General features: G+C 41.7%; 2 protein-coding genes across 2 annotated transcripts; one reads left to right on the top strand and one right to left on the bottom strand.

Moving 5' to 3' along the window:
• Positions 1 to 1,316: 1,316 nt before the first annotated feature.
• LOC121548328 (phosphorylase b kinase regulatory subunit beta) lies at positions 1,317 to 48,302 on the bottom strand (the record flags this gene model as incomplete). Its single annotated transcript, XM_045220030.1, is given in 18 exon segments — positions 1,317 to 1,410; positions 2,423 to 2,478; positions 13,112 to 13,206; positions 13,554 to 13,712; positions 14,599 to 14,676; positions 14,822 to 14,879; positions 18,016 to 18,213; positions 18,765 to 18,860; positions 22,943 to 23,006; positions 24,832 to 24,947; positions 27,002 to 27,082; positions 27,220 to 27,300; positions 27,302 to 27,328; positions 30,538 to 30,637; positions 33,690 to 33,828; positions 38,845 to 38,931; positions 42,161 to 42,264; positions 48,220 to 48,302. Coding segments are annotated over 17 exon segments (1,584 nt in total), but the record flags the coding sequence as incomplete, so codon positions are not given.
• A 137-nt stretch (positions 48,303 to 48,439) lies between these two features.
• Positions 48,440 to 50,634, top strand: LOC123489597 (T-cell immunomodulatory protein-like). The gene is made up of 6 exons (XM_045220029.1): positions 48,440 to 48,778; positions 49,425 to 49,510; positions 49,720 to 49,859; positions 49,990 to 50,041; positions 50,204 to 50,293; positions 50,515 to 50,634. Exons 3-6 carry the CDS (start codon positions 49,772 to 49,774, stop codon positions 50,615 to 50,617), a joined length of 333 nt encoding a protein of 110 aa, XP_045075964.1. The 5' UTR covers positions 48,440 to 48,778; positions 49,425 to 49,510; positions 49,720 to 49,771; the 3' UTR covers positions 50,618 to 50,634.
• The last annotated feature ends 6,243 nt before the right edge of the window (positions 50,635 to 56,877 follow it).

The following is a 56,877-nucleotide window of genomic DNA, read 5'->3' as shown; positions in this document are numbered from 1 at the left end:
TAGATCACATGGAGAATTCAATCAATTGTATTTTTAATGGAATAAAGGCTTGCTAAATTGACAAAATTCAGCATTCCGACATGTCCTTCCGGCAACCCTGTCAACTCTAGGAAGATTTGTTTTTTAATTCTCCAAGTTTCACCATCATTAGAAAGCCCTAGTTATTTTGTTGCTTTGACAAAGTCATTTCTGAAGATTATAATGTATTTCATGTGATTAGTGATTTTAGTCCGTCCCTCATTTTAAGGTTTAAGAAGAAATCGTCAACCCTGTTACTTTATTTGATACTTAACAGGCACTTACTATAGTCATTTTCTATTTAACCTCATGAGATGGGAAAATGTGTTTTCTTTATGACAGAATGTTAAAATGTAGTGAAATCTAAAGTTTTTTTGGACCAAGTTACACTTCTCAAAAGGTACTGAGAATTGGTGGAACGACCCATCGGCTTTTATAGACATGATGGCTGGAAGATGGGTCAAAAGACATGCAGAGGGGTTGGGGAGGCGTCACCGAGGCAAATGGAAGCTATTTTGGCAGCGCTGTTGCTGTGCCACCTGGGTTGAGATAAATAACATGCTGCTGGACGTAATTGTCGCTCTCCTGTCGTCAAGCAGCTGTTGTAAACACAATTGAACGGCAGAGAGAGATGAAGCGAGCGACGCAATGCAGAGCCGTGCCCCAGCCTTTAACAGATTCAAAACGCATGGAATTTAATATTTAGCATGCTGCTCATCCTGGCTCGTGACACCCACCCAATCCATTGCTGCATAACTACATGCCCAACAACAGGGAGGAAGAGCAGAGACATATACTGGGAAAGGCAGTGGCCTTTTCTATACGCATTACAACTGTACAGTAATACTTTTAGACTTGATACAATGGATCCTATAGACATCCCACAAGAAGAATCTGCTGCTTGCCGGAATTACATATTGATCAAGTCACAGGTCAACTGATCAAGTCACATTTACCGATCTCCAGCCTCACTGACTGATTGACCAACCAAGAGGGATATCTTAATAGAACTTGGATGTAAGATTGACGATCAGGTGAACTGACTAAGCCCATGCTCGGCTGACATATTGATAGATGGCCTTGGACATCTAGTTAATTGACTGATTGATTTGTTTATTTCTTTCTAAATCAGATGTATTACCTACCTTCAGAAAATGTACATGAACGTTGCACAATCTTCTCTCCTTGCAGTGAGCATTTAATGACCAACGTTTGGGCTCGCAACACGCCTTGGTCAGGATGTGGTACTACCCATAGTGATGAATATCACTCATATTTAATTCTGTGGTATAACTCACATTGACCAGCTCCTTCTGGGCCCAGATCTGAATGGGCTCCACCTGCTGGGGGGTCTGAGTCTGGATGCCATAGGTGTTCAGGAACACCTGCAGTCTGTAACACAACACAACACACTGTTAGGCTACACAGCTGGGACTGTTTAGGAAGCCCAACAGTCTGGGCGGCCAAAAGTACATTAGTTATGAAAAAGAGCGCCACCAACTGCTGGTGGACTCCGATAGAGGTGCCGGTTAGAGGACGTAAATGACCAGTAGGAGACAGATGTACAGAACACACGTTTATTACCAGAACAGACACACGGCAAACAGGGAGGAGGAGACTACAGGAAGGGTTGCAGCCAGGAAGTCCAGAAGAAGGATTGTCCATGTGGAAAGGTTCAAATGTGAGTTGATGTGGAGGACAGGAGTTTACAGAGGTTGTCTCCACCTGCCCTCCTCCTGGAAACAACTGAAGAGTTGAGAGGCAGCGTGGGGTTCGGCTGCTCCCAGGCTAGGCTACTGATTGGCTGACCAGGTCAGCTGAATCTGTGCCCTGACAACCTGGTGCCTAACACTTTGGTGTGAATTGGCCTCTGCCACTGGACAATAGGATCAGGCTGAGGCGGGGGATGGTCAACTCTACTGCAGCTGAAAATTCACACAGAGTTTGTCTACACGTCCTAGCCAGAGAGAGGGTTCAGTGAGGGTTTAATGATGAAAGTTATAGGGTTTGTACAAGCTACATCTTGAGAAACCCTCGGAAACAAACGCAGCATTAGGTAAAGGCTTGGAGGAAGTGAGCAGGGTGAAACAGACAAGAGTGTTAGGTTAACTGCTGAGGAAGACCTGTCGTCTGATCGGAACAGCAGGCCAGGTTAACAGGCTTCAGCTGGCCAGCCGACCTCTTTAACCTCCCTCTCTCATGACTCCTCAGCTAAATGAGGGTGGTAATAGATGAAGACTGCACACTGGCCAAGCGCTTAATGTGCACAGTGCAATAACACCACAGACGAGTGAAGGAGAGAGGGAGGAAAAACATCCAGCTTTCATGAAACTACCACAGACTCTCTGATCAGAGACACATAGCTACCTCACACAGTGTCCTATTCATCTTTCCCATCACATACCTCTGGCTCTCAGCAATCAGGGCCACATGGACCACCGTGTCATTATCAATAGGACCCTGGAACACAGAGAGAAAGAGATAGAAAAGTGAATACGAATTCAGTTAATAGTACATAACAAAATCACAACAATATACTGTATTGTTCGCTTGCATAATACATTGCAGTGGAAATTGCTTCACTTGTAAAGTAAAGCTGAGAATAGGAGATGAAGGGTTTTGAGGGAATAAGAGTGATGAGGGAAAAGAGAGAGGAGGGAGAGAGGTGAACCATGAACAACACCTCACTGACCCTGTCGTTACAGAAGTTTGAACAGTGGTAATCTTTAGAGTGGTTATAAACTACTGATTTCGTGGAGTTGGATTGGCCATATTAAACAGGAGTATCAGTGACCACATGCGCACAATATTCCGGATAGTAGCTCATATCCAGCTTAAGGTCTTATTTGGGATAAGCTGTTTACATGCACCTTTGATATCCCGCTCACAAGTATATCTGAATAAACAGAATATTCCTAATTGACGTTCATATGGGTTAAATGGAATATTAACTGAAATATGGACACTGACTGTAGGCCTATAACCTCTTATATGTAGCGTAATATAATATTAAATCCTGCAGCTTTATGCATTTCTTGCAGTAAAATCGGGAACAGGAGTGGAGAAATATGATTTATTTCGAATGCGCGTGTAATGTGTTATCTTTGGCACTGTTATATGAAGATGAACTTGAAGTCTTTTCATAAAAGTGTTTCATCGTTTTCTCAGCTTTTAATTTCCTTAATTAAAACTGGTTAAACTGATGACATTGGCCATTTTGCAAAGGACCAATCTTTCCACTGTTTTGGAGTTATTGCATTTTCTCCGGGTCCCTAAACGAAACAGACAACTTTACCGGTGTTAACTAGATTCATGCTATCGATGCAAGACATTATTCTGGTGAGCACTACTTCATTTAGTCTTATAGGGCAACACGTTATGACAGAAGAGAAGCTGCCTATATCTGACTATAGTTGACAAACAAAAGGCCTACAAAATGTCAGAAATTATCAACAGAAACTTGTCTAATTTAGGGGTGAAAGTAGCCAGTACTATAAGGTTCAGTACGGAGTATCGGCAAAATAAATGATTATGGAATTATTATGGTGGATCTAACTGCGCAGGTAGCCTACATTTTGAAGTTATTTCTTTGACAATCAGATGAAAACATAATCACACAACACCCATGATATGCACAACTGAGCCTTCGCAGACCGCAAAAAACAACAGTAAACAGGATAAGATGTTTTACATGACACAGTATCCCATCTAAGATCAGCATATTCCAGGCATCTTATCCTGGTTTCACATAACCGGGATACAAGCTTTTTCGGGTTATTGTAAACGGGATATGATGTTTATATGAGTCAACTCAAAAACAGAATACTTGGGTGTCCCGAATAATAACGGGATATTGGTGTGCATGTAAACATGATGCATTGGAGAAGCAGTGCCTCTTTGCTTCGAAGTAAGTTACATTAATAAAGCTCACAACTATGAACAAGGTGAACGGTTTGGATATGATACAACTGCCTGTCATACACCTGTGAATCTTTCAAGGAGTTATGTTTGAGTATAGAATTACGTTGATCTAATGACCATGCTTATTTTGTCTTCTTTTTGCAGCAATTGCATTTCCGCCTCTCTCCGCTGAGTCCCGGGAGATGTATTCAGAGATAAGTGATTTGTAAACAGAGAGAATCATATCACTGGAGTTAAATGACTAAAATCCCTGAGCCATTAGAAAATAACATCTTGTGATTTCGCAGGAGGGCTGTTCATCAGAGGCAACGCTTCTTTAGATGGCCCGGCAGGAAGCCTGACGCAGGCAGAGAAGAGAAGGCTGGAAGCCATTTTGTTTGGGCGGAAAGAGCAGGTTTTTCTCAACACCCTCGTTATCATTAATCAGAGGAATCCGGGAGGGAGGGGAGTGAAAGAGGTTCACAGAAATCTCTTCTGATTAATTGTGAGCAGCAGCTTCCAAAACACCGCAATGGAAATCATCTCTCATTAGCATTCTGCTCCAAAACACAGAGGAACCATTTGAGGAGAGAAAGACAGAAAAGAAAAAATAGAAATGAAGAAAGAAATGAGAAATAGAATAATGCAGGAAATATCTTCTCTCTCTAGCTCACCACTATACCTCCCTGATGGGTAATTAGGTTTAAAGCAACGCTTCGTCTGGACAGCAGAATGTACTGGAACATCTTAAAAGGTGTTGCAGAGATCTTGTTATGTCTCAGGAAAAAAACCTGGATAAGACCGGTCAAGCTTCAATTAGCGCCTCATGTTCCTGCCTGCTGGCACCTGGCTCTGGGCCCTAGGTCCTGGGCCAGGGGCCCCCCAGCTCCTGAGGTAACTGGGGCCAGAGCAGATGGAGGGACAACACAGTCAGGCAACACTGACCAAGCAGTCTCTCAAAATGTCACCTCAATGCTCAGTAAATGTGTGAACAGACTTATAGTGTATAAACACAAACACACAAACAAAATACTTAACATTTTGACCGGGGTTAGAGGAAGACGTGTATTGTTTGCAGAGGAAGAGATAGATGGAGTGTCTTTGTTGCGTATTTGTCTTATTTAATAGTGCAGTACATACCTGAGGCTCTTCTGTCTGAAGGAGAGCTGAAATGTCAATATTTACTTCCTCAGACACATTATCCCTATGTTGCTATTAAAGTAATAACATGAATACATTGAGAACAGCAACGGCTGTCAGAAAAATCTCACTAATTGGAATAAATGCTCTTCTACAACTTGTCTAGCTACTCCTCATATCAGACTGTTGAAAAAGAATGAGTGCAATAAATTGCTCCTGAAAAAAAAAAATCCCTGCAAGTAAAACTCCTCCAACTTAGGTAAGCAATCTGCGTCAACAGTAGCTTGTGTCTCAGCATGAGACATTTGCATCTCAACTAGTAGAAGCCCAATTGCGAAACAAGCTTAGTCAGGAGTGCCACTCCCAGACTGCAAATAAAATGAATTCCATCTCTGCTTCATTTGAGATGTTCCCTTCATTAAAAGCATTGAAATGTGACACCGTGGTGCTGATGGAGGGAAAAGGCCCTCTCAGGCTTCTTCTCACACTGCACCGTGTCTACCCTACGCTTGCTACTAACACGTGTCCTCTGCATACAGATTGTGTTTCACACAGTGGAACTCTCTAAGCATCTGGAAAGCACCTTAGCAAAGCAGGATTATGGCTCTGAGAACTCACAAACATGCAAGTAACTGAAATATACACATAGGCCTATCTCCCCAAAGCAATTGAACTGTGAATGTACTCCAATACATGGTTCAATAGCCTGAAAAAACACTACTTCAAAAAGAATAGTAGCTACGTAAATTATGACTAAGACTGAATCATTTCACAGAGGAAAACTGTCAATCTAAAAAAATATCTGAAGTAATTGTAATGTTATCAGATTTCACTTATCTTAGATGTAAAACCAATGTACAAAAACAGGAACTTCAAGATGCGTTACATAGGTTTTGTATAATTTCAGCCAGTAGATTTGAAAGAAGCGCTCACGAGCCAAAATGGGTCCCTGAAAATGTTGCACAACAAATTCTGTACAACGTCATCCATTTATGTTCTGTCCTGCAATTCGTACAATATGTTTTACCAATTTCTAAGTGCTTAATATCCAGTTCAATCTCTTTAAATACCCTAGTATGGAATATCATTACATTCTATATTGTGTATGGTAGGAAACCGCCAGGAGTCCGAGGGGGGACAGTTCTTTACGTATAGTAGCCCGTGTTTCCATCTTAGTGGTCCTTTGTAGCTCAGTTGGTAGAGCATGGTGCTTGTAATACAAGGGTATTGGTTTTGATTAGCATACGTATAATGTTTGCACGCATACCTAAGTCGCTTTGGATAAAAGCATCTGCTAAATGGCATATATTATATTACAGTTGCTGTCATTTTTTGACACAGCTTGTGAAGACAACAATCCCTCCCAGTCCCATACCTCCTATCCCAGTCCCATCCCTCCTGTCCCAGTCCCATACCTCCTATCCCAGTCCCATACCTCCTGTCCCAGTCCCATACCTCCTGTCCCAGTCCCATACCTCCTGTCCCAGTCCCATACCTCCTGTCCCAGTCCCATACCTCCTGTCCCAGTCCCATACCTCCTATCCCAGTCCCATACCTCCTGTCCCAGTCACATACCTCCTGTCCCAGTCCCATACCTCCTGTCCCAGTCCCATACCTCCTGTCCCAGTCCCATACCTCCTGTCCCAGTCCCATACCTCCTGTCCCAGTCCCATACCTCCTGTCCCAGTCCCATACCTCCTGTCCCAGTCCCATACCTCCTATCCCAGTCCCATACCTCCTCTCAATGTGTCTTCAGTCATCCAGTGCTAGGGCCTGCTGAGCCCTTCTGTCCACTGACCCAAGCTAACCAGCTCAAGGTTACACAGCCCCACAGGGACTGGCCTTGGGCCTTCACAGCATCAGTCTAGCACACATTTGTGTATAGACACACACACGCCACTCCATTCTAGACACTTTCATATACACAGAGTATACCAAACATTAGGAACACCTTCCTAATATTTTGCCCTCAGAACAGAAATCCATAGATTAGGGCTTAATTTACTTTATTTAAATTGTCTGATTTCCTTATATGCTGTAACTCAGTAAAATGTTGTGTTTATATTTTTGTTCAGTATACATAGACACATTCCTATACATACACATGAATGTAACCATGAGTGTGTACACAACAGACAAACACCAGGAGCAAATAAAATGCACTCTGTTGTTCCTCAGCATTTTTATGTGCAAGTTTAGATCAAAGGGATTATGACTTCAATTTACATATACTAAACTTGCATCACTGTATGTGTGTTACTAGTGTGTTGTTTAAAATAAGCTTGACAAGGCACTAAGACAACGCTATCTCATATGCTATCAGCAGTGATGCCACATTGTAAGTGCACAGACATCCAAGTGTGAGCCACGTTTTTGATTCCACTTTCTCAAGGTTGGCATTTAAAAGCAAACCTTATTTCCTTGCATTTTACATTTTAAGGTAGCACGAAAAAGGCTGACTTATTGAACTTGGTTTGAATGCAACAGTGGAGGTACAGACACAATCACTTCAGAGAAATTGAAAAGGTGGGGATTGGATTCTTTGCTATGTAATTATGGAGGGACCCTGGCTGAGAATATGATACGCATCGCCCTCTCTCTCTTTCTCTCTCTGGGCACACTGCAGACATATTAGGTTTAGTCGGCAATCCTTATGACCAAAAAAAATCAATTTATATTAAGCTGAGCCCTATGAAAGCCTCCTTGAGCCTGGGCTTGTCAAACCTGCTGTATTTGATATAATTCCCATTGAGATTCTGCTGGGGAGACTGGGAGAGATAAGCAGACCTGATTACCAAAGACTATAAAGTGCTCCGTATGAGTGCTGCAGCAACGCCACGCAGAGAGCTGACACACCAGCCCAGACACTCCTGAACATGCACTTGCCATGTCAATGCCGTAGTCTCTCCCCAATACAATAAAGCCCTTTAAGCTGACAGGTTCAGCCCATATTCAAGTACCGTTTTGCCATTATGGATTAAAGTCCAATTAAAATGAGGATGGAAAATGGGACTGCGTCACACGGAGGAATGGGAGGGCAGTGAGTGTAAGTGTGGAGACTGACAGTCACCTACGTGGCAGTAATGGCTCATATAATGTCAAAGCCCCTTTTTCTTCTTTTTTTTTTCTTTTTTTTTCCACCGAGCCTGGTGTGCAATAACATTGGCATGGCAACTGCAGCAGCACGGGCGAGTTAGGAGACCCATATGACTGTGCCATCTAAATGGCTCTGCTCTGGCGCATGTGACTGACCTGGCTCTAACCTCAGCACAGTGCTCACCATGCCAGATAATTGATATCCCCAGACAGGGATGATGAGCCCACAACTGTTGTTTTTACCCAAACAGAGCCCTTTCTGATAGAGGGCACTGGGAGAGAGGGAAAGCACACGATTGTACTCTACATCACTGCTGTGAGCTTGAGCTTGGCCACATTCAGCGACACTCACAGAGAGACTCACGTTCAGCAGCATGGAACCCCATGACGAAAGATCAAACTGTGTTTGCATGGTGAGGAGGTGGTCAACTTTGTAGATGCTTGCCTTGGAAAGACCATGAAAGCCAAATTGGAAGTTCTCCTGCTCACAGGTCACTTCCCATTAAGTATGAAAGGCTGGGAAAGCTACTATAGTCATCATGGCCAATAAACCAGACACGGAGCTGGGAAAAACAACTGGGCCAAATGTATAAAAACTCATTAAATGTGGCTTTGTCTTGGTACGGGGGCCTTGTAAAGTTGCTAAAGCAGACGCTGTGATCCACTTTTGCTGTCACATTATGTGAGAGATGGCCTATTCCTTGCTGGTTCAGGTCACTGGCAATCTCTCCTGGGCTCCTGCTGTCAGAGGGGGGCCCAGCCTTGCTCTACTGTTCTGTCAGCTTGCCATTTGGCAGCCCTGCCCTGCTAATGAACAATATTTATCTTTGGATGCAAGGGAAAAAATAATATCCATCTGTTCACAACCATTCAGGGTGTCACATTAAAACAAGGAAGAAACATTGTCTGGATTATGCATCTACAATGGTGTCCTCAGAACAGCCTAATCCATGGTGAATTGAAATCCCTCTAATGTTTGTTCTACTATGTTAAAACATGCTAATTCTTTTACTTTTTACATAATCAATTACAATACATTTTCCTTTGTTCTGCAATGGATCTGAGAAGCTTTTCCCTTCATATGGTGATACAAAACAAACCTGTAGCATGGAACCCAGAATTCAGAAAAGGTATGAGCAAGGGGTTTAGAGTTTGACTTTCAAAAGCTTGGAAAGTTGGAAAAATACATTCTGGGTTATTGTTAGGACTGTAAAACAAATTCCCCAACAACATTGTGCATTTAGTAGAGACACTAAAATCGACAACCTCAAATGCCTTCCATGTTGCGCCTCTCTCTTTCTCTGAAGGGGCTTGTTTGTGCCTCATACTGTGATGGCCAATTGAAGTCCTCTCACCTTCAGACCTTATCACAGATGCAGGGCTGAGTGACAGCCACCGGGATGCACTGTGCTTTGGAAATGTTTCCATTAACCTTGTTCTGTGGCTCACAGAATCACTCAGTTAAAGAGAGAGCTGTTTCTGTTATGGGGACTAGAGCTATAAGGAATTGGCTGCCATTGAGCAACTGTACTGTACACATATCCAATACTGTGAATAGGTGTGTGTGTGTGCACGATTATGTGTACGCATGTAGAAAGAGAGTGAAACAAAAGAGAAAATGCTAGTATTTATTTGCTCATTTCATTGGTGGTGGATGAGGAGAGTTCCCCACAAAGTAAAGCCCTTTGAGGTTACATAAAAATACAATGAATGATGATGTGTTTCTCCCGAGTGGCGCAGTGGTCTAAGGCACTGCATCGCAGTGCTAGCTGTGCCACTAGAGATCCTGGTTCGAATCCAGGCTCTGTCGTAGCCGGCCGTGACCGGGAGACCCATTGGGCGGCGCACAATTGGCCCAGCGTCGTCCAGGGTAGGGGAGGGAATGGCCGGCAGGGATGTAGCTCAGTTGGAAGAACATGGCGTTTGCAACGCCAGGGTTGTGGGTTCGATTCCCACGGGGGGCCAGTATAAAAAAACAAAACATTTATGCACTCACTAACTGTAAGTCGCTCTGGATAAGAGCGTCTGCTAAATGACTAAAAATGTAAAAAAATGTAAAAATGTGTTTGAATGCGTCTTTGCGTGTATTTGTGTTCGTGTGTCCTTCTTTGACTCAGTAATACGGTAGTGAAAATGTGTGCATTTGTTTCATGTGTCTGATTAGCTAATCTGGTGTATACTTGCATTACGTGTTTTCCTGCGCGTGTGAATGGGCTTTGATGGTGTGTGTGTTTGTGAGTGGGTGTATATTTTAAGGCATCTGGCTTAATGACATCTCCTCTCTAGCTTTTGTTCTGTGTTTATTTGGAAAGTGTTTCCTGAAACTCCCTGGGGTGTGTTTGATCTGACTCAACCTCTGAGCCTAGCAAACGCATCGCTTCTCATGTGGAACAAACCACAGACAAGGAGCATTCGCTTCACATTCTCCTAATGGTTTCTAAATACTGAACGACCCTGATACACACACACAAATCTGGGTCTAATGCTTACTGGGCTTGTCATTCTGGGAAGTGCATCAAATATATACATTACCAAAAATAGTGTACTATTTGTATTGGTTAATAACAATTTAACATACACTATACAGGCCCTGGGAATTTTATGACGTTTCAATTCAGAGCTGCTCAGCATACAAAGTTGCACTATATTCTTCATAATATGTATAACACTAACATTACATAAATAACACGTGTAATCTGTGAACCCCATTCTCTCGTGAATTATCTAGAAGTTCTCAGGGCATCACTTACATTTATTATCACATTACACATTTAATGCATAACATCAAGCTCGCTGAACAGTCAAATCTAAATGTAACCCCACTCGCCATCTGCGGTATCAATGTATGTTATTCTATTCACCGTTACATCACAGCAGAATCTAGCTGCACTGCCCTCTTCCATTCAGACGTTCATTCGGATATTTTAGCAGGTCTAGTCTAATGTATCATGGAATGGTCTTATGTAGAGTGTGCCTTTAAGTGCATTGCAGACATGATGATGCTAAGAGTATCTCAGAGAAATGGGAGCACAAATCAACCATAGATTCCATGTGAAAGCTCAGCACACCCACGCAGGCACCGCCCCACAGACCAATGGGTTAGTGATGTAAAGGCAATGAGACAGCCGCTCCACGCGCTTGTGTACATTATGAAATCCCCTCCCATCGTGCTCGCCCAACGACGCAAACCTTAGCCCCGTTCCAGCGTGAAAGGCTTGAGAAGGTACCGCAGCTCCAACCTCTGCTCCAGACTGAGCTGCTTAGCTGAGCATTTGCATCATGAATAAAACAACAACCTGTTTTTCCACTGAGGTGAGATAGACTGTAGATTCATGCAAGAGGAAAGCTAAACTGAAGATAAATTATGTAGACTCCTGATCTCTCTCCCTCCCTATTGATTTGTACCTCTCGTTTGAGCCTTGTGGCCCCCAGCAATATCAACACAGGTTTGGAATAATACATCAAAGTTAGTTCTAGCAAGTAAGAAGATGACATCTGAACCAATGATATATAGAATTATGCAGACTCATGTAAACATGCAGAGGGTGTATAGTAGTCTGCAGTAGTGCCCTTATAGCAGGTTAACTATTTAACCAAAAGGCCTGAGAAGGAGTGTTATATGGCCAATATACCATGGCTAAGGGCTGTTTTTACGCACAACGCAACACCTGGATACAGCCCTTAGCTATGGTATATTGGCCATATATCATTAACCCCCGAGGTGCCTTATTGCTATTATAAACTGGTCACCAACGTCATTAGAAAAGTAAACCAGTTATTTTGAGTCATACCCTTGGTATATTGTCTACACGTGGCTGGAACGCTGTCTCAGCCAATCAGCATCCAGGACCCAAACTACACGGTTTATAAAGTGAATTATAGCAGAGCGGAAGAGGGGAAGCGAGAGGCGAAGTGAGAGGGTTTAATCCGACCAAAGGCTGTCCACGTTAAGCAGATCATTCATTATTAAGCAAGTTAGGAGTTTTTGTATGGGGGGCAATGAGAGAGTGTGGAATTTAGTCAAGATTAAATTATACGTGAGGCTTATTTGATCTAATATAAGTTTTGTAATGTTAAGAGTGTACTGATATACACTGAGTGTACAAAACATTACAAACACCTTCCTAATATTGAGTTGTACCCTCAGAACAGCCTCAATTCGCCGGGGCATGGACTCTACAAGGTGTCGAAAGCGTTCCTAAGGGATGCTGGCCAATGTTGACTCCAATGCTTCCCACAGTTGTGTAAAGTTGGCTGGAAGTCCTTTGGGTGGTGGACCATTCTTGATACACACGGGGAACTGTTGAGCGTGAAAAACCCAGCAGCATTGCAGTTCTTGACACGGACCGGTGCGCCTGGCACCTACTACTATACCCCGTTCAAAGGCACTTAAATCTTTTGTCTTGCCCATTCACCGTCTGAATGGCACACATACACAATCCATGTCTAAATTGTCTCAAGGTTTCAAAATCCTTCTCTACACTGATTGAAGTGGATGTAATCAATAAGGGATAATATCTTTCACCTGGATTCACCTGTCATGGAAATAGCAGGTGTTCATAATGTTTTGTACACTCAGTGTACTGTAAGTGAGATGCACGTGACATCCCGACAACTTTGAGAAAAAACACTTTATATTAGAGTTGTTCCTGTTGAAATTCGAGACTGTCTATGCATATTCATGAGGCTAGCACTCACTCTCCATTGGATACAGGCGGTTGACGTCAACACTCCTCATCGAATATTCAAAAAAGTATTCAAATAACGAGATGTATCAACCAATCCAAAGAGAGGAATAGGCGGGAGCTTAACAGCCTGCTGTTCTGCTCAGTGGACAATGAACCCCATTGTTAGGGCGGAGACACAAGCATCTCGTCCTTATATCTAGTATCTCTGATTATAGTGATGGCCCAACATGGCTGATCATAGGGTGGTCACATGGGAATGGGAGTCTAACCTGATTGGAGTATCTCATGGAGACGTTCCTCTGATCCTGGCGGGGTACGTAGCGTTTGATGGGATCGATGTCTTGGGGGCTGATCAGCTCATCCACTAGAAAAGAGACATGGCAGAGTGGGGGGGTGAAGACACGGAGAGCACACTAAAGGTTCCGACTGATTCACTGGACATAACCCCATAATATGACCTATCCTTACAAAAGTCCTTTCTTGGTAATGAGAACCCATTAACCTGTGAGCAACTTCACAAACATGCACCAAACATCTGTTGAACTGAATATCTGAACTCAGTGACCTCTGCAGTCGGACGTAACAACAGCATAGTGAACACCCCAGACAACATGCTCTATAGAGAATACCTCTCCAGCGAGAGGTCAGAGAAGAGAAGGTATTTGACAGTGAGGTGAGGTCAGTGAAGAGAAGACAGACAGAGAGACTGACCCAGAAGCCGGGCGATGTTGAAGAGGGCCTGGCCCCACAGGAACAGCATGCCATCTTGGCCTGAGTTGGCAGGGAAACGCTTCTGGCTCCCGTGCTTCTTCTGCTCCGCCTCCACAAAGTCGGCAGGTACGTGGTAGTACTTAGGGATGACAGCATGGCCTGACACACGGCACACAGGACGGAAGATAGATACACTTTACTTTGCTGGGTGATTACAAACATGTCGAATAGAGGGTACTAATAGAATTTCCAGGATGTTGATACATCGAAAGGAGTGCAGTTTATGTGTCTGCTGCTCAGGAGAAAGGAGTGGGAGTTCTCTATTCAAAGGTATCTTAACAGACACACATGAAGAAATGTCACATTTCCAAGATGGAATGCACTGTGAGTACAATACTTTGCTCTGCATAACAAATGTAAAGACACCACAAAGCCAAAGGGGGTGACAACTCTGTCTGCAACCACTGAGAACTATTCCTAAAGCAGCATGCATCCTTCAGAGGCTATTGGCTCCTGAGACTCTTTTAATGTGGTTTCTTTACTGGGGAAAAATACAGCTTTGTGTGAAGGCTGATATAAAAGCCTGCTCCTTGAAATATGAGAACAGCTTTCGTGCACTCAGCATGTGGGAGATTAATATGGATGGATATTCTAATAAGTGTAATATGAAAATAACAGTAACCTTTGCAACCAAAATGTATTTGCATTTCTCAAAGACTCCCACGGATGCCAGCTTGAATCTGTATGTGAGAGGGACTAATAAGTGTTTCCCCTATAATTCATTTAGCAGCGGTGGCCCACCACTGCTAAATTGTTGCCAGCCCTGCGAAGAATCGAATGTAATGTTTTTACAATATAAATATTCCTGCCGAGACACTTTTAAATGGATAGGTCGACGCTAGCATGTCATTGTGCTCACTGTAGGCACCCCCCCCCCACTGCTAGAGTAATTGAGTGTGTGTGTGTGCATGTGCATGTGTGTGGGTGTGTATGTGTACAGTAGTTCCATATGAACACAGATCACTAAGGGAGGAGGAAAACTCACCCTCAAAAGATTGAAAAATGATAGGCGTTAACAGGTCTTGGTATTCCTTGACTTGGGCTTTGTTCCCCCTGAAGACCCCTGGAAATCAAATACAGGTGAGTAGGAGACAATAAAATGGCTAAAAAAGTGACAGATATTCAAGTTCTATGTAACCCAATAAACACAACACTTTCAAGACAATATTAACGTCACAACCATTGTACTGTTTCTGTGTAAGACTTACCATCAATCATCATGAAGATGAAAAATATGGGAAACTCGCATTCAATTCCATCAAAAAGCTGAAAGAGAAAAAACATATTAGATTTTCATAAAAGCGTCTCTGAAGAAATGAAAAAGCCATAACACAGAGAAGGTCACTAGTGCATTAATCTCTTAATATATTGCTTTGTGTCAGTGGTTGCATATTGAATACAATAAAATTGCTCAGACACCAACAATCCTTTTAGTCAGCTTTTATAATATATGCAGCAAGTAGCAAGTAATGGCCTGTCCCAAAACACACACTTAAAACACCTCTTAACAGGTGATGACTGGTGAGTTTGTTTTCCAAATCTAACAGTTTAACAGACGCAAAAACAATTACTTCTGAGATGCAATCTGAGTCCAAGCCAACCAGAAACTCCATTACATAGCTTTACACTTCTCCCCTCACCACCCACCCCCTGCCCTGCCCATAAATCATCTGGGTTTGAAATTAAAAACGAGCCAAATGTAGATATGTTTGTAAAGCGAAACAGCAATTTATTAATTTCAATAATTCCAAGGAGAAACTTCAACTGCAACTGTGAGGATGTAATAAGTCTCAAGTCCTTTTTTTTTTGGTATTGATAATTTGTCAGATAGTGTCCTTGGTTCTGTTCATTCACAAACCAAAGGTAACATAAATCATTTAAACTTAGTGGATCAATTACCCGAGGACACACTAAAAGAACACTGAATGAAACAGACCAAAGGATATATCTGCATTATCTAACAACCCTTCTTCAAATTGACTAGCTCTCAGACAGGAATCTTTTTTGGGACCAAATGCAGCAGCTCACTTTCGTGGTATGCTTGGCTTCCTTGCCTTCTGAGAGAGGAGCATAAGGTCTCCCAACACTCCTGAAATGTAATTAAGACTCTGTTATCGCCGTCTCCCATCCTTGCAGACAATCTTATAGGAGATAAGAGAGACTACAACGTAATGAAATGAAGGCTGTTAATTGGAGTTGTCACACATCATTTCCCAGCCTGTAGTTTGGCTGTTATAGCAGCGATAACAGGGACTGCTTCAGCCATCAGTCCATCAAATCAAAAGAAATCTAACATATGATTCCCCCAGCCATCTCTATTCTCCATCTTTATTCTTGTATTTTGTTATCAGCTTTACCAAAGCTATGTTGCATACCGTACTGTGAGTTGTTCGTCATTGCTCAAGGGTTAGGCTGACACAGCTGGGTCATGCTAGTGTGTCTGTGTGTGTGTGTGTGTGTGTGTGTGTGAGCGTTGCTTGCTTGCTTGTGTGTCTGTGCCAGTAGAGATTAGGTATAAAATGGTGGAGATATTTAATAAAATGCTACAGGGGTGGAGAGAGCAGTCACTGAGGCCTACTTCTGCAGTAAACACCAGCTATCCCAGGAGCGTTCTGCCTCAGCTATTCCACAGATTGTAGAACTCTATATTGTACGACAGGATGCACTCCTTCACTTGTAACAGGTAACGTTACAGACTTTAGAAAATCTAACAAGATATGTGTTTTCAAATTGAATAAACCTGCAATCAACGCCCTCCCACCTGAAACGGCATATTGCATCTATAAAATATCCCCATCGTGATCCCATACACTCACATGTGACTTCTAGCTATTTGAGTGGGCAGCAAGAAGAGGTTGTGCATGTGCAGAGAACCATACCATCTATAATATTATGTAATGGCCTATTCATGACTTACCGTAATGGATGAGATTTCAAAATGATTTATCACGATGCATTCTATAGTGTAATATCCAGCTTCCATTTACCAAATGGGCTGACTCAGACCTGTTGATTGCACCTAGTCTAAATCCTATAATGAAACTTTAAAGTTTAGTGGCTCAGATTATTCCCATATTTTGGGATCAATGTGTCCTCTGAGCTGAGGCTTTTCCTCCCTTTGTGTTGTGTTTTCCCCTGTTGAATCCAAGCTCATTAATTCTGGGAGGTCAGTGCTGCGGCAAATACAATGATTTGCTCAGTGTTAAGTAGATGCCCTGCTCCAAATTCACACTCTGCAGGCACAGCCACTAATCCTGAAGTAAATATGCCTTCAGTTGGGATTTATCAACGGCAGAGCAGACACATTTGCGTGACTTCTGTCGTAGGAAAACAAAAGTTGGATTAACCCTTTACACTCGTACCCGTATACAGGTTGAAAATGGCAGATTTGGTCATTGATAAGCGCCTAAATTGGAACGCAGTGGCTGTACAGTAACATGCTATAAATTACGTCAGAGCTCAGTCCTGCGCTTCACAGCGCTGTACGGGTTTTGACTGACAGACGTTCTGAACTTGAGCACTGAACGCGACAAGAAATTGCCCCATCCCTCCCGCTAAATTGGGCAACTTTGGCAAAAAATGTGTTGTCTGAGTGAGGGAACCACGCATCTGAATGCAGTCGTGATTCCATTCTATGCGCACCAAAATTGCGATCTAATTCCCTAGTGATAGCCTAAGACTGCAAGATCGTATTTTATAATTTAGCTAGTCATTTTGGCAATAGAACAAGCTTTCAAATTATACCCACCTGACCCAGATTGCGATTTATAATCATGGATCGTAATTGTGTAAAGGCGGGTGGGGATACAGGGCTGTGTTCTAAAGAAAACAACTACAAGTCTGCTTGCTCTAGTTCCTCAACATCACAGCTAGGAGAGCTCAAAATAGCACCTTATAGTTGAAGACTCTTCTTTGAGTCATAAAGGTGCATTGAAATTACTTAGGAACTGTGTACACTTTGGAGAGGTGTGTGGCCACTTGGAAACACCAGTTAGACCTCTCACTCAAACCCTTTTCAAATGTTCATGTTACTGAATGTATCTAGAGTATTTTCAGATTTTGTTATGAACAAATGCGGCGAAAAGTACAGTAAATGTCAAGTGCACATAAAATCAACAGTGTAATGTTTGGATTCACTCGTGTCAGGTAAACTGTTGTGTCCTCACGTTTAGTCTAATAATTTTCCCATAATGTCCAAACTGTTCCCTTTTAATTCCTACCATGGTTATGCATTTCCATATTTCTTATGTAAGAAACATTTCTATTTAGCCCTATCCATATAGACCAATTCCCACTAGTGTAAGGCGTTTTAAGAGCTGAAATTGAAAAAGTCAAGTCAGAGTAGCGCATGTTAGTCATCACAATCAGTCTGTAGGGTTGGCTTTTAAACTAAACCACAGACCTTCATCTCAGCCGGTTTGTAGTGTCTCCTGTTCTTGTCCTCATTGGCGGTCCTGTAGCCGTCACGCAGGAAGCGCTTGAAGCCGTACTTCCCCTTTAGCTTGCGCACCACCTTGTCCAGGGTCTGACTGTAGAGGGCGTCGTCATCCACAGCGAACGCAGGGTAGCTGATGCAGGGCAGGAGGGCAGCGTCCGTATTCTGTATTGGGGTTCAAAGGGGGTTTAAAATGTGTAACATTTAAACACAGATACCCGCTTTTGATCATTTCTTAAGCAAACTCTTCACCCCCATGTGCCAGCTGTCTCCAGTTAGTTAGTAAAGGGTTAAGCGACCCACTCTCTCCCTGCTAATGGCCACTTTCCAACATTAAAGGGGCTGACATTTAATAACATATTAGTAAGAGACTCATATATAATTAAGATGCTCAACGTTTTACTTGCATAAGCCTTGTACTGTCCTCCCCTCAGCCATTCAACCCCTTCCTCTCCAGCCCTCTCTCACTCCAACCCCACCTCTCCCTCCTATTAGCCCATGTTGTAGCTGTAGCTCCAATGCATTTCTTCGATCTCCCCTAATTAAACCAATTCATTTACTGGAGCACTTTTCTGTCTAGTTGCTATTACTACCGGAGAAAAATGATTATTGCCCTCTATACTGGTGAACTGGGAGACTGGACTGGTCACTGAGCCAATACATCATACCTGGTACAGTGGTATTTAGCAATGAGTGGTTTAATTATCTTTACTCACGTGGGATCTGGATTCTCTGGGTAGGAGGGAGGACAGTGTCTGTCTGTTCCTGTTGTGGGCATCCAGGTCCACGAAGATGACAGACCAAGAGCAACCCTGCAGAACAACAGAGATGACAAGAGTCAAATTCACTGGTGGTTGTTAGGTTGACGTGGCTCAGACAAGGTCTGATACTGTTTCGCTGTGGATGAAAATTGTAGTGCTTCCATTTTGTCACTATGCAAGACTCAACGTAGCCTGCATGCTTAAATGTTTGGACATAATGCACATATCAAACCTGGTCGAAAACAGACTTTCACAGCCAATCAGAACTCAAAACATGAAACATCTAGGACATATTTATATTTATTCCCTCTTCGAGCACCATTTGTTTCCGTCCATGCCTTTGAACAGTGCCAGTAGTGAGCCATGGACTGCAGGGCATGGATGGCAGCTACTGGCTGTTCCCAGCATGGCCTGATACAGGCCTGTCACACTACAGCTGTCACCACCACTTCCACTAGCTCCCTGAAAAGAAGCCTTAATACGCAGGAAACACAAGCATTTCGCTACACCCGCAATAACATCTGCTAAATATGTGTATGTGACCAATAACCTTTGATTTGATTTGTGACACTCGCTCACGCACGGACACACCTACCAACGTGCACGGACACACGTACCAACGTGTACACACACAAACACAGACACAGACACAGACACACACACACTACATAGCACATTCTCCACATAGCAGAATACCTGTTTGTTTATGTTACTGTGAATTCAGCTCTGAGGATGAAGTGCTGGACACTAAACATTTAAATGAAAGCCACACACTCAGAGCCTCCAACATCTCACCTACCGCCCCTGCAGAGCAAAACCAGCTTCGAAAGCAGCAATATTACAACTTTACTCTTACAAAAGAGTCAGTATTACACAACCATTTGATATTTTTGGGTACAAAGCTAAAAAGCATTGTGTTTTTCTATGCTTTGAGCACAGTGCGGGGGCACTCCAACCCATGAAGGGCCAACCAATCACCTCGATACCACATCATGTTGTTAGACTGCAAACTCTTTACCCACATTATGAATACCTACCCACAACCCCCTCTGTTGAGATGAGGGCCTGAGTGCTTTTTCTGTGTTAGTTTACTGTACCATCTTTGGATTAACACACCTCATACATTTCTGTTACAAATGTTCCTGGACACGTTTCTTCACTAATACCTCAACAGTGTTCACATTAAGGTAAAAAACATACAATCTAAGCAGTTTCTGCACAATGCATTATGTATGCTGCTTTCAAACAAGCCGACCAAAGCTTTTAGCCATCAGAGTGACTATCATCAGGCCTGCTGTAGTGATTTACAGTACATACTGCATGGTTTGGTGGAATGGGATGTAAATGATTGTGACAGCACAGAACGTGGTCTCCACGGTGACCTACACTTCTTAGTACCATACCTTTATTGACAGCACTCCACACTTTGCTGTGAAGCAGGTAGTCACTTAATAAGCTGACAACCCACACATAAAAGTTGGGTCAAGTTAGTGATTGGCTCCCTCTCGACCATTGTGCTCTGGCTAGTCATTGATTGGCTGTTGCCTCTAAGGAACACAGCTGGGGAGAGTCACTGATCATGGCTTATTGTCAGTTGAAAATCTGGAGGAAGTCACAGGTGCACTGAGATCTGGCTATCATGAATAACCTATGTGATGACTCATAGCCACTCCATCCCCACTGTGGGCCACACAGTAGGCCCAGACACACCAACCACTACTATACTACTGCCGAATGACAGGAACCAAACCCAGTGGGGCACAGAGTTTAATCTAAAACTCTGATCATCAATGAGTCAATTTAACATAATTGGCAGTTAATTAATTAGATGACGGAGGCGGCTAAGGAGAAGAGCCCTCCATTAAATCACTGATCATAGTAGCAAAAAAGACGATAGCAATCCCACGGGGGGCCAGTATGAAAAAAAAAATATAATGTATGCACTCACTAACTGTAAGTCGCTCTGGATAAGAGCATCTGCTAAATGACTAAAATGTAATGTAAATGCAATCATAAGGTGCCTGCAGAAAGTATTCACACCCCTTGACTTTTACCACATTTTGTTTTGTTACAAAGTGGGATTAAAATGGATTAAAATTGTCATTTTTGTCAACGATCAACACAAAATACACAAAAACAATGATCAAAAATAAAACACTAATATATCTTGATTAGATAAGTATTCAACCCCCTGAGTCAATACATGTTAGAATCACCTTTGGCAGCAATTACAGCAGAGTCTTGCTGGGTAAGTCTCTAAGAGCTTTCCACACCTGGATTGTGTGACATTTGCCCATTATTATTTTCAAAAATTCTTCAAGCTCTTTCAAATTGGTTATTGATCATTGCTAGACAACCATTCTAAGGTCTTGCCATAGATTTTCAAGCAGATTTAAGTCAAAACTGTAACTCGGCCACTCAGGAACATTCACTGTCTTCTTGATAAGGAACTCCAATGTAGATTTGGCCTTGTGTTTTAGGTTATTGTCCTGCTGAAAGGTGAATTCATCTCCCAGTGTCTGGTGGAAAGCAGACTGAAGCAGGTTTTCCTCTAGGATTTTGCCTGTGCTTACCTTCATTCCGTTTCTTTTTTATCCTGAAAAACTCCCCAGTCCTTAATGATTACAAACATACCCATAACATGATGCCTTGTTGCAAACAGGATACATGATTTGGAATATTTTTATTCTGTACAGGCTTCCTTCTTTTCACTCTATCAATTAGGTTAGTATTGTGGAGTAACTACAATGTTGTTGATGCACCCTCAGTTTTCTCCTATCACAGCCATTAAACTCTTTAACGGTCTTTAAAGTCACCATTGGCCTCATGGTGAAATACCTGAGCGGTTTCTTCCTCTCCGGCAACTGAGTTAGGAAGGACGCCTGTATCTTTGCAGTGACTTGGTGTATTGATACACCATCTAAAGTGTAATTAATAACGTCACCATACTCAAAGGGATACTTAATGTCTGCTTTTAAAAAAAATCTACCAATAGGTGCCCTTTGTGAGGCGTTGGAAAACCTCCCTGGTCTTTGTGGTTGAATCTGTGTTTGCAATTCACTGCTCGACTGAGGGACCTTACAGATAATTGTATGTGTGGGGTACAGAGATGAGGTAGTCATTCAAAAATCATGTTCAAACACAATTATTGCACACAGAGTGAGTCCATGCAACTTACATTTTAAATCCTGAACCTATTTAGGCTTGCCATAACAAAGGGGTTGAATACTTATTTACTTATTTAAAAAAAAGAAAGTAAAAACATCATTCCACTTTGACATTATGGGGTATTGTGTGTAGGCCAGTGACAAAAAAATATCAATTTAATCCATTTGAAATTCAGGCTGTAACACAGTAAAAATGTGGAAAAAGTCAAGGGGTGTGAATCCTTTCTGAAGACACTGTATATTACTATAGGTAAGATTATCTTTTATGGGAGGTTCACATGGGACACAATTAAGTTTATATGCTTTATTTGCTTGAAATGCTCCGTGCTGTGTGCATGGAAAAGAACAAAATGGAAAAGAAAGAAAACTGTTTTGAGAAAAACAAGAATGCTATGTGGAAATATTTCCATTTTCAAATCCATTTGCACATATAATGAATGTTCACATTCCTCTCTTTACTTCCTCTACACACCAAAATAAATGAATCCTACAAATGGCTGATCCAGTAAGGACCAAGGAAATCAAGGAAATGGGAACACCAGTAATCTATCAAAGCCGTTAGTGCATAGACATCTAGCTAGTCAGCCCTGAGTACAACACAAGCCCACTCAATAAAACCCCTGAGTGTATAGTTCACTTTCCACACATCAAAAAAATTATGATAATCAGGTAATTTGCATCACATCACCGGCTTCAGATGAATTCAATATTTCTCTGAGAACTGTTGTGCTATGATCATCTATAAGATCTTGAAGATGGATGGAGATGTAATGGGACTCCCGATTTGAAATATAAATCAGTTACACACTATCTATAATGCAATCTTAATGCATCAGACGCTGTTTCACCAGAGCTGAATACACAGTTCGGTCATTAAAATCCTAAACTCTTATCTTCAGAGTAAGTGAGGACAATGTCTGGGTCTCTTGACAGAACGTTGATGAAGTTAGAAAATAAATCAAATACCTGATTCCCAAACAGGTTGAATCCATTGATAGCCTCGAGAGCAGCTTTGGCCAGCCCCACAGAACTGGAAAAAAAGAACATGTTTTAGAAACCCAATATAAACCTTTAAGCACAGTCTATAGTATTTATAATTGAAATACCGTAGCCTACACGTTTTCTGTTCTGTTCCATAGCTCCAGGTTATATTATTACATGCAAGGCTAACATGCACAGGTTACTTTATATAGATACTTTATAAAGGGGGGTTTGGTTACACTTTTTATGAAACCCCTATGTATAAGGCACATGACACCCAAAACTAACACCCCTTGACTTGTAATGAGCCTTACATATATATATATATACTGTAAACGCCTACAAGCATTCATTTGAATGCTTTTATAATTTAATACAAACAGGTGACTGATAGATATGATTGTTGCTGGGAGGGGGCTGTAATCATAGTCCACTTTACTATGCAGAGAAAACAGCAGTCAATTTCTCTGTCATTTTGCTTTCCTTTCCCTCTTAATAGCTCTCTATAAAATGAAGAAGAAAACATGGCAAGGATAGTTGCAAGATATGCTGACAAATAAAAAGATGTTCAATACCGCAAACTGAGCCCAAATCGATACAAAAATGCTAAAAATAAGAGAACCAGCTCTCCGAAACACAACTTCAGCTCTCTCTCTGACGAAATCATCCGCAATGATCACAATCAAGCAACATGAGGCTTTTTGAAAGTCTATTGATTTTCTGGCTGAACCTGCCTGAAAAATATGCCTAAGAGCTGTCAACACTTCTGAGTGAGTGAGTGTGACGCCTTGGTCGAAAGTTTAAAAAAATATATGAATATGCACATGGTGCTGTAGTTTCAGGCAGCAGGGTGGCATTGGGTAAAAATATTACCAAGTTGCAGACTACAAGCACAACACAGTATCTTGTAATACTATTTTCACAAAAGGGAGAAGCATACATACAGTAACATACTATTCTATGTTGTAATTAATCCAGACTGATATTGACAGCTTCTGTAAACACGTCCCAATGAGTGCAGTCAGGGTTAAAAAATTATGCAGTTGAACATTTTTGAACAAAGCAAACTATTACTACATATTACATCTATAATTAGGTTGCTATATCTTTTACTTGGTAAGAGATTGCCAAGGGGTAACCAAGAGCTCGATAGCACTACAGCTTAGCCATTTTTGCACAAACTCAATACCATCTATGATTGATGACATTAACATTGTTTTATAATGACTTCCATTTTCCTTTCAGCTGAGCTTGAATGTCATGATTGAAGTCTCTAGATGAAGACATTTATCACAGCTTTCTCTGACACTCAGCCACACAGGCCTGCCTACCCATCGGCAGTCTGGTACACTGAGTTAATGGAACTGTTGTTTCCCCATTGTAACTGTGCCTGAAACTTAGTGAATGACTCCGCATTAAGATAATGAACTCAGAAAGTATTTGCATGTACAATTTAAATTCTGCCCTGCAATTGTTCTCTGTTTACATACTGGATATTAATGTGTATTATGGAAAGTGAACTTCAAATCAGTCATTCTGAATTTGACTAACGAACATGGTATCGAATTATTGTCTGTATAGAATATAAAGTCTGTCATTTTTCACTAAGAAATGGTGGTAAATTGCAACCAATTTTCCTGCATTCTTTAGGATAAAACAATGTTTTCCAGAGATAAGGGACAGAGGAAACAGAATCATTATCGAGGTCTTGAGAGAGCGAGAGGTAGATCTACTGCTCGAATGATATTCCATCGACATGCGCGGTTTCCCCTTTGCCTTTACCACCCTAAAAACTTGTTTTCGTGGCGAGATGAACACATTCCATGTGTGGAGACTGTCTAGCAATGTATTCACTAGAGGAGGGAAAGACAGACCTGGAGTGCAGCTCAGTGCTTCCATTGTTGTACTTGCTCCCTCTCTCCCACATGCCAAAGTCAGGCACTCTGTACGCCCTCTCTACACAGAACACCAGGTTCTGGATGAATGATACCTGCAGAGGTAGAAAACACAACAATGTCACATCTCTCAATCTCAACATAGAACGCTTTCTCCCTGGAATTATACTGTACTGTGTCATCATATTGTCAAGAGCTCACACAACTTCTGAAGAATGTATTCACATTTAAATGGAATAAACTATTCTCCAATAACTCCCATTTCATGCTAATTTTCTGTAAGTTATTTATTCAACAAAATACATTAACATTTTGCCATTGGTGGCATTACCACTTGTGTCCTCCATGTTAAAATACAAACATCACCCAGTCACATGGGTAGTCAAAACCATGTCTTTAATTTCATCTGGAACAAGCAGGAATGGCTCTCCTCTATGCGGAAGAATGAGACTACAGGAGAGAAGGAACTCAGAAAATATTTAAATGATGACTTCGAGGCCATGAAGGAAAAATTTGAAAGTACCGGGGGAGATGTGACTGAGAACAGTTTTAATTTAAACGGAGCGAAACAGAGAGGGCCTAAAGCGTACAAAAATGGGGCAGGCAAGGAGGGAAGACAGGGGACGAAACAGAGCCACTGAAATAGGGACATTGTGGGTTATTTTATTTGGGGCTTGAATAGAATGATTCAAGTAAGGATCTTTATGGCATTTATTTTTACACAATACAAAACATACACATACAAAAGACCACATACAGACGCACAGAAACATCAACGACCTCACACCTGCTCAGACCCACCTGTTCTCACTCCTATCTCCAGTGCCTGCCCTACACTCTGCCACCTGCCTCAAACTGCACCATTTTGTTCCTCTCCGTCACCCACGCTCTTTCAATATTTAGATAATGAAGCATATGATTTTTCCATTTGTCTTAACGATGGAAGATATTTCTGGTATCTTGATAGTATCTTAATGAATGTTACTGTCACAAATGGCTGCATACACACACACACAAAGCATCTACTGTACCTGTATTAATACTGCAATGAAGATTCAATTGAACTGAACTTTCAGTCGGGAAAATATACTGAACGACTGCTAAGAGACAAAATTGGACTAATGAGATTTTTTAAAAGAATTATTTAAATGCGGTGCAGAAATAACACACATTAAAAGTCCTATTTCCTGCTCATTTGTTCTGATGTAGATTAATAAAATGATGCATGCACGTTGATTTCATGCTGCTCTTTACTTATATTATCCAGCTCAATAAGCACTGTTTAAATGGGCAAATTAGGTCTGCTTTGCAAATAGGACTGGCCACATTGAAGCTACACAAGCAATTGGTTTGCCGTTGGGAGAAAACAAAACTATTTTGATTGTGAGGGCTTCCTTTTCTGTAAACAAAGTGAATGTTCACTGTAATTGCTTCACGGCGTAATGTTCTAGAACATCTCTATCTTTTAAGATAAGCCAAACAAGTCTGGATAAACAAATGCTTTTTCTGAAGGCAATAATTTCACCCCGTGCCTAAAAGCTCCCAGTGAGCAGACAACTGAATTAAGAGATGGAATTAATGGATTTCAAATCTCCCAAAGGGCTATAAAAACAGGAGACAGAGAATGAACAGCACTACTGCTGCAGCCACCTTAAAGTACCACTACTACAAATGAGTTACTATTTCTTTAGCTGGGCGTTTTACTATAGCTCCAACTCAATAACTTGCTCACTAATGAAAAGGAGTGCTGAATAAGTTAGTGTAGCTAGCTCATAATTTCGATGTCGAGAGGCAGGTGTATTGAATTTCAAAACTGTTATATAGTCATCACATCACATTAAATTGTTGTGTTTCTAAAGATGCATGCACCTTTAACAACTGCTTATTCAGCTGCTGCCTCTACTATTACTATTGACTGCATCAGGGCACTTTGGCACATAGGAGCTTTCTTGGCTTGTGTTGTTTATAGTGTAGTCTGTATGTTTGTTTCTGCTCCCTGCTGACACAGGGTTTCCCCTTGGGGATCAATAAAGTATTATCAACGTATCTAAATCACTATGAAGAAGCCATGTTGTGTAAGAGTCATGCTCTGCAGACAGATGTGTTCTTTCTGAGAGAGAGGTCATGTGACTTGGCCAGTGGGCCGTACCTCATCCGTGTTGTAGATTATCTGGAGGCCGGAGCAGATCATCTCCACCAAATAGAGCAGGAACAGGGACAAGGCATCAATCTGACAGAGGGAGACAGGGAGATGGCATTTACAATGGTGAAGAATGTAAGACCGGAATCCGTTCGGACTTAATTCATTATCTATAGGGTATTGCACTACACAGCATCAAAGCTGTCAATGTTTGTGAGAGTGTGTACCTGTAGGTGATGGTAGTCATTGTAGGACAGAATCTCATCTCCTGTGTCTACATTGAATATTGAGTGCAGGCACTTGGAGGGGCTGGGGATCCTGTTTGAATTGCTCCACCTGAAATATAGAGAATGTGAAGAAAGAGAGTGAAAGGAAGAGAAAGAGAGAGAGAAGGGGCAAATCCATAAAAGATGCATCTTGCTCACCGGGCATCTTTCCATTATTTATCCTAACCTCACAAAAGGTAAGTGATGTGAAAACCAGGACTGGGATGGCTCATGGATATTCCACTGTGTCATCACTAGGACACATACTACAATTTTCCTCAAATTAATGTCTCTGAAGACATGAGCAAACCACTCATAAAAATTGTCACAGGACAGGTATGAATATTTCAAACAGACATCCCATTTATTTCATCATGGTGCATTAAGCAATTCCTGAGTCATGTAAAAGATGTACACATGTGACTTTCCTCCTCAAACCATCCCAGGTCAGATTTGTGTGATTCACATAGTGACTCACTCTGGTTGAGTTTGCTTCACACAGCGCATGAGCGGATGATTTTGTGCCAACATTTGGCACTGACCGAACCAATCCTTCCGGCACACTCAAAACGTTATAAACAAGTGTCCCATTTTAACTTCTGTAGGCTAGCTGTAGGTCAACAGGGACATACCCCTGTCCCAGATTTACATTGTTCTGTTCTGCTGAGCTTGTCAACCCACTGCATAACTAGTTGGTATGGAAAATGGCTGCAACTGCAATGTAGTCTATAAGATGAACAAAGCAGGTACAGTGGGGAGAACAAGTATCTGATACACAGCCGATTTTGCAGGTTTTCCTACTTACAAAGCATGTAGAGGTCTGTAATTGTTATCATAGGTACACTTCAACTGTGAGAGACAAAAATCCAGAAAACCACATTGTATGATTTTTAAGTAATTAATTAGCATTTTATTGCATGACATAAGTATTTGATATATCAGAAAAGCAGAACTTAATATTTGGTACAGAAACCTTTGTTTGCAATTACAGAGATCATACGTTTTCTGTAGGTCTTGACCAGGTTTGCACACACTGCAGCAGGGATTTTGGCCCACTCCTCCATACAGACCTTCTCCAGATCCTTCAGGTTTCGGGGCTGTCGCTGGGCAATACGGACTTTCAGCTCCCTCAAAAGATTTTCTATTGGGTTCAGGTCTGGAGACTGGCTAGGCTACTCCAGGACCTTGACATGCTTCTTACGAAGCCACTCCTTAGTTGCCCTGGCTGTGTGTTTCGGGTCGTTGTCATGCTGGAAGACCCAGCCACGACCCATCTTCAATGCTCTTACTGAGGGAAGGAGGTTGTTGGCCAAGATCTCGCGATACATGGCCCCATCCATCCTCCCCTCAATAAGGTGCAGTCGTCCTGTCCCCTTTGCAGAAAAGCATCCCCAAAGAATGATGTTTCCACCTCCATACTTCACGGTTGGGATGGTGTTCTTGGGGTTGTACTCATCCTTCTTCTTCCTCCAAACACGGCGAGTGGAGTTTAGACCAAAAAGCTCTATTTTTGTCTCATCAGACCACATGACCTTCTCCCATTCCTCCTCTGGATCATCCAGATGGTCATTGGCAAACTTCAGAAGGGCCTGGACATGCACTGGCTTGAGCAGGGGGACCTTGCGTGCGCTGCAGGATTTTAATCAATGACGGCGTAGTGTGTTACTAATGGTTTTCTTTGAGACTGTGGTCCCAGCTCTCTTCAGGTCATTGACCAGGTCCTGCCGAGTAGTTCTGGGCTGATCCCTCACCTTCCTCATGATCATTGATGCCCCACGAGGTGAGATCTTGCATGGAGCCCCAGACCGAGGGTGATTGACCGTCATCTTGAACTTCTTCCATTTTCTAATAATTGCGCCAACAGTTGTTGCCTTCTCACCAAGCTGCTTGCCTATTGTCCTGTAGCCCATCCCAGCCTTGTGCAGGTCTACAATTTTATCCCTGATGTCCTTACACAGCTCTCTGGTCTTGGCCATTGTGGAGAGGTTGGAGTCTGTTTGATTGAGTGTGTGGACAGGTGTCTTTTATACATGTAACGAGTTCAAACAGGTGCAGTTAATACAGGTAATGAGTGGAGAACAGGAGGGCTTCTTAAACAATAACTAACAGGTCTGTGAGAGCCGGAATTCTTACTGGTTGGTAGGTGATCAAATACTTATGTCATGCAATAAAATGCAAATTAATTACTTATAAATCATACAATGTGATTTTCTGGATTTTTGTTTTAGATTCTGTCTCTCACAGTTGAAGTGTACCTATGATAAAAATTACAGACCTCTACATGCTTTGTAAGTAGGAAAACCTGCAAAATCGGCAGTGTATCAAATACTTGTTCTCCCCACTGTAACTGTTGCGTTCCAAAATAGCCTAACATTTGTATTGAAAGTGCATTTTCACAATAGTGCAGTTTATGAATCTTGTCAAATGTCACTGTGTGTCAGTGTGAGTGTGAGTGTGGGTGTGTGTGTGTGTGTGTGTGATCTTAGCGTTAAATAAATGGTTACGGAGTAAAATCTGTCAGAACACATTTGAGAAGCTTGAGTTGTGTGGTTAATCCATTAAGACTGTGTTTAGTTTCCTTGGTACATTGTGGTAAACTTTGATGCCCTCTCTTTAATGCCTTTTATGGGTCTGTAGTTTTTTTTTATATTATAACATTCTCTAGTCCCTCTGTATTGTGGGTCCATTAAAAATTGCATGTTCTCTGTGAATGCAAGAGACAGATGTTAATGAGCGCTGCACTGTGTAATTAACTGAATAAACGGTGCATTATAATTAAGACACAGAAAAGCTTTCCCATAAATTAGGCGTCAAGGTCATGAGTAAATGAAAAAAACAAACAATTTCAAAGGCAACAGAGATGTGCAATTACAGACCAGAACATTAGAAAAAAATAATTTAAGAATAGCGTTCTATTGGTCTATAAAAAATAGAAATGCTTCTATTTTGACTGAACGGTCTGCTCAATTACTTTACACAAAAGTGTCCTGTTGAGGCAAAAACCATTTGGAAACCTGTATGTTATTCCGTCCACATAGAGATAAAACCAATCAAAGCGTGAGATAGTAAACCGCTGAAGCATGAGAACTGAGAGAAGATCAGTAAAAGTGAAAGGACAGATCTTTATCTTTCCCCCCACTAGTGACAGTTTCTGTGTTAGCTAAAATCTATATTCATTACTGGATAATGGCATTTGTTTAGATCACTAAGCATGAACTACAGTGTTAAAAATAACTTTCCTGTGGTCCTATGGTCTGACGTTCTCGTTTGTGGACTCACCTTGTCAGACTGGCGCATGTAACAGTAGAGGACACCCCTCATGCACTTGATGGCTGAGTGCTCCAGCTCATGGGTGCGTCCCATGTCATCATCGATGCGTCTGCAAGTCAGGGTTGATCGTCGCCATGTTCCACAATGAGACAGAGAAAAACGTCCCAATGAGCAGGAGAGCATGTTAAATCAACCTAAATTATCCTACTTCACTGCACAGACTTACTATGGTCTGGTTATCCTGTCTGTGCCTACAATAACGGTACATATTAAATGAGACAACTCATTGTATTTGTACACAGTCATAGACAGGTTTAGAATTATCGACAGTTGTTATGCCTTTGTCCTCCAAAAGCATAACACAGGCAAGGACATACTACATTCCAATTGATCTCTCATCAAATTCATATTTGAAAATCACCCAAATGCTTCCAGTGTACTATTGACATAAACAATGGCATCTACAGTGCATTCGGAAAGTATTCAGACCTCTTCCCTTTTTCCAAATTTTGTTACGTTACAGCCTTAATCTACAATCCATTCAATACATTTTTTCCCTCATCAATCTACACACCATACCCCATAATGACAAAGCGAAAAGATTTTTTTGCACATTTGCAAAATAAAAAAACGGAAATACCTTATTTACATAAGTATTTCAGACCCTTTGCTATGAGACTCGAAATTGAGCTCAGGTACATCCTGTTTCCATTGATCATCCTTGAGCTGTTTCTACAACTTGATTGGAGTTCACCTGTGGTAAATTAAATTGATTGGACATGATTTGGAAAAGGCACACACCTGTCTATATAAAGGTCCCACAGTTGACAGTGCATGTCAGAGCAAAAACCAAGCCATGAGGTCGAAGGAATTGTCCATAGAGCTCCGAGACAGCATTGTGTCGAGGAACAGATCTGGGGAAGGGTTACCAAAACATTTCTGCAGCATTGAAGGTCCCCAAGAACATAGTGGCCTCCATCATTCTTAAATGGAATAAGTTTGGAACCACGAAGACTCTTCCTAGAACTGGCCGTCCGGCCAAACTGAGCAATCGGGGGAGAACGGCTTTGGTCAGGGAGGTGACCAAGAACCCGACGGTCACTCTGACAGAGATGGGAGAACCTTCCAGGAAGACAACCATCTCTGCAGCACTCCACCAATCTGGCCTTTATGGTAGAGTGGCCAGACGAAAGCCACTCCTCAGCAAAAAGCACATGACAGCCCGTTTGGAGTTTGCCAAAAGGGCACCTAAAGGACTCTCAGACCATGAGAAACAAGATTTTCTGGTCTGATGAAACCAAGATTGAACTCTTTGGCCTGAATGCCAAGCATCACGTGGAGAGGAAACCTGGCACCATCCCTACGGTGAAGCATGGTGGTGGCAGCATCATGATGTGGGGCTGTTTTTCAGCAGCAGGGACTGGGAGACGATGAACGGAGCAAAGTACAGAGAGATCCCTGATGAAAACCTGCTCCAGAGCACTCAGGACCTCAGACTGGGGCAAAGGTTCACCTTCCAACATGACAATGACCCTAAGCACACAGCCAAGACAACACAGGAGTGGCTTCGGGACAAGTCTCTGAATGTCCTTGAGTGGCCCAGCCAGAGCCCGGACCTGAACCTGATCTAACATCTCTGGAGAGACCTGAAAATAGCTGTGCAGCGACGCTCCTCATCCAACCTGACAGAGCTTGAGAGCATCTGCAGAGAAGAATGGGAGAAACTCCCCAAATACAGGTATGCCAAGCTTGTAGCATCATACCCAAGAAGACTCGAGGCTGTAATCGCTGAGTAAAGGGTCTGAATACTTATTTTATTAATTAGCATAAAATTCAAAAAAACTGTTTTTGCTTTGTCATTATGGGCTATTGTGTGTACTGTATATTGATGAGGGGGAAAAACAATTTAATCAATTTTAGAATAAGGCTGTAACGTAACAAAATGTGGAAAAAGTGAATGGGTCTGAATACTTTCCGAATGCACTGTTAAGTAGGCCTAGCGTATGTTTTCATGAATGACATTCATTTACTTTTAATCATACATTTCCACCAGTGCAGTAGACTTACTGGACACACAGACATGGGCATCTGCCCATCCATCCACCGATTCACTCCAATCTAGTGCACCCACTCCAGTCACACTCCAGTCCCCTCTCTAGTCACATTGAGGGTAAGTAATGGCTTGGGCCTGTGCTGTCAGATTGGAATCATCTTAATTACATTTCCTGTGACATATGCTAATGGAAAGACACCATGACGGATGAGTAGGCACCTCTGGTCTACTCGAACACTCTATTTCTACTCTTGTGTCCCCTGGGAGAAATAACGCACACCAGTGGGTTTCGAAAGAGTACTTTGCTACAAGGTCTAGTGGAGAAAGTCCCTGACTATTTTGAGTATCTCAGATCTCCCCTTGAACTTGAGCCCCCTGTGTATGAAGGACACATTGCTACAAAGAACAAAGTGAACTGTTTTATAATCAGAGATACAGAATGTCTGAAGGTGAGAGAATGGTGCCTAGAGTCTACAGAAACATTTGAAGGAAATACGGTGCTGTTGATGTTTAAGCTCTCGTTGACTGAGCGCCCTTATACACTGAGTGTACTAAACATTAAGGACACCTTCCTCATATTGAGTTGTAGGTGCGCCTGGCACCTACTACCATACCCCGTTCAAAGGCACTTAAATATTTTGTCTTGCCCATTTACCCTCTGAATGGCACACATACACAATCCATGTCTCAATTGTCTCAATGCTTAACAATCCTTCTTCAACCTGTCTCCTCCCTTCCATCTACACTGATTGAAGCGGATTTAGCAAGTGACATCAATAAGGGATCCTAGCTTTCACCTGGATTCACCTGGTCAGTCTATGTCATGGGAAGAGCAGGTGTTCCTAGTGTTCTGCGCACTCAGTGTAGTCGATGCTCTATTAAGTGTGCACTACAGCAGCAGCACTACAGGCCAACGCGCAGCACCCCCTTGGCATTACAAAAGCTGACTGCTTTGATTAAGACTACTGGTCCCTGATGGAGCCATTAACTAAGGCTGTACTAGATTCATTATTAAGATCAACTTTAAATGTACAGTGATCTAAGGTGGCTGTAGATACAATGTGTGTGTGTGTGTGTGTGTGTGTGTGTGTGTGTGTGTGTGTGTCACCTGTATGCTAGAGCCAGGGCCCAGGAACTGGCTGCACAGTACAGGGAGTCCCGCACCTTGGCTTCCTTGCAGCTGGAGCATGTCTTGGTAGGGAAGAGGCCAGTGGTAGGGCTTTGGTAGTTCAGAATGGTGGTCTTCACTAGAGAGAGAAACAAGAGAGAGACAGGTGATCCCTCAGGCTTTATAGGCTCAGTGCAGTCTAAATTATATTTTCCCTGTGTGTTGTATCATATTGTACAACAGCTGATTAAACTAACATTGATCAGCGTTATTTCCTGATAGTTGCTGTTTGAAAATACAATCTACACAGGACCTTCTAATCAGCCTGTTTGCATGGGTGGGAGTTTAGGCTTGCCTGGTGACATCACCATGCGGTAAATTGGTTAATAGACTTATAACAAAGAGAGTTATGTTTTCTCCTCCCCACTCAGACCACCCCCAGACAGTCCTAGCTAAATTATTGCTTGATAAATTGTTTTTTTGTCCATTGTAGTGGAATACTATTACAGTAACATACCTAATGGCTGCATTGGGCCGTTAACAAAAACGATGAGAAAATTGTGAAATGTACTGGAAAATAAAGGCATGTTAAGCAGCTATATATATTGTGTAGTTATTGCTGTAAAACATTTAAATTCCAGAGTGACACACATGTTTACCTTCATGGAAATCATCTAAATATTATTTAGCTTAAATATAGTCACAATAAAACAGAAGGCCTGGAATCACAGGAATGAATCTGTCACCACACCACCCTCTACCCCTCCCCTACCTCCTTCAGCGAGGAATAATCTGTCTGAATAGGGTACTTCATTTTTCACCACCACATTATGCCAGAGCAAATGAAGGGGACATCCATTCTGCCAGATCGTTTGTTACAGAGAGTCCGGGTCAATTCAAAGAGACAAAGTCAGCATAGCTGGGATAAAGAGGTGATGGAGGGAATTAAGCAGAATATTAATAAAACCCTTCAGTAACTCGGCAGTGAAAATTACTTTGACCCCAGAGGCTGCTTGGGAAAAAAACACATTAAAAAGGACAGTGCCTCTTCTGACTATGTTTCATATGTTAACCAGAGTTAAAAAGTAGCATCTTATTGGGGTTTCCCCTGGCATTGTGAATGTTAAAAAAAAGCTGATTGAAAAACAGCTAAATTGCTGTGTTATTTTCCCGCCATTTCTCCCCACATGCTCTGGCCAATTTATTATTTTGCTACCAACGATACTTCCTTGTTATACTATGATATTGCTAGTCCATTCAAATATGTGCTTGGTATTACAAATAACAAACGGCAGAGTTGGAAACGCCAACCTACTTCTCCTCACCACTGTCTCACCAAACTGTGAACTAGCTTCTAGTGAGCGCCCACCAGGAGATTCACAGACTTTAGGCACAAGTTCTTCAACCGGGTGTTCAAAACAGCATCGTTTCCGATCTTTTGCTGGATCTCCAGTTCAGATGTGTGAGATTATGGTTGTTTTTCCCTGTGTTTTTGCCTAGTTATTATAGTATTGGCCAATGTATTATTTTGTACTTTCAACTAATTTTCATAATTTATCATCATCTGTAGGCTATTGTAAATAATCTCTGGATCCAGTCTTCTCATCACCTGCACTGTTTAATAAATACCACCTATTTGGTACCTCTGACTCTTCGACTCAACTGTTGCTGCTCCAAGCCCAACTAACTCGACTGCCGAGTCCATAAATGTAACCTACCTTGACTCACTTTTCTTATTCAATCTCTGCTTTAGATTTGGAAAGGCAACATAATGCATTTGAGGCACATCAAAGAGGAAAAATGGCACCTCAGTAAGACTCCTCTGAATCAAAACCACAGTAAAATATGTTATTATTCTCTAACTCCAAAAGACACAGCAGCACTCTAGATGCAAATAAAGTGAGGTTGGAGTTGCTCAATCTCATATCATCCACCAACCTAATGTCCCACTAAAACAACAGCTAATGCTTTAGACACAGTCTGTTTCTTAGAATGGGCCATTCCTGTACTCCCAGACAGTGAAAGAAAGAACAAAAGAAAGAATGAAAGAAAGAAAGAAAAAAGAGAGAAAAGAGAGAGCAAAAGAACGAAAGAGACAGAAAAACATAAAGCTTGTTTTACCATTTCTTAATCTCCCCGAGCCACTGTCAGATAGCAGCCCTATGCCTCTACTATAATCAAGTGGGAGTATAAAACAAGAGGGACTGGAGTGTGATCACATTACCACACAAATAACAAACCTGAGGCCCACACAGGAGATAAAGAAGACAAACTGTGAGGGACAGTGATGTCCCTAATATCATTTGCTCAGAAATGATAGAGAATAAGTCCACACTGCATCATAACAGCATGTAATGCCACAGGCTTTACAATTGCACTTTTTTTGTCGAAAATATAAATAGAAAATGATCTGAATCGTCATTTCATTACCCCTGAGGCAAAAAAAAGGTATTCATCCACTGGCCTGTGCATTGGCGATAACAACTGCTGCTTTGCTCCCTGCTCAAAATTAAACAAGCACATTCAACTGCTACGTACCGACCCACAAAATGAAGCAAGAACATTTCAACATATTGCTATCTCACAGAGAACGCTTCTAAGAGAGCAACAGGGGGCTTGATGCATATTATTGTTACAGTACTCTTTCATTCACTGCTAGTAGAACAAATCACTCACAACCTCACCTAGAGCAATCTCAAGCTTTCACAATTTAAACCAATCTGACTGAGCAGAAAAGGAATGGGAAAAGCACTGTGTAAAATATCACTATAATATAGCCTACATCACCAAACAGTGTGCTGCCACATTATTGCAAAAGCTAAAATTGCATCCGTTTACTGTGTAGACCAAAACATGCACCAAACATATAAAGCTACAGGGGTAACATGAGTAATGAGAGTGATTCACTTTCATCCGGGGAGCTCAGGTGGTGAGAAACACTGATATGTTGTTCTCTTTAGGGATGTCAGTCACCATGACTTCACACTGCAGGACTGGTTTCAGATGAGGGACCAGTTGCTCCCCTAGAATCTTTCGCTTGGCTGCTTTTCCTGTAGCATCCTCATTTCAAACTAGACAGCCTGTGAAATAACACTCACTTCTGGGAAACTTTTTACATCAAAATTTCACAAGTATGCTGTCTTTTCTCTACAGCTGTCTTCTACTAGCCTGTGGGGGGGGATACAAAAATAATACAACCCTCTGGATTTCCAAACATCCATTGATAAACTACGCTCCCCAAAAACATGGGCAATATCTTTGATAACTCATTGAAGTATCTCTGTAGCTCTTCAGTAGAACAAACATTTGTTTTCCTTTCTTCAAATAGTCTCACAACATAAAATATAATAGAAGCTGTATTGACCCTTGAAAAGTAATTTGTCTTGCACATAGGTATTGCATTTAGACCACAGCCCCAGGTCACAGCAAAGCACAGATCACAATAGACTACATTCTATCCTTCATAAAATGACAACGCAATGCAATACGCTTCCTCTGTTTCCACACTGAGCAAAGGGAGTTCTGCCTTTAACGAAGAAAGCAATGAAATCTGTTGCCACGCTGTCTCCATGCACCTCCTGTCATCATCACAACTGACCAATGGGGTGTGACATGTCTGCCAATGGTGGGGTATCCTGTGAAAATGGTGTGGCCTGACTTAGACAGACTCAGATTAGAGCCTATGGGCTCTATTTTTGGATGGTGTTAAGGCGGCACTGGTGTCAAACACACGTTAGTTTGAAATTGTCATGTAAAAACTGGCACACTGGCATTTTCCAGCCCTAATGCCAGGTTCGGCAATTTACCTGTCTTAAATATCAGCTTGCTTACTCTCAGATGGGCGGGTGGAAATATTTGAGGTGTGTCCTTAAAAACATGATCCAAAGTGCTAATTTCAGGCTGCGCTGATAGGGATATTTAAGATCAATCAAAAGCTGGTTTTAGCAGTAATGCAGTTGGTTAAGGCATGGATTCGACAGCGGAGACGCAGCCTATCCAGCCGTGACGCACACTGCCCACATGCACATGGAACAAGAGTAGCCTAATGTGCCTGTATACTTCGTATTTAGAAACATATCAAAACTAAAGTTCTTTCCCCATTTCTTTTTATTTGATTAAAAACCAAGCATAGCCTCCCCTCCTCTCAATGAAGTTTTTATGCAATCGCGAAGTAGTCAAGACTGTCGATAAAGGGTTTGGCTCCTGAGACCGTTTGGAAATAAATCTTAAATCACAAAAGCTTTATTAAAATATCAAGTTTAAGAGGAGTAAAACAGTGAGCTGACATTCCCTTTTTATCTATGCATTGTAGGCAGGCCCACATTATTTCAGCCATGCAGGTCCCGTTTGGGACTTTTTGGATGTGCGTAAAACCCTCCATATTCTGTGTTGTTTTAATATTATATTCCCACAGAGAGAAATGATGGTGCCTGTAAGTGTGACATAGCCTATAAAACAAGTTGTTGTTTTGTTTAGAATTTGATTAGAATTATTAGTTCTCTTTTTAGGCCTTATCAATAATGAATTTAATCTTGCTTATTGACAATTTTGGCATGTCCATCCTCAGCCATAATGCAATTTGCAGTAGGCCTAGCCTCTATACCAGTGTGAATGCTATTGAAGCCATGCAATTACTTAGAACAATGTGGATTGCAAATGGTCTCAAGTTAACCTATTGAGCAAAGATGGGATAGGTCTACATTTTGTTATTTCGTTTCTGTAAGCCATTTAACAAACTAAAACAGACTAGCATTGGAATTGGAGTTGATTCCAAGGCAATACATAAAAGACAGTAAATACACAACCTGAAGCAACCATACATTTCGCCATGGAGCACGTTCTGATTGGCCAGTGAGGTGCCAAGCCTCAACACACACGCACCCAACTTTTAATTCATCAAAACCTAGACCTTTCGCGCCAGCAACTGTGCCGATAATTGTGATAGCCTATATCGCTACTGCCTGCGCTTAGATTTACCATCGCATTAGGTTTGTTAAAATAGAGCCCAAAGAGTAAACATACAAAATCGAATCCATATTTAAAACATAAATACTGTAAAGCTACTCCCCTAGAAGAAGAAACATAGGCTTGAAAGGACCTCACCAAAATAAGGACTTTAAATAGTAAGTACTTTAATCCTAATCACAGCGCTTACCTGCATTGTAGTAGCGGTCAAGTTTCTCCCATAGTGGCTCATCCTCCCGGTGGAGAATGGAGAGCTTGAGAGGTTCATAGATGGAGCCTGAGGAGAGATACAAAACACATTTATTTACAGAACATTAATTGCTGAGCCAGAGCTCAATTGGAGGTCATTTTGTTCATGTCTCAGGTGCCTCTATGGTACTTTCCCCACACTCTCTGGAGACACACACTCCAGTACACTATATGTCAAAGAAAGACCCCCATGAACACTTGGGGTGTAGTAGGCTGACCTAAATGCTAAACATATTTTACAGAATGGTTTTAGATCATGTTGGTAATGAAGACTTTAGCTACACGTGGGATTGAAGAGCAACATCATAAACACATTGTGAAAATAATTCAGTATCAGTCATTTTTTGTGTTTCTGTCAGAATACAATGAACAGTCCAGGTCACACAAAAACCACAATGCATTGACGCATGCAATCATGACACGGCACCATTTCCAACTCACATTTAGTCACTGCAAATATCAAAACAAACCTCCAGCACGAAGTGTGATTTCATACGCTGAGCACAAATTTAAAATAGAATGGAACTTGCCACCATTTCAAGCTTTCTTCAGAGCCAAGTGAATTTCAGGGGAACCCCATCTGTTGGACCACTATTTCAGACAAATTGTACTTTGGAGTGATTTACATTTTAATGGGATCGACCTTGGGTCAATACCTCAGGTACTGAAAAATCCACATTTCCAGTCAAATTACCATAATTTCCATCAGCTTTTAAGTAGTAGGGACAAAGACATCGCTTTTCAAGATAACTCTGCAAAGGCAGTGTGAGGCTAATATGCAAATGTGGGTTTTATTTCATTTCTACTGAATAGAAACATGGATCGAAGTCTGTGGTTGCTTGGAAAATATTTTGTGTTTCACTTTACTGAGAGAGTTCAATATTTGTTAATACTAGGGTTATGAATTGAATACTGGTTAGTATAATTTTCTATTTCCATTAAAAACAGACAATTGGTTGTACTATATTTGGTGGGAACCCTAGGGAGAGACTGTCAATCATAGGTGCAGCAAAAAAGTATTATGACGACAACCTGATTACCTGGATCATTTTTAGATACAGTAGTGTATACCCAATTTCATCTCACAAAATCTACCCCATGCATTAAACATAGCCTATTTCCAAGACTGGTACAGTGAGGGAAAAAAGTATTTGATCCCCTGCTGATTTTGTACGTTTGCCCACTGACAAAGACACGATCAGTCTATCATTTTAATGGTAGGTTTATTAGAACAGTGAGAGACAGAATAACAAAACAAAAATCCAGAAAAACGCATGTCAAAAATGTTATAAATTGATTTGCATTTTAATGAGGGAAATAAGTATTTGAGCCCTTTGCAAAACATGACTTAGCACTTGGTTGCAAAACCCTTGTTGGCAATCACAAAAGTCAGACGTTTCTTGTAGTTGGCCACCAGGTTTGCACACATCTCAGGAGGGATTTTGTCCCACTCCTCTTTGCAGATCTTCTCCAAGTCATTAAGGTTTCGAGCCTGATGTTTGGCAACTTGAACCTTCAGCTCCCTCCACATATTCCCTATGGGATTAAGGTCTGGAGACTGGCTAGGCCACTCCAGGACCTTAATGTGCTTCTTCTTGAGCCACTCCTTTGTTGCCTTGGCTGTGTGTTTTGGGTCATTATCATGCTGGAATACCCATCCACGACCCATTTTCAATGCCCTGGCTGAGGGAAGGAGGTTCTAACCCAAGATTTGACGGTACATGGCATCGTCCATCGTTCCTTTGATGCGGTGAAGTTGTCCTGTTCCATTAGCAGAAAAACACCCCCAAAGCATAATGTTTCCACCTCCATGTTTGACGGTGGGGATGGTGTTCTTGGGGTCATAGGCAGCATTCCTCCTACTCCAAACACGGCGAGTTGAGTTGATGCCAAAGAGCTCGATTTTGGTCTCATCTGACCACAACACTTTCACCCAGTTCTCCTCTGAATCATTCAGATGTTCATTGGCAAATTTCAGACCGGCCTGTATATGTGCTTTCTTGAGCAGGGGGACCTTGCGGGCACTGCAGGATTTCAGTCCTTCACGGCGTAGTGTGTTACCAATTGTTTTCTTGGTGACTATGGTCCCAGCTGCCTTGAGATCCTTGACAAGATCCTCCCGTGTAGTTCTGGGCTGATTCCTCACCGTTCTCATGATCATTGCAACGCCACGAGGTGAGATCTTGCATGGAGCCCCAGGCCGAGGGAGATTGAAAGTTATTTTGTGTTTCTTCCATTTGCGAATAATCGCACCAACTGTTGTCACCTTCTCACCAAGCTGCTTGGCGATGGTCTTGTAGCCCATTCCAGCCTTGTGTAGGTCTACAATCTTGTCCCTGACATCCTTGGAGAGCTCTTTGGTCTTGGCCATGGTGGAGAGTTTGGAATTGATTGCTTCTGTGGACAGGTGTCTTTGATACAGGTAACAAGCTGTGATTAGGAGCACTCCCTTTAAGAGTGTGCTCCTAATCTCAGCTCGTTACCTTTATAAAAGACACCTGGGAGTCAGAAATCTTTCTGATTGAGAGGGGGTCAAATACTTATTTCCCTCATTAAACTGCAAATCAATTTATAACATTTTTGACATGCGTTTTTCTGGATTTTGTTGTTGTTATTCTGTCTCTCACTGTTCAAATAAACCTACCATTAAAATTATAGACTGATAATTTCTTTGTCAGTGGGCAAACGTACAAAATCAGCAGGGGATCAAATACTTTTTTCCCTCACTGTATATTGGTATAGCATCCTGACCAAGCCACATAGACAGAAGTAACAATAGTGTATCACAGCATTTTCAGCATATCATACCATTCACATGGAGCACAGGAGGTTGGTGGCACCTTAATTGGGGAGGACATGCTCGTGGTAATGCTGAAGCGGAATGGTTTACATGTGTTTGATGCCATTCCATTTTCTCTGTTTTAGCCATTATTATGAGCCATCCTCCCCTCAGCAGCCTCCACTGAAACTGACATATGATACTAGGGTGGTATAGTAATACAAAACTAGTCATTGAAATGTATCATTTGGAGTGATGTCATCCTCCTAAATGTCTCATTGAATGATATACAGGTATTACACTCGATTTAATCTAGATTTAGTTCAACCCAATTTGAAAGGCTTTGGGTTTGCTTGCTACCTCATATATATATATATTTTTTTTTCCACTTATTTTACCCGGTACATTGACTGAGAACACATTCTCATTTACAGCAACGACCTAGGGAATAGTTTCATAAGCTCAATTCACTACTTACCATATCTTTTAAGTTTCCGAGGAGCTTTGGAAATCTCACATTCCGAGCTGGCCATTTTCAAAAGGTGAGGTAAAGGGCAATCGTCTCTGAGCTAAATTACAAATCTACAGCAATTCACAGGAGGGTTAGTAGAGCGGATTAAGAAAGACACTCAATAATGAATCACATAGCAAGTTAATATTTAGTGGCTACAAAACAGACAACAAATGACAACACATTAATATGCCATGTAGCCTACAATGATCATTAAAAGATTAGCCTACTTGGAAATTATTTGTATGTTGGCATAGGATGGTTAAGATGAGTGAACTAGTAATGACGGTTTGAATTAGCCTAATGTCTGAATGTGTCTGTTTTCAAATACAGTCTGCTGTTGTGCTATCCCATAAAAGTTCATAAATGTGTATACATATTTTCATGCATTCATTCGTCAAACTATAATGTTTGTATGAGTGATACTTAACAAATGAAAACTATTATGATGATTATGATGAAGTATTTTTTAAATACCCTACTATTGCATGAGGCCACCTCTTAAATGTAAAGTCCCCATATTTGGGGACCCCATTTGATTTGTTTTATTCAATTCAGTCTGGTATGAGAACAGTAGCCCATATCTGCAAAAGCAGAGTGTCTGCGGAAAGCTGAGTATCTTGGCTATTGATTGGTACCTTCAAATCTTTGGTATGACTTACTACCATATATGGGCATACTAAATTATAAGGGCAGGCCGAGCCAATGACCTCATTTCAAGATGGCTGCTACCTACATTCCGGTTAGCGTTGTGAAGCATAAACAAAATAAACACAGAATATGTTGATACACACCGAAAGCCGGGACTCCACAGATCATGAAAATATCTTATTTGTCTGCCTCTGACCTACCGTTATTGATCACCAGCCCCGAGAAAGTTTTTGTTTTCCACAACGTTTTCACCCAAACACCTTACAAGGTAAGCTTCGATTTGGTCTGTGTTTGAGCTATAGCTACATGGGGGGGTATCAAATGAATCCTTAGATCGGTAGAAACAGATCTAGCCTAATGTTATCTGATGAAGTATGACTTAATGGCAACATTGAATGTCCACCGAGTGACTATATCTTTGCACATCAAAAAATATGTTGCCTGCTTATGCGCTTTAGGCACCCATATCCCCTGTATAGTGAAAAATAACTTTTAGGCACATCCAGTGTGCACAAACAGTGCAATTACCACATTCAGACACTTTGGAGAGGTTGAAAGGACACTTGAAATGTACCCTGGATACCCCATAACACCACCACAATGTTTGAGTGAGGTTGATATGGTAGAAATTGTGTTTTTATACTGAACGAATAGCATTTAGGGATTGCAAATATGTAATAGCACTGGAATTATTTAATTTACAGACATACAGTGCATTCGGAAAGTATTCAGACCCCTTGACATTTTCCACATCTTGTTACTTTACAGCCTTACCCTAAAACGTTATTTTTATTTTTATTCAGCAATCTACACAAATGACAAAGCGAAAACAGGTTGACATTTTTGCACATTTATTAAAAATAAAAAACAGAAATACGTCATTTACATAAGTATTCAGACCATTTGCTATGAGACTCGAAATTGAGCTCAGGTGCATCCTGTTTTCATTGATTATCCTTGAGATGTTTCTACAACTTGATTGGAGTCCACCTGTGGTAAATTCAATTGATTGGACATGATTTGGAAAGGCACACACCTGTCTATATAAGGTCCCACAGTTGCATGTCAGAGCAAAAACAAAGCCATGAGGTCGAAGGAATTGTCTAGAGAGCTCCGAGACAGGATTGTGTTGAGGCACAGATCTGGTGAATGGTAGCAAAACATTTCTGCAGCATTGAAGGTCCCCAAGAACACAGTGTCCTCCATCATTCTTAAATGGAAGAAGTTCTGAACCACCAAAACTCTTTCTAGAGCTGGCCGCCTGGCCAAACTGAGCAATCGGGGGAGAAGGGCTTTGGTCAGGGAGGTGACCAAGGACCCATTGGTCACTGACAGAGCTCTAGAGTTCCTCTGTGGACATGGGAGAACCTTCCAGAAGGACAACCATCTCTACAGCCCTCCACCAATCAGGCCTTTATTGTAGAGTGGCCAGACGGAAGCCACTCCCCAGTAAAAGGCACATGACACATCCCACTACCTTGGCGTACACCCTCTCTACTCCCACCCACATGGAGTTTGCCAAAAGGCACCTAAAGGACTCTCAGACCATGAGAAACAAGATTCTCTGGTCTGATGAAACCAAGATTGAACTCTTTGGCCTGAATGCCAAGAGTCACATCTGGAGGAAACCTGGCACCATCCCTAAGCATGGTGGTGGCAGCATCATGCTTTGGGGATGTTTTTCAGCGGCAGGGACTGGGAGACTAGTCAGGATCGAGTATGAGATGAACGGAGCAAAGTACAGAGATCCTTGATGAAAACCTGCTCCAGAGTGCTCAGGACCTCAGACTGGGGCAAAGGTTCATCTTCCAACAGGACAACGACCCTAAGCACACAGCCAAGACAATGCAGGAGTGGCTTCGGGACAAGTCTCTGAATGTCCTTGAGTGGCCCAGCCAGAGCCGGACTTGAACCCGATTCGACATCTCTGCAGAGACCTGAAAATAGCTGTGCAGTGACGCTCCCCATCCAACCTGACAGAGCTTTGAGAGGATCTTCAGAGAAGAATGGGAGAAACTCCACATATACAGGTGTGCCAAGCTTATAGAGTCATACCCAAGAAGACTTGAGGCTGTAATCGCTGCCAAAGGTGCTTCAACAAAGTACTGAGTAAAGGGTCTGAATACTTATTTAAATTTGATATTTCCGTTTTTTATTTATTTGCAAACATTTCTAAAAAACTTTTTTCTTTGTCATTATGAGATATTGTGTTTAGATTGATGAGGGGAAAAAACAATTTAATCAATTTTAGAATCAGGCTGTAACGTAACAAAATGTGTAAAAAGTCAAGGGGTCTGAATACTTTCCGAATGCACTGTATGCCACTTTGGAGAGGCTTAGGGACACTTGGAAATGTCCCATGTCCACACCTGACACCACTTACAAAAACATCTGCCCATTTATAGTTGTTAGGTCTAACGATCCCTTTTTTTCTGATATTGTTCACATGTTGTGGAAGCCATCTGATGTGTTTCCAGCTCTAGTCATCAATAGTTCACTCATAGCTTGTCAATGAAAGAAGACTTTCAAAATAAATAAAATAAAAACTGTTATTTTGTGTGTGCTTGTTCTTGTGTATTCTTAACTACAGGACCAGTCAAAAGTTTGGACACCTACTCATTACAGGGTTTTTCTTTATTATTACTATTTTCTACATTGTATAATAATAGTGAAGACGTAAAAACTATGAAATAACACATATGGAATCATGTAGTAACCAAAAAAGGTGTTAAACAAATCAAAACATATTTTATATTTGAGATTCTTCAAAGTAGCCACCCTTTGCCTTGATGACAGCTTTGCACGCTCTTGGCATTCTCTCAACCAACTTCATGAGGAATGCTTTTTCCAACAGTCTTGAAGGAGTTCCCACATATGCTGAGCACTTGTTGGCTGCTTTTCCTTCACTCTGCGGTCCAACTCATCCAAAACCATCTCAATTGGGTTGAGGTCGGGTGATTGTGGAGGCCAGGTCATCTGATACAGCACCAAATAGCCCTTACACAGCCTGGAGGTGTGTTTTGGGTCATTTTTTTATTTATTTAAGTTGTTTGTCATTTAGCATCGTCCTGTTGAAAAACAAATGATAGTCCCACTAAGCCCAAACCAGATGGGATGGCGTATCGCTGCAGAATGCTGTGGTAGCCATGCTGGTTAAGTGTACCTTGAATTCTAAATAAATCACTGACAGTGTCCCCAGCAAAGCACCCCGACACCATCACACCTCCTACTCCATGCTTCACGGTGGGAACGAAACATGCGGAGATCATCCGTTCACCTACTCTGTGTCTCACAAAGACCAGAGTTTGGAACCATACATTTCCAATTTGGACTCCAGACCAAAGGACACATTTCCACCGGTCTAATGTCCATTGGTCGTGTTTCTTGGCCCAAGCAAGTCTCTTATTATTATTGATGTCCTTTAGTAGTGGTTTCTTTGCAGCAATTTGACCATGATTCACGCAGTCTCCACTGAACAGTTGATGTTGAGATGTGTCTGTTACTTGAACTCTGTGAAGCATTTATTTGGGCTGCAATCTGAGGTGTAGTTAACTCTAATGAACTTTTCCTCTGCAGCAGAGGTAACTCTGGGTCTTCCTTTACTGTGGCGGTCCTCATAAGAGCCAGTTTCATCATAGCGCTTGATGGTTTTTGCAACTGCACTTGAAGAAACGTTAAAAGTTCTTGAAATGTTCCGGATTGACTGACCTTCATGTCTTAAAGTAATGATGGACTGTCATTTCTCTTTGCTTATTTGAGCTGTTCTTGCCATAGTATGGACTTGGTCTTTTACCAAATAGGGCTATCTTCTGTATACCACTCATACCTTGTCACAACACAACTGATTGGCTCAAACACATTAAGAAGGAAAGAAATTCCACACATTAACTTTTAACAAGGCACACATGTTAATTGAAATGCATTCCAGGTGACTACCTTATGAAGCTGGTTGAGAGAATGCCAAGAGTGTGCAAAGCTGTCATCAAGGCAAAGGGTGGCTACCTTGAAGAATCTCAAATATAAAATATATTTTGATTTGTTTAACACTTTTTTGGTTCCATATGTGTTATTGCATAGTTTGGATGTCTTCACTATTATTCTACAATGTAGAAAATAGTAAAAATAAAGAAAGACCCTTGAATGAGTAGGTGTGTCCAAACTTTTGACTGGTACTGTATGTAACTCCTATCTATCTTCTGATCATTTCCTCATAATCTCCCAATGTCTTCTTTCGAAATATACCTAGTTTTTGCATGTCAGATGCATGTAATTACACATGAATAGCAGTTACTTTTGGGTATGTCTATTTAGGCAGAAATCTACATTTTGCCATTACATTTAAGAGGTTTTTAATTGACCATTATCAAAATCAGTATATGAGTTATTTTATTTTATTTTTTTAGTCATTTAGCAGACGCTCTTATCCAGAGCGACTTCGGAGTGGTTAAGTCCTTGCTCACATCCATTATCACCTTAAACCAGCGCCTTTCGTTACTGGAACGCACTAAGCTACTGCCCCATTTATATGACTTCAGTTTGAAAACATGGACATAGGCGAAAGTCCGCAAGTGATTCCAATCTCCTCTCCCTCCCCCTCGGCTCGGGGATTCAAACCAGCAGCCTTTCAGTTACTGGCCCAACGCTCTTATCTGCTAGACTACCTGCCATATTTGATCGTGTCTCAATGTAATCAAGGTATGAAATGATTGTTATTTTCAAATACAATCTCTTTCGGCCCCCCGACCATTCGCGCCGACAAAAAAACGTCCCGCGGCTGAATCTAGTTGCCTACCCATGCACTGTCTATGTGAACAGGTTGCCATGTTGGATAATGTAATGGCATCTAGCCTGATAAACGAGGAACATAGCCTACATCAGAGGAGGCTGGTGGGAGGAGCTATATGAGGACGGGCTCATTGTAATGGTTGGAATGGTATTAATGGGGTGGAGTCAAACACATCAAACATATGGAAACCACATGTTTGACCCTGTTACATTTATTCCATTCCAGCCATAACAATGAGCCCGTCCTCCTATTGCTCCCCCCACCAGCCTCCTCTGGCATACGTGTACATTTATTCTCGTTCAGTATGATAACATTGCTGTTTTATGTAGCCTAACACAAACGACATGGGTAGAGAGGCAACACCTGATGTGAAGTCCTTAAAATAGCTTCAGTAGCTGCAAACTTATAAGCCTGACCTTTCATGCTCATGCATGCCCGTCTGCAGTGGGCTATAGTGGCTATAGCAGGCAATGAACTGATATAATGTTTCGTTGGTTTTTCACTCAGGCCATTCGCAGAAGTTTGCAGAAAAACAACCAAAAGGCATGTTACAATAATACACAGTGTCAAGCAAGTGAATATGTCAAACCTGAACGTTTTTGTCTGGCTTTGATTTCCAGGAGTTTCCTGCCGACATCTGCCAAGCTTGACATGTTGGTTGGTTCTCTGTGTTTACCAAGTAACAGCACGTTGCGACACTGCTGTGAAACTAGGAAGTGCTGATGATGTGATGTCACACCACCCATTTTATTAACATGTCAATAGTCTATCTCCCTCTTGTGCCATTTATGTTATTTACCTTCATACATACGACTAAATAAGCCTGTCGATTGTGTTATTTTTGACTGGTGTCGAAACCCCACGCGTTTATGCTTAATGCATTGCTTGCTGTCGTTTCACCATCTGCCGTAAACCAAACGCGCACTGCAGTATTCCAGTTTGTGTTGTTTGAATTGAACAACTATGAGGATGTGGATATTGTTTATCAAGATTTTTACCTTTACTGTATATTTTGCAGGGCAGTATTCAGCATATGCTCTTCAAGATGTAACAACTGACTTGTTTCGGGTCTGAAAATCATGGCACTGTGGCTGCTTTTGGTGATTTCAACTCGGATAAACAGACAGATATTTTCATCATCAGAGAACGTGAGTAGCTAACGTTAGCTAGCTAGCTGGCTAGAATACTGTTCAGTGTTTTGCATTGCCTTTTCAATAGGATACATTTCGTTAGTGAATAATATAGAAACTTAGCTAGATACTAGACGAGGCTACTTGAATTAATGACATTTGCTGTGCATGTGTTCCAAAAACTCATAGGATGCTAGGTAATCTAGCTAGCTAGCTAAACCCAGCTGTTAGTGCCAGTGCTGTCAAATTGTCTGGTAAGCAGCTAGCTAGATAAGTTAGCTAGTCATGTAGCTAACACAATTATTTACAATTTTCTCTACTACATTGACTAATAGGGATAGTACATATCGGGTGCCACTGTCACCTGCCTTGGAAACAGAGACAGGAAAATGCAGAGCAATGAAAACAGTGATGACGTAGCAATCTATTCTCTCAGCTTTGAAAAGCTGTTTGTTGTTCAATGCATTACCTACATTACAAGACACATTAGCCTAGTAGCTAGATTGAAACAAAAACATAAAATGGTTATAGTTCTCTCACAAAGAATGTCTTTCAGTGAATTTGTCACTGCATTGTTGATATGGTTATGTGACTGTGCTGTGTTGACTATGAAAGTGATAATTGTGTGCATTTGTTTTTATTGGATATTTCATTGAACTTTCAGAATCTGAGTTGGTGATATTCTTGGCTGATCTCAAAAGCCCCATACTTCAAGCCAAAAGTACATATCCCTAAATATGCTTTGCCCACGTAAGTTTCTGATCTTATTCTCTCAATTGTTCTAGTGCACACACCACTTCTCATCTTGAAGCATCAGTAATTCCACATTGTCCAGTAAACTCTGTGGGTTAGGGTAGATTGGCACAATTGATTTTAACTGTCACTGAGAAAAGCCCTATGCTGTTCTTTACTGGCTTATGTCAACAGCAGGCACTCAGTGAATGTCTTTCCTCTTTCAGCAATTTTATCATAACTGGTGTTGTTCCCGGAGACTACGATGGAGATTCTCAGATGGATGTGCTTCTTACAGCTCAGCTCAAGACCGAGGCCAACTCGAATACAATGGTTTTTGTATTCTGGGGAAACAACCAAACCCTGGGTAAAATTGTAGCTCAAAGTTTGAGGCTTGTAGAAAAAAAAATACTGTACTCTAACACACTCAGAAAGTTAACTTCTGTTAACTGTTATTAAATAGCTAACTGATTAACATCTCTTATCTGGTTTTGCAGATGGGCAAGTTGACCTTAATAAGACATTTGTGGACCAACCTCTGATAATGGAGTAGGTTATGCATGCAAATTTTAATTTTACAAATCACCCGTAGCAGTTGTTTTCTATGATGAGATTCCATGTCAGCAATATTGTTTTCCTAAACTTTGTCCTATGATCTTGCTCATGAGTTGGGAGTTTTGACAGTTCTATAAATGAAATTCTCTTACGCAGCTTCAATGGGGACATGATTCCAGACATCTTTGGGGTTATTGCCGGGGTTTCTGCTGATTCCTCCACTGAAGTCTGCTATCTTACTGGAAGGTAAGGTGGAGATTATAAAAAGTGACTCAATGCTTTGCAGTCCCCATATACATTATTTTATTTTACATTATTCTCCATGTCTTGACAAAACTCAATTGCAATACATTTGAAATATTGTAGATATATGCAGTGTTAAAAACACTACCTTTGTTGGTTGGTTCTGTGTTTTTTCAGAATGTCTGCTTAGCACATTAATCATGTGTTGTTTTCTGTCCCCATAGGAACACAGTGTGGCAGCCAGCTCTTAGTTCACCTGTCAAGATGCGTATTCCTCATTCCAATGCTTTCATCGACCTAAACAAGGATTTCACCGCCGGTGAGTAGGCAAAATATCCTAAATGGGTTATTGGAACCTTGCATTGCCAGACTCAGTAATCTGGCATTAGAGACAGGCTGGATGGAAGCTAATTGAGAACCATACCAGATTAGATTATTGTTGTACATGGTGTGTGTACTGCTGGTGTGCAATATCTTTTCCATTTCTTCAGCAAGATTGGAGTCTGTAGACTCACTTTCTACAATGAAACATATGGACAATGTTGCATGGCAATCTAATGGCTGTGTGATCAGTCTCTTTAGCATTAGCGTCGAGAGTAGTGAGTTAATTCTGGGGAATTGGGCACTCTTCTGGAGCTTGGTAAGTAGATGCTTGTATAAATGGTCAAATCAGTGTTTCACATACTGTATACAAAAGCAGGGAAGTTGAGTCTGTTCTTGGCAGCCCATCCTCTTCTCTTCATATCCTTTTTGAATTGATATGATGTAGTAACTTGCTAAAGATTTGCCGTCTCTATTGGGATCAGTTTGTGGGTTACTTTGTGCTATTCCACCCTTGGAGAGAATGTAGGCCTGCTAGGGCCAGTATGGCAAAAGCAGACCAAACTCGAAGCACTCCAAACGTGTGCTATAGCTTGGAAAATAAATAAATATGACTCTGGATGACAACATAATGTTTGTTTCCAACATTATGGTTGTTTTCTTAAAGAAGTTAAATCCGCTTTGTGTTTTGTTTCCTTGCCACGACACTAATGAGTATTGCGGTACTGGTATCGTCCCGGCCCGAAGGCCTACTCTACAAGTTTCATGAGACAGCTGGGTAGATGATCTGTCTAGGCAATTATCACTTTTTATTTATATTGTGTGGAACACAAACTTTCTCCTAAGAGTTCCTTAAGCTCCAAACAATTGGATTAAAATAAATATAGTTAAACAATTTTCAAGTTGACTAAGAGAGAGAGGAATTCCCATTTTCCTCACCACTGAATAAATATATCGGCTTCTTCTTGTTTTACTGGCTTTCTCTTTTTCCACAAAATGCCATCCGACAAACCTGTCACTTAGACTTAAGGTCCTGAAGTTTTATATATTTTTCTCCCAGGAAGTTAAATCTCATATTAAGACAATCACAGAGAATGTTGTCGTGTCTGACCTACGGCAGGTATCTTTTTTGGGGTATTTGCTTACTGAGCTGTGACAGTTTAACCAGAGCATAATCATTCATATTTAAGCTGCTAAGGGATTAGAAAGCATAGTCCTTTGGACACGCCATCCCACCTGGAGTGAGTATCTTAAAGGTTAGACTTCCTTGCTAAATCACAGACAGTCTATGTTGGATTACGTTTTTTTCTGTGCTGGGGTGAGGATTGGAACTGTGGGTGTTGACCACTTTTGTAAAATGCAAACAGGAATGTTACAACTCACAGGTTCAGCCAGTCAGTCAGTTTGAATGACTGCTCGCTGCCTGTTTCTAATATTCATCTTGTGTAAGAGGCTGCAGACTAGAGCATCTGTCCTAGGGGGATGTTTGCCTAGGTCTACAGAGAAGCAGAGCCCTGAGCCCCGGGGCACAAGTCAAGCTGGCAGGAGCCTGGCAAGAGTGCCGCACCCAAACCAGGAGGCTTCCCTGTCGCTGTGGAAACGCTTTGCTGTTTCACTGATTGGCAGTCTGAAAAAACAAAACAGCTGTAGAGAAAATTGCTGCAGATTAAAAACAGCACAGAAATGTACAATGATATGCTCCTCTGCAACGGGTGTCTGGTGCAGCCGCGTTTAGCTGTGAAGAGCTTAGTGTGGGAGTGAGGATGCTGCTTTTCAGGAGGAAATGGCCTGGTGAATTAGAGCTCTGTGTCTTTCCACTGCACCTGCCTGCCTCTCTAAGCATGGGGAGACAGGGACTGGGACATGACTGTATAGCCTGTACTAGAGGTCAAGAGGAGTGTGCAAAGTTGTTCCCATGTTTTCCAATACCCAATAGGATGCATAGAAGAAAGCCGTTACAGTAAGTGGAAAATCCTGTTAGGTTGTGTTATGTTGGAACATTTTAAGTGGACCTCATCTGGTTTGGACCACCACTTGCTATCGTTGTGGCCTGGTCAGCAGCATCACAGAGAGGTATTTTATTAGCATGCTTCCTCTTCAGGGATGATCAGAGGAGGGTCAGGCCTGTGTCGCAACTCCAATTTTAGTCGTGTTTAAAGCTGCAAACATAGACAGCCGAGCTGCATCCAGTGACCCTCTACCCACGACTCCTTTTAAGAGATCTGAAATTGCTTCCTGTTCAATGTCAAGGCCTCATTTAAGCTGTAAATTGGACTGTCGAGCAGCCGCTGTCCCCATCTACAGTATATCACATGGACAGTCTGTAGCATGTCTCATCTCTCTCTTCCACTTCTGTTGTTTTCTGTTCACTCCTCCTCATCCCCTATCTGATATATGTTCTGGTAGTGTGTTAAGATGAGCAGCTTGTGATTACTACAGATGGTTAAGTATCCCTGTAAAAATGCTCCTAATTGGCTAATTCCGACACACAGTGGTGGGTTTACTGCTACCAGGATCACCAAGTCAGGACTAGTCAGCAGGGCTGACACAATAAGACGAGCAATGGATGCTTAACGTGACAACGAGCTCCAGTAAGCCTCTAGCATCACATAACAACCTTGAAGGATTTTTACATTTCATTTTGTTTTACTTGGTTATATTTTACTACAACGTTGAGATTCCCTGGGGTCGGTATCAGTTTTATATCTCGATAATGGTTTTGCTATGCCGGGGAATAGGAATGTGAGAACTTATTAGGAAAAGGTGGTAATTGCCAAATAATTATAAATGTCATTATGCACAGAGACACTGAACCGATACTATCATATGGCTTGTCGCTAGGCAACGTGGCTTTGCAACGCTCCCCGCAGCATCCGTTTAGGAAAGCTTTTTCCAGTTCGAGAGAAGTTGATTGTTGGTGTAATTTAAGGGAAGCAGATTTGCCTCATATCAAGGCTACTGGAGTGGGACTTCATAAAGAGATTCAGCTCATTGCAGAACTTGACGATTTTAACAGGCATATTTAGTCGTTTGGCCTGTTTTGAATCACTCTGTCACATTTTGCATTTTAGAAGCATTGCGTTTTTTTTTCATACAGAATCATTTCTGGTTTGCATAATATTGAGTAGGCTACCATATGTTTGCTAAGTGTTTGGCATAGGCCTACCTGTTTTTAAAGATCTACTGTAGGCCCACATTAAGTATTCATTACATATGCTGTAAATTAACATGATATAACAGCCACAGATTTTATACAGATACTGCAATCATGAAAGGATGAAATTAGCCTATATCTCTTAATGGTATTGTACCGACTCGCCCTTAACATGGAACAGTACATTCTAATGTCATATATTCTACACTTGCTTCCCAGTGTTCAGTACTAATTTGAATAATTACAGAATTAAAACGAGCACAGTGCGTTAGTGAGGGACCAGGCATTTGAGGTGCAATGTTTACACTGAGTCTCTTCCGGAAAGCTGGCAGAGTATCAAACATACAGTACATTTGTTTGTATCAGTTTGTATAGATAAATGAATACATAAATAAATAAAGCATCTCATTTCTCACTGATGTACTGTAAACAGTATGTCTGTGGTCTCTGGTTGTGCTGCTGTTTCCAGTGCAATCCTCTTATGTGTAGTACTGTCCCCCTCCAGGCTTATAGTGGTATATTAGCATAATACCAAACAGGGTTCATCCATGTTGACCAAACGAACAGCAGTATCTGCCTGAAGCTTAACACTAAATTGTTTGAATAAATCGTTTTTATTGAAAGATCTACTGTATGCACTCACTCAACATGGAAAGATGTAACTGCTCTCTCTGTAAGTAAAATATTTGTCAAACCCACACAGTTGTTCTGATAAAGTAGCTTGAGGGGTGTCTGGAGCAAAGCCATGTTCACTACAGGAATCAGATCGGTTTGCAAGTACACACTCACTCCGACATGGGCACAATAACATTGCTCACATAGGCCTACACGTGTACGTAGGCTACTCTGCACGGATGGGCTTCCTAAGCTTGTTACAGGACTTCGGTGAGCAGTTACACGCCAGTGTATGAGGAGTTGGCGTAATCCCCCATAATGCACCTACGTTGTTCCCTTAATGGTTTATGAGATTATTTCTCCTCAGAATAGCATATTTCCATTTTCTGGTGCCGTTGTGTCATGTTTGTGAATGAGGTGCTTTGGGTTGAAGGCACACTGCGTATATTGACAGGAATTGGCTTATGGAGGGTTTATTTATGGGATTTCACTTTTTTCTGCCCTGAATTTCATGCTCTTCATGCTCTTTTTTGCTTCATGTCGGAAGCTCACTTTGATGGAGTCTTTTGGGTTTGTTGCTAACTCGTTTAATGTCAGTTACACAAACAATCTGAATGGGGGAAACATTGATACAATATGGTATTTTATTTAAGATATTACTGCATGGAGTGTGTCGGCACAGTCCAGCTCTCGTGCATTTTTCTCCGGCCTGTATAGTTGCATCTTTTAATGTCATGCCTAAATACTCCTTTGGGCTTTGGCAAGTTTTAAATTGGTCATTTCACGTTCTGATCACCACCTCCCAGCAGAAGACAGAGCCACATTTTATTCAAGCTGGCCAGGCAGTCTGTATCTCTCCCTTCCCATCTTCCTTAATGGGACAATGGGTTGAGTGTTGGGTTACTGTCCTTGAGAGAAAACATATAGCCGTGTAGTGCGGAGAGTAAACCTCTGTAACTGCTGACTGTCCATGTCCTGTCCTTGCTCAAGCAGTAATCATTGGAGCATAAATGCCTGCCATTTTCAGCAATACAGAAATGATTCATTTAAATGATTCAAGTAAATGTCTATTTTTCATTTATCCAGTTATGCTGGCTGCATATTGTCTGCGGCTGTCATCAGAATGGCTATTTGGCTGTCATCGATTCAGCATGGCTGACGTTTCAACCGTTGCCTGCCTGGTGTTCGGCAGGTCTGAAATTAAAACTCTTTGTTTTACCCGGCACCTGAGAAATAATAGATTTGAGCACTCCACTGTGAGATTAAGGTCTCTTTCTAGTCCCTTAGAGATGTACCTTGGATCGTCATGTCACACAGGGATCTACTCTGGGATTTAGGCCTAGCTGTTTTTGCTTTACCTCTTGTTTAGCCTGTATTTCTCCTGGGATCCTGAATTTGATCTACACCAGTACTTTTCTTGTTGTGTCAGTGCAGGGATTCAGTAGCTAGAAGCTACAACCCCTGCTTATCTCCCTTGCTCTCACACTGGAAGACTCCCTATGTCTGGTGGTTGGGGTATCCATTTCACTAATGGCTGACATGACATTTCCTTTATAATGTCAAAGGCCTCTTTCTCCCGTGCAACAGAAGAAACGTGGACTGGAGTAGGGAGGTTAAAGAGAAGAGAATGCATGAAAAAGCAATTGACAAACAGATGAGAACAGAATGGCCTATCTCAGGGCCCTGAATATTTAGCACCCGCACACAAACACAATTATGACTTAATTTTTGCCTCATTATGGGCTGCCTAATTCAACCCATGTTTCCCTTCTGAGTCCTCACTCGTACACAAATTGACATCCGGCCTCCAACCCCTGGACAGAGAAATGAGATCAAACTCACTTGGCCCTGCATGATCCCATCTCCTCTCTGGCCTGAGGGGTGAAGCGCTCTCCCCCCTTCTCTGTTCCCCTCCGTCTGTCGCTGAGCAGGGAATCGGAGTCACAGCTTGTTTGCTGAGTAACAGTCTAACAAATATGCTGCTCAGGGGCATTAAAGCCTATGGAGAGTGGGAGCCTAAAAGCAACCCTCTCCTCTCTCAGCTAATGGGAGCGGGCGCAGTAGTGATACCTGCAGACAGATGGGGCTTGGGAGGTGTCTGGATTCATCGGACACTAATGCAGAGGGGAGCAGAGGAATGTCATGTTTGGTTTACAGCATTGCTGGCACAGGGGCTGAGGAGGCTCTGGGCTTTAGGCAATAACCACTGGTTAAAATCAGTCAGGGTAGAGATAGGCCTTACTGTGTAGCTGCGCTAATATGCTTTAACTAGCTCGAAATGCAGTTGGCCTATTGATGCAACTTTCACAGTTGCATCATTCTGTAATGGGATGCTGTGATATCTTGTAGATTGGTTATTGGTTGTTACTGACTATTATGCACTTTGTATTATTGTTCTCATACCTTACCTTATGCCGCACCATTCATGTAACTATTGTTGTCAAGACAACCCTTTAACTGTATTTTTCCCCATTGGAAAAACTAAGAAAGAACAACA

This window comes from Coregonus clupeaformis, unplaced genomic scaffold (assembly GCF_020615455.1).
Source record: "Coregonus clupeaformis isolate EN_2021a unplaced genomic scaffold, ASM2061545v1 scaf3044, whole genome shotgun sequence".
Classification (NCBI taxonomy): Eukaryota; Metazoa; Chordata; class Actinopteri; order Salmoniformes; family Salmonidae; genus Coregonus; species Coregonus clupeaformis.
This window is presented reverse-complemented; position numbering and strand designations above follow the sequence as displayed.

What these genes read in the sequence shown, in the direction of transcription:
- LOC123489597 (XM_045220029.1), top strand. Translation starts at nt 49,772, where the DNA reads ATGGATGTGCTTCTTACAGCTCAGCTCAAGACCGAGGCCAACTCGAAT. An exon ending in GGGAAACAACCAAACCCTGG is followed by an intron (nt 49,860 to 49,989) that starts GTAAAATTGTAG and finishes CTGGTTTTGCAG; the next exon opens with ATGGGCAAGTTGACCTTAAT. An exon ending in GACCAACCTCTGATAATGGA is followed by an intron (nt 50,042 to 50,203) that starts GTAGGTTATGCA and finishes TCTCTTACGCAG; the next exon opens with CTTCAATGGGGACATGATTC.